Genomic DNA, 64,722 nt, shown 5'->3' on the forward strand with positions numbered 1-64,722 from the left:
ACGTTGCATTCTCATTAGTTTTTGAGAAAATGAAAATTTCCATGGTCAAATGTCAGCCTACAGCCTGGTATCAGCCTGTAGGTTGTCTCTATCTATGTGCGTATCTTCCTCAGGCGATTATAAAGATTTGGCCTGTTTTTTCTGCTTCCGTGTAAGACATTTGTTTACAAAACATCTAAAAAATTAAATTTTAAACCAGTGATAGCTTTGTATTCAAAACTTTTGCTACCCTCATAAATAAAGGCTTAAAGTGCCCGCGGCTTTTTCTTTTTTTAATATCTTTTTTTGTACTCATTATTAGACCCTGAAATTTTGTGTCTTATCCTAACTTTTATTGAAATTTCTGATTTTAAAAAAAATTTTTTGTTTTTTTATTCATTTCCGGGGTTAAGTCATTTGTAAACAAGGCGTAAAATATTTTAAAGTAAATATTTTTTTATTATCTCCGTCAATGCTAAATCTTTAGTCAAAAATTATTTAGATGATAAACATTTGAAAGTAATCACACATGTAAGATAAAATAAGGACCAGATGTCAGGAGCGGATAGAGGAATTTAAACAAGTTAGTCCATTTTTTACAAAGTCACTAAGAAATGGGCGTTAAAAAAACGCAAAGCGTTTAAGGGCGTGTTTTACTTAGCGCATAAAATCCCATTGTAAAAATACATTAAAGCCAATATGAGGAAAACCAAGCAGGGACAGGTCTATATATTAGTTTTATACTGAGATTTAAGCCAGTTTTTATAAAGTGACCTGTTTGCACACCGTGTTGAGGTCAAAATTTCTGCACGCTTTGAAAAAAATCTTGAGTATTTTAACCATTTACCCAGGAGGCTTTTTTTAAAGAACTACAAATTTTTGTATACCGCATGTTTTACTCTACGCTGGAGAGCATATTTCAATAGATTTTTGGTGTCCAGTCGAATAAGAGTACCGTTTATGAAACCCTGTGTGAGAAAAAAAAGCAGAATAAAATTTAAATATTATATTACATTAAATTACATTTTTTATGTGAATAAGCCATTTTTCGTTTTTTATATAACTAACAAAGATTTTATAGCTTAGTGATTTTTTATCTTACTAGTTCAAAAATAGTACGAAAGTTTTTCTGCGCAATTTATCTGCATTCTAACTAGCAAAAAACACAATAGAAACATTACAAAATCTACTTCTACCTAAACACCATCCATCGATAAACAAAGTTCAACAGAAAATAGTATTTTTCGAGGTCTTTTAAAGTATACCATTCTTTTAAGCTAAAATTGTCGATTTAAAAACAGCAGCTAATTCCACTTCACATCTGCTTTTAATTCGAAAATTCGTAGTGCCAGGCACAACAACTTTCTTTCTTTTTTGTGGTATATGCAGTGAATTGATTAGGGCAAATTCTAACTGTATTTTCTGTGATTTTTGTAAACTTTGGGTTCACCCAAGTTGTAACTTGCTTAATTCTAATGACTTCAAAAAACTCACCAAGGATAACTCAGATGAGGCATGGTCGTGTTTAAAGTGTAATTCTGAAATTTTTCCATTCCAGAGTGACAATACACCTCTGTTTGAGGCACAAAAAAGTCAGATTTTTTCTGACGTTAACTCTCATATTGAAACCTCTTTTTCAAATAATGTTGATGATGAAGATGAACAGTTTACTAATTGTAAATATTATGAATATAACAGCTTTAACTCTACTCTTGAACAACTTTCTTCTTCGGACCTTACACCTAATTTTTCTTATTTTCATCTTAATACTTGTTCTCTTCCCAAGAATATTGATCATATCAACATTCTTCTGAACTGTCTCAATATTGACTTTGATGTGTTAGGCTTCAGTGAAACTAGACTTAGTAAGTACTCAATAACACCAATTTTAAAAGGTTATAGAGGATTTCATAACCTTTCAAGCAGCAATGCAGGAGGTACTTCCTTGTATATTTCTAATTCGCTAACAGTAGTGGTACGCTCAGACCTTTCAAATTTGCTCTTTCTTGAAAGTAAATTAGAATCAACTTTTGTAGAAATCTTAGATAACAATCGTAAAAATACCATTGTTGGGTGCATTTATAAACACCCTAATATGCCAATTCCTGAATTTATTAATTTGTATCTTAAACCCTTCTTTGAAGTAGCTATTAAGCAAAAACAAAAACTTATTTTAATGGGAGATTTTAATATTGATCTTCTAAAATGTGAAAGTAACCATCTAGTTGATGATTTCCTGGATGAACTTTATTCTAATTTTTTACAACCATCTATAACAATCCCAACCAGAATATCTAATACATCTAAAACTTTAATTGATAATATATTTACATCTAATCCATTTACAAAATATTTCTCAGGTAACATCATCACCTCAATTTCAGACCACCTTCCTCAATTTTTAATTTATTTTGACAATAGACTTAAAGTCAAGGATAATTTAGACACCTATTACAAGGATTGGAAAAATTTAAACATTAATGCCGTAATAAATGACATAGAATCTATAGATTGGGATTCTACTTTGCTTTTAAATGAAAATAATGTAAATAACTCTTTTAACCTTTTTTTTAATCAATTAGACCAAATTGTAAGTAGACATACCCCTAATAAAAAACTATCAAAAAAACAATTAAGTAATAGAAATAAACCTTGGGTCACTAGAGCTATTCTAAAATCCATTAACATCCGCAATAATTACTATAAAAAGTTAATCAAAGCTAAAAACCAAGAAAAAAAATTATATTATCAAAACCAATATAAATTTTATAGAAATCGTATAGTTAATCTTATCAGGAACTCAAAATCAAACTATTATAAAGAATTTTTCTTAATCAACAAAAATAACAGTAGAAAAATTTGGAAAGGTATAAAGGATATTTTAAATAATAAAGATAACAACAGTAGATCTAGCACTTCTTCCTTAAAAATAAATGATAAAATAATCTCTGAAAAATTAACTGTAGCTAATGCTTTTAATGAACATTTTACTTCTGTTGCAGATAAAATTAGAAACCAAATTCCACATAACAATACACACTTTTCATCTTACCTAAAAAATAATAATAGTAACTCATTATTCTTTAACCCTGTAACAATAGAAGAAGTTTTAAAGATCATAAATAACCTTGATTTAACCAAAGCATCGGGCCCAAACAGTGTCCCTAATCTTATCTTAAAACAAGCCAACATAGCAATTTCTGCAATATTAACCAAACTTTTTAATCTTTCCCTACAACAAGGTGTATTCCCAAACATATTAAAGATGGTTAGTGTCATACCAATCTACAAGAATAAAGGGTCTCCTCTTGATCCAAATAACTATAGACCCATATCATTATTAAGCAATTTGGATAAGATCTTTGAAAAAATAATTAAAAACCGATTAATTTCTTTCCTAGATTCTAATAAAATTATAACCAATAAACAATTCGGATTTAGGACCAAACATTCAACCACCCATGCACTAATTAGTCTCACTGAAACTATTCGACAAAATTTAGATAATTGTAAGTTTGCATGTGGAATCTTCATAGACCTTCAAAAGGCCTTTGATACTGTATCACACGAAATTCTCCTTTCAAAGCTTGAACATTATGGAATTAGAGGTGTAACAAACTCCTGGTTTCGCTCCTATCTCAGCGATAGGGTACAATATGTCTCCCTAACTAACACCAAATCTAAAAAACTTTTTATTAAACATGGAGTTCCCCAAGGTTCCGTTCTTGGTCCTATTTTATTTTTACTTTATATTAATGATTTAATTAACTCAATAATTTTTTCAGAAATTTTTCATTTTGCAGATGACACTTGCATGTTATATGCTAACCATAATCTGAAAAAAATGCAGAAGCATTTAAATATAGATTTAAAATGTATATATAAATGGCTAACTGCAAATAAAATAGCATTAAATGTAGCAAAGACTGAAGTCATCCTATTTAGGCAAAGAAATAAAGCAGTCAACTATGATATAAGGCTGAAATTAAATGGAAAAAAACTTGAATTCTCATCTCATGTAAGATATCTAGGTATATTAATAGATGAATTTCTAGATTGGGATTTCCACATATCTTATATTGGCAATAAATTAAGAAAAACAAATGGAGCTCTTTGCAAACTAAGATATTATGTGCCTAAGGATATCCTACTTTCAATTTACCATGCATTATTTTCTTCTCATATTTCTTATAGTCCGCAAGTGTGGGGTCTCACTTCAAAGTCGTGTAGAATTTTTCGCTTACAAAAAGCTGCTCTCCGAATCATTACTTTTTCTAAATTTAACTCACCATCAAATCCTATTTTTCTTAATCTTAATATTCTTACTCTTTCAGATCTTATAAAATTTCTCAACATTATTTTAACTTTTAATATTATAAATCTGCATTCTCCAGGTAATATTTGTGATATTTTTAAATTGGTCTGCCATTCATCTAATCATTCAACAAGAAGTAAATCCATTAAACTTCTAGCTAGACCTTCTGTTAGGACTACCTCATTTGGTCTCAAATCTATACGTTACCAATCTATTATTAATTGGAACAATATCCAACAACACTTTCACCAATACGACCTAGCCTCTCTCACTCTAAAACAATTAAAAAAAATCTGCAAAACTTATCTTCTGGATTGCTATAACACTAATCTCTCCACTGCATAAAAAAGATTTTACTAAAAAATTTTTTTTTTGTAGTGTCATACTGCTTATTGCAATCGTTTGATCTTATATAGGTGGCCATCACCTACATTAGTATTTATACTATCTGATGGTCTCCCCGTAGGTATTTATTTAATGTAAAATATAAAGTTATCTCACACGAAATAAATACTACTACTACTACTCTTTATCCAACTTAACTAAGAGTAAAGCTTTAATAAAAAAACGTCATGCGTTTTCTTTCTCCAGCTGACAAAAAAATTTTGTACGAACACCACACATGCTAGCTACGGCTTCAAAGTTTCATATTCAATTCAGTATGGAAATCTCTTCACAAGTCAGTCGCAATAAATTTATCAGGGGGTAGTTGTACAATTTTTGTCAAGCTCTTAATTCTTTGCTGTTTTATGACCTTGATAACAAATCTTCAAAAGTAAATATATTGTTTACTATTTCATTTTTGTCGCGAAAAACTATTGTGCGACGAAGTATAGCATCATTTGTTTTTGTTTTTACCGGTTTTTAACGGTATTTTACAAGTCACTACCCCTTAATGAATATTCTCGCCTCATTTGACTTACTTGTGTTAAAATTACAGGGGTTGGTTTATGCTTTTTACGGTCACATGTTACCATTATTTATATTTTTCACCCCCTAATACAACAAGTAAGTCGAAGTATAGTGAGATTAAATTAGGGGGTATACGCTACAATTTTTACAGTAAATTAAAGCAAATAACTGACTTTTGTGCCCCGTAATAAAACAACATGCGAAGTAAGTCGCAGGATAATTAGGCAGTTTCTTACGTATTACGCCATACCATTGACGAATATGCGCTCAACTATATAATACATGCATGTGTGTATTATGTGTAGAAATTCTATAGAAATTCAACCCAGAGCATATTACGAAAGCCACCCTGGAAAATTTTTGTGCTTAAGCGAAATACTTTTTTGCAAATACCACAACAAGACATTTGACGAAAATTAAGTACGTCCACCCGACTAGCTTGACATACCCTAAATCCGCCACTGGATGTGTAGTTTATAGACCAGAATACATAATTTACGGACTAAAATTGATATTTTACGGAAATGACCCTTTGTTTTTGATGACGTCACTACAGGTGGTAATGACGTCATAACACTCAAATTAAAAGTCAATCTTATTCCCATTGTGATTAATTCTTCATTTTGGGAAATATACCTACTTTTGATAAAAAAGAAGAAATTGATGTTTTGAATTGGAAAAAAAAAAATTTTTATTGTGATCAAATTTCATTTTCTCCTAACATATATCTAACAATTAGACTTTTTTCATAATTATAATATTTTTGTATATATTTTTTACATTTTGTCATTAATGACATCACTACAGGTGGCAATGAAGTCGTTACACCCAAATTAAAAGTCAATCGTATTCCTATTGTGTTGAATTATAAGTGTGCCACGTTTTATAGCAAAATGATTTGTAGTTCATGAGTTCATTTGTAGCCCCCCCCCCCCCCCCCCCCACCGGTGCTATAGCAGACCTAAGAAGCCCGGGTTTAATAGGGTTAAGCTGTTATTCATTCTGTGTTTGTGTTACAACGTGTAGCCATAAATTCCTGATATTATTTCTATTATAGTACTATAGACGATTTGGTTTGATTTTTTGGCAACCAATTTGTACATAAAGATGATACCGACTTACTCTTTGAATGTATTTAGCAAAGTATTTAAAATAACGACAATGTTGCTGATTGGATACTGCTGTTTATTATTGTTGGTAACATTTGGAATGTCTTGATGTTTCGCGTGACGAAGTAGTGGCTGGCGACGGTACTGCTGACTGTTAAAATCGAACCAGCTGAAGCAAAAAGTAGTTAAAGATGTCTTTTTGTACATAATAGTTATCATTTTTTATTTATGTTTCTGCTGATGTATGTAAGTATTCATCCATATAAGTTATCCCACGATCACCTATAGGTCCAGTGTTTTCTCAGTTCGTGAGTAATAACTTTTTAATCTAACAACCCATCCACCCATCAAAATCATGTTTAAAAGTCCAGATTTTTGTATTCATATTTTATTGTTTCTAACGATGTAGTGTATAACACATACCATAAATCATTAAATACACAATACATATCAATGAATTTATTATGTATCGTATTTTGATGAACCACTTTCAGATAGTGAAAAATATTTTCGTCACTCTCGTCCAAAAATTTTTTTTTGCCAGCAGGAATAATTAAGTTTTAGTAAATCAGGCACATACAATGGTGCTGATTTTGATAGTTTACATAACTGTGTATAGGCGTTACATATTCACTAAAAAAGCACCTTTTAAAGTAAAATCAACCTGTGATATTCTAAAACTCCAACTTCATCCCCAGGGTCTCACAATGACTCCGGGACATACTAGTCACGTGATACAAATATGCCTCGACATACTGAGTATTTTTAAAAAAAACAAAAGCCTTATGGCGCGAACACGGATGCAATTTCACAAACAAAAATGGCGGATCGAGTGTCCTCGAATTCTCTGTAGTGTAATGAGTTATCACACGTCAAAAAAAAAGAGAAAAAAAAAGTTAGAAAAAATATTTTATTTAGGGGCTGATTACATGGAGAATTTCAGCCGGGTCAAAATTTTAACTCGGGGCAAGGCTGAAAAATGTTTTGCTATTACATGGAGATCGAGCACATGCGCATGGTTGTTTTCAACCCCGGTTAAAAATGATTTTGCGATTATATGACATTTCCGCCCTGGGGCGAAAAACCTAGCCCGGTTAGTTAGCTCTACCCAAGTTGAAATTTCAGCCCGGGCTTAAATTCTCCATGTAATCAGCCCCTTAGTTAGGAATTTGACTTCAGGCAGACTTACTCCCGCTCAAGCAACTTTGTCTCGTAAAAGTTGTCTTACAGAACGTTTTAATATATGCTTACAGGAGACAAAATGGAATTTTTGCAAGCCACGCCCACAAAGAAATCTGTTCGGTTTGGTGCTTACAAGTAATTAATTTGGTTCATTTTCTAACGACTTGGAAAAGGCAATCGCCGAGGAATACCGTCGTGTGGAAAATAAAATTTTCCCTGAAGAGGATGTCCCTTACTCGGACGAATAAACAAAAATTTATAATAAATAATATATAATATGTGATTATAATTATAAAAAATGAAATAAAAAATATTTCCAATTATGAAATTGCGATCTTGGATTCTCTGGAGTATCTTAACATACAAAAAAATCCATTCGCCAACTATGACGTCACGGCTATTAAAACAGGATTGTAAAAAGGGCATAATAGGAGAAAAGAAGAACTTTTTTTTTAAAAAAAAAAGTTTTTTACATTAAAAAATAAAACATTTTCGATAAAATAAGATGAAATTAATTTTCTTGATTTTTCGTGGGACCACTCCTATAAAAGGAACAGATATTGTACTTCCTAAGTGCTCGTAGTGTGAATGTGAAACGAATACATCAGGTATTCACAGCTCAAATAATGAAATAACACATCACTAGTCGATAAAGCCCGTGAAAAAATCTACTGAGGCAGAATAAACATGAAAAAGAAGTGTCATTTCAATTTTAAAGACGTCAGCAATCGATCCACAAAAAATATTTTAGAGCTTAAACTGCTGATCAAAAAAATGTTTATGATCAGAGGTGCTTTTGATGAGCGATTAATGAGATGTAAGGGTTTAAATATTTTGCTGACGTCAGCAATGGCACGTCCAAAACCCAAGAATTTTTATTTATAGAAATTTGTATACCTGTTGCCTTCATTATATAGATCTTGAAGCACTGATCAAGAATGTGTATAGGATTGTGGATCTTTGACAAATGGTTGCAGAGATATTCGGAATTAAATTTCTTTCGATGACGTCATCTGCCCGTCCATTTTGAAACGGATTCTGGGAGCCAGGTTTGGGAAACTTACCCAAATTGGTCCCAGGTGGTCCCTAGTTACCCACGCGGTGAATAATGACTGACGTCACTACCGTGTTTCCAAGTTATTTGGCCTGAAATTTTTAAGAGCACCGAAATCATCATCATCATCATCATTCTCGGCTTCATTAATTTAAAATAGGACATTGACGTTGAAGTAGTGTTATCGACGTCGCGCCGTTACGTCATAAAATTTAGCATTTCAGACATACTCTTTTTCGGCGACTTCATAGAAAATTTCGGTAACATCAAAGAAAAATGAACACATCCACTATGACCGTCACAAACACTCCGTAATACTATATACTAGTCGATATGGCCCGTGGAAAAATACATAGGCAGTAAACCAATGGAAAAGAGAACCATCACTTGAATTTCAATGATGTCAGCTAAATCTCACAAATGGCCAAAGTACAAAATTTTCTTTTTAGAATAGAATGTATACCTGTTGCCATTATCGTATAGATCCTGAAACGCTGATCAAGAAAATGTCTAGGATCTTGTACTTTTGACAAACGGTTGCAGAGATATTAGGGTTTAAAAGTTTTTTATGACGTCATCAACCCGTCCATTCCGATACAAATTTGGGAACCCAGGTTTAGTAAAATTTCTCAAATTGGTCCTAGGTGGTCCCGTGTTACCCACGTGGTGAAAAATCATTGACGTCATCACCTCGTTTCCAAGTTATTTAGCCTCAAAATTTTAGGTGCACTGTAATGGCTTTATTAATTTAATATACTTTCCTTTAACATTAATATTATTTTACCGTTAAATTTTGGTAAATTACAGAACAATTTTATGGGCGACGTTTTCAGGACTTTATCGAAGAAAATAGTGAAAAATATAATCCACTTTGCAAAATTCACAGACAGACAGAACTGGCGTATTATTATATACTAGTCGATAAGGCCCGTGGAATAATCCACTTAGGCAGAATAACGGGGAAAAACAACCGTCATTTAAGTTTAGCTGACGTCAGCAAAGACCTGTCAGAGCGCAAAAAAAATTTTTCAAACATTTGTATGCCTGTTGCATTCATCGTATAGATCTTGAAACGCTGATCAAGAAAATGTATAGGATCGTGTACTTTTGACAAACGGATGCAGAGATATTAGGGTTTACAGGTTTTTTGATGACGTCATTAACCCGTCTATTCCGAAACGGATTCGGTGAACCAGGTTTGAAAAACTTACCTAAATTGGTCCCAGGTAGTCCCTAGTTACCCACGCGGAAGATGACGTCAATTTTTTCCACCCGTTTTCAAGTTATTTAGCCTTAAAATTAAAAGTGCAATGCAAAGGCTTCACTAATCTTAATATACTTACCTTTGACGTCAATATTGCTTTAACGTCAAAGTTTGGTTATTTACAAAAAGAATTTTTTGGCGATGTTTTACAGACTCTATCAAAGAAAATAGTAAAGAAATTTTATCCACTTTGCAAAAGTCACAGACAGACAGAACTGGCGCATTATTATAGAGAAGGAGATGCGCATTATTGTTAGCTCATTGTTAGCCCATAATGAGAAGCAAGCTTAAGAATTATGTTTTTTTTCTGGCGATCAGTACAATGGCCCTGAAAGGTCACACTTCCGTACAAAAAAATTGAGACTTCTATTCAAAAATTTAGAATACCGTTTAATAAAACTAAAACTTCTATACAAATAATCGAAATAACTACCATTGAAAAAAATGCAAATTGCTTTTTATAATAATAAAAACTTCTATTGAAAAATTCAAAAAATTTCTGTAAAAAGAATTGCAAACTTTTATTAAGTGCTTTGGAACTTCTATAACTTTATTGAAAGCTTCTATCGACTACCGTAAAATGATACCAAATTATATACAAACATGAACGCCGTGCTGGAGCAAATTGTACGCAATCGTACATAATGAATACTTCAAAGTCAACAGCAAATAGTTACTGTAATGATCCCCGATGACGGTTCTTCAAGCTCTTCGAGCAATAGTAGTGCTAACAAAAAACGGAAAAGGGAAACTCGTCTTGGCAATCTATTGTCAAGAGTTCGTCAAAAGGCCTCATCATCCTATTCGAAAAGTTACACACCTTAAAAGATCAAAAAAGTACAAGTGAAATGGGAGCGACATAATCCATCAAAAGAAGGATAAGAAATAGTAAAACAGAAAGATTGGGTGGATATCGAATTATCAAGGTGGAAGTTGAAACACCATTTAATTTCGAAGAGCGTAAAATGGGAAAACATTAGATGAAGATGAAGACCTTTGGGCATACATCGAAAGGAAAGGTCTATTTTTTATCGAAATGTTGGTTTGTTTCAGCAAAATCTGTAGCATATGACCATGATAACGAGTATGAAGAAGATTACGTTTGGACTTTCACTGAGAACTTTTGCCATGCAATAACAGAACCAAAGGAAATTAGCAGGCGACGTATATGTTCTGTTTGTCATTGCAGCAATATCCAAAACTAATGTATTATTTGCATTCAATATTAAGGAGTATAGTGCTTCTTGTATTGCAGATAGCAACTTGAACTTGTGTTGATGATTACTCTCAACTGTCAAAGGAAAACGATGAAGAAAGGCCATCTTTAAATGGATTAAGAGAAAGGAGGATTCAAACTTTAGCTGGAGCCTTAATAGCTATAGCAGCCGGTGGCAACGAGCCTTTACATTTGGATAATGCAAGCGCAAGTTCTGATGTTAAGGAGATAGTACAACACATTGCCAAAATACACCGATGGCAATAAAGAAAGATTTGATGGATTTATTTATTACCAAGCAGGTGAGACCATTTTGTATTTTACAAAATTAAGACTCTCTCTCAATACAATAAAACAATAATAAAAGCACATGTCTTATTGAATCAGTTATCTTCTTTAAAGCCCAGGTAGCCTAAGTCATAAAGTCCAAAGTTTCCAGTTTATCATTTTATGTTGCTCTTCTATAATAACAGTTATCTTGTTGCATATATAGAATATAACACAATACCACAATGTATTTTGGTTTTCATCTTAGATCAATGTGATAAGAAAATCGTGCAGGTTCAGATGTTTCTCGGGATATTTATTCTTCATTCTGGAATGAAGTATACAATGCATACTTGCATGGCGAGCAAAAAAGACTGCCACAAGTTCGGCATGATTTGTACAAACAAGAGTGGCGTGCAATTATCATGATTATTTTAAAGGAATATGTTGACACTGGTTACTTACCAATCAGTTTGAGTCGAGCATTTTTATGTTCTTGTTTGTTTGGAGAAGTTCCAGAAGAGCTGCTGATATCTTCATTCCTGAAATACTTGTCATCATAGGAAAGTCAGTTGTTGATAAAACTTATTGATAAAAACGAAGGTGAGAATGTTATTCATAGCGATGAATTTGTTGAAATTTTGGAACAATTCAAATGTAAAACTGTAGTAAGAGAATCAAAAGTGAAATCAGTTATCATTGAAATAGATCGCCAGGAACTTGTACAGAAAAGTCAAGTTATAGCCTCATGTTGGGAAGTTGCCTTTTCAGAGCTTAAAAAGAAGCCCGAGTTTTCATCCATGGAGAATATTATGTGAAGTTTGCCCAGGTTAAAACACATGTGGAAAATCCAGCATTACCCCAAAGTGGCTTTACAATTAGTCCAATACTATACCTTGACGTAGACTTCCACAAATTGAGACTAACAAGAGGCTCATCGTACATCAAACTACCTAAATGAGTAGCCTCTAAAAAGGCCGTCATTAACCCAGTGAATGAAGACGAGGAGTGTTTCAAGGGGAGTATAATAGCATCCTTACATCATGAGGAGATAGGGAGGAACCCAAATTGAATATCTCAGTTGAAATCCTACGTAGACCTTCATAACTTGGAGGGTATAGAGTTATCAACAAGTATCAACAGCATATACAAATTTGAGGCGAATAACCCTGAGATTGCGATAAACGTCTTGTATATAACGGGAAAGAGGTTCAACATCCAACGTCGATCGGTGCACAACGGACGCAAAAAGGTGGTGACCTTGCTGTACATCACCGATGATAAAAAGATCAACTATACAGCTGTCAAAAGTCTATCGAGGCTCCTGGGCAATGAGACCTCGAAGAATAGGAATGCAATGCATTTCTGCCTGAACTGCCTGCAGGGCTTTCCCAGAATTGAATAGAGGGACAAGCATTGTAGGTACTGCATGGATCACGAGGCAGTTAAAATTACGATGGCAACAGAGGCTGAAAAATGGCTATATTATAGGGATGGCCAACAACAATTCAAAGTACCCTTTGCTATCTATGCAGACTTCGAGAGCCTGCTAGTCCCGGTGGAAGATGCCAGGGATACCAAGACGAAAAGGCTTAGCAAGCACGTACCATCTGGATGGTGCACGTATAGCACCTTTGCCTATGGGGATGTACCAGATCTCCTAACAGTATACAGGGGTGGGGACTGTGTGACGAAGTTCGTGAACCACCTAGAGGATGAGGTCAAACCATATATTACCATATATACCATATATACCCGCAGCAGGACATGTTGCCTCTAACAGAGGTCCTGGAAAGGGAGCACAACGAGGCCACAGAATGCCATATCTGCCTAAAGTCCTTCGATGACTATAAGAATAACCTCAAAGTTCGGGATCATTGTCACTATACTGGGCTACATAGGGGTGCGGCCCATAACAGCTGCAATATCAAATACAAGATACCTAGCCATATACCCGTGATATTCCACAACTTGTCGGAGTATGATGCCCATCTCTTCATACGGGAATTAGGGGAGAAGTACGACACTCAGGACATTGGTTGCATCGCTGAAAATGTAGAAAAATATATCAGTTTCAACGTGAAAGTCAAGGTACCCCTTGGAGGAATGCGATACGGTGATGGTGTACAAGGCAATAGAGATTAGGTTCATATATTCCTGTTGATTTATGGCATCATCGTTAGACAAGTTGGCAAGCAACATCAGCGATAAACAGTGTAAAAAACTCCGTTGGTTTTTCAAAGAGGATGACATACTTAAGCTCATGCGCAGAAAGGGTGTCTATCCACATGAGTACATGGAGCTGTGGTGCATGCAGCAATGTATGAAGCAGACCCTGCAGCTGTGGAAAATCGACAGCCATGTATCAAAAAGCAAAAGCAAAAGGGAAAATTCATATCAGAAGGGCTTAATTTGGATCATTCTTTGGACGGCCACGACAAACTCATGGGCTATCATAACAGTACGTATCCAATAGCAGTATATGGGAGTGATGGACACATGCAGCCGTAAAATCATGTGGCTCAAAGTGTGGAGCAGTAACAGTAACCCTAAGCTGGTGGGCAGATTTTATCTAGAACACTTGTTCGAAACAAATGTAATTGCAAAGTTTATCAGAGTAGATAAAGGTTCTGAAACTGGACATATGGCTGCAATACATGCATTCCTAAATCAAAACGATATGGAAAATCTGTCATGTATGGTCCATCGACATCAAATCAAGTATAATTTTTATGTATATATCAATTTTTTTCTTTGGGCACGATTTTCATGAGAAAATTTTTAGACTAATATGTGCAATGATCTGTTTTGTAACAAGTATATATATACATTTGATTCATTTCAGTGTAATTACTTTCAGATTGAGAACTACACGAGCGCTTAGAAAAACACTTAGTTGGTTGAAAGATCACGGTTACTACGATTCCATGAACCAATTGCATAGGTATATAAAAGAATTTTACTATTCCAGGGAAGCTGTCAATATTTCATGCATTTTTTTTAAAGGAAATGAGCTTTGTTCAGGGATATTCTTGCATATGTTATGATTTTCCTATTTCAAAAGGAAGCAGACATTCCATGGGGATTTGGAATAACCATAGGATCCGTGCGCAAAAGAATACCTTATTGCCGGATGGTATACCAAATCATATTCATGCTTTTCCTGGAGAATACGGCGTAAATGAGTGTGGTATGCAGTATACTAACATCAATAAGCTAGCTTATTGGAACATTTTATTCCATACACAGTAACAAAACATGAACTTATATACTTATATAACTTAACTTGTAAAAAGATATCCCACAGTCATATATATATAAATCAACATCGATTTTGCAAAGGGACAAATATACATACAAACAGAACATGAGGGGGATTTTCAATATGTTTTTTTTTCATTATCTGAGGCAGCCGAAGCATCAGATATCTTTACAGAAGATTTTAACTTCGTTTTCCTAAGAGTAAAAGAGAAATGTGATAAACTGATGTTGCAATACACTGGGGAAGCGTCTGATTTCACTGAAATATTCCCTTTTTTGCAAAACAAATATAATAATTAAAGTTTATATGTTAGTGAACAGAAAATAAATGGAACTTATAATAACTGTTCTAAACAATAAATTTGAACAAATGTAACAAACAGTGGAAATGTTTCTTGAACTACTGAGGATCACTGAGTTCTTTCAGATTCATCATCTTGCACCACTTATTGCATTTATGTTGATCAACAAAGGTGCTTATAGCAGATATTGAGTCTGGATCAAATAAAGAGTATTCACATCCATGTAAATCAAGAACCATCAACTTCTTATTTGAACGGTCATAAGTGTAATGAGTTAATGTTTCATCTTTGGCTAACACCTCATCAGTCCGATTAGGCGCAATATTTCCATCATTGTTTACATATTTAGAGAAATCACCATGTATGAACTTCTCAATAGTAACACATTCACTAGTCTGAATAGTCTGTCCAAAATATAACTTCATGAATGAGAACGTTTTCCCATATTCCTTTGGGCATTCCTGTTTATACTTAAGCGTAAAATTTCGGGTTAATGAATGCATTTGTACCACTTTTCGAGAGTGCTCTTTAACTGAATTAAAAGCTTCATTTAATGATTGGACTATTTCACCCTGTTTGTCCTTTTTTTAACAAATTTTCCATACATATTGTGTATACCAGTGGCATGGAAAACATTTCGAAAAGTTCCTTCTGCAAAAGGATCTTTATCAATGGAAAATATGGCCTCAAAAGGATCTAACCAGCCACGTGTTTGAATCGAAAACTGCGCAACTTTAATGTTGATCATATCCTTTTTTGGTATTATTAATTTCCCAAAGCCAAGTAGACTGTTGACAGGCACAGATGCTGCAAATTTATTATTTGGCCTCAAACCAGTTGATGGTGGTAAGGCACTAGTGGCAGACGACGGTCGGGTTGAGTTAAAAAAAGAGGGACGTGTTGACATCATGTTCCCACATGTTCGTTTCCGTGGTGGGGTAGGTGCATGACTATCACCTTCATTAATCTTTTTCAATGATGCTTGTCCTGAAGATTCAACAAATCTTACATGTAACAGAGTGAAGTTCTTGATTTGCAATAACTCTGTGTAGGAAGGCCCCCGTTCACCAGCGAAAATATCACATTCCATGCCTGCAACATCAAAGTTTTCTACACATGCGCTCTTAATATTAGCTAAGCTCAACTTATCATCATTAAGTTTAAACATAATCAGTGGTCCTATTCGGCTATATTTTTGGTATTTACCTTTCACATTCGGTGACAAGCGTTCAACTGTCAGATATTCCAAGCTTTCCCCAGTCTTTTTCCTTAATTTGTCCCAAAAACTTTTGGAAATTGTGTTGGTTGGCTTGTTTCTTGCTGTTGTGCGCCATTTCTGTTTTTTTTTGTTATTGCAATAAATATACGGTAACCGAATGGCAATGGCAACAGTGGGCCATGGCGATTCGTTTCAGTTTTGTTTTTAATCACATCAATATTATTCTGGGTTCCATATTGCATCTTATTTCAGTTCTATTTTCAAATAAAACTGATATTAAACATTAAAAAATAAAATAGAATAAATAACAAAAAACAAAAATAAAAATTCCTTATGGCAACGATGGGCCACCATATATATATATCTCATGTTTTAAGCCAGTTTTTGCAACACATCTTATAATGTTTTTCCATTTCCTTTCGAGAATTCAGAAGTTTCTTCGTGTTATTAACGTTTACATATCCTTTAAAGATGATTGGCTAATAGAATTCAGAAACCACTTAGACCTCTGCCTTTAGGCAATTTGTACTTTAATGACTTTTAAAAACGTAAACAAAAGCAAGTATGCCACAAATCTGTGTAAATCCATTGAACTTCGCATCTCGCATAACTTTAAAGGTGAGTTGGATCTCACGTTGTTTTATTTAAATTTAAGAATCGTAAAATATGTATACAAGTATGACTAAAGATATTAGTAGAAAGAGAAGAAGTCGTGGTGCGTATGTTGGTGTTTTTAAAAAGATTAATAACGAAGCTGTGAAACCAAATTATGAAGGGTTTGTTTAGAAAGAACATGGTGCGATACTAATATCAAATTATGATCTATTGAAAGCAAAATTATTAACTATTACAACCATTCAAAATGAAAAAAATCATTCAATAGAACCCGAAGCTGATGAAATGATGTCACACTTGGAATTTGAACAATTTGCTGGGTTAGAATTAACAATTTTAAAAAAAGATTTATTGACGAGCATGTACACGATATTGAAGGTAAAATTTCTGTCTCTTCCTCTGTTGTTTCTGGCAGCTCCAGCGCGAAGGATCGAATTAGGCTACCGAAACTTGAGCTGAAAAAATTTAACAGTGATCCCTTGCAATGGAAGTCCTTTTTCGATTCTTTTGATTGTGCGAAAATAATGAATCTCTTTCTTCCTTCGAAAAAATGACGTATTTGACAAATCTTTTGTCCGGCTCGGCAGAGCAAACAATCAGCGGGTTATCGTTGTGTAACGAGAACTACGAAATAGCGCTTTTGCATAAACGATATGGCGATCCACAAGTTATCGTCTCAGCGCATATGAATAAGCTTTTGACTCTTGAAAATGTAAAAGGTTCGAGAGATATAAAATCTATGCGAAAACTTTATGATCAAATCGAATCACAAGTAGGAAGTTTGAATCCCCTGGGTTTCAAAGCAGAAAATTACAGACCTATGTATGCTTATTCCTGTCCTTTTACCCAAACTACCAAATTATTCTGTGTGTTTTGTTCTGGTGAGCATAAATCACATGACTGCAAAACTGTCACGAAATTAGAAACAAGAGAAACGATTATTTTAAAAAATAGCGTTGTTTTTTATTTTTGCGCAAAGGACATGAATCGAGAATGCAAAGCAAGCTTTCGTTGTTTTCACTGCAAAGGAAAACATCATGCTGCGCTGTGGGAGAAAAAACATTATTTTAAGAAAAACGATGCAAATGATAGCAGAAATTCTGAGCATAAAAAATGAAAATTCATCTACAAACGTTTCAGCTGCAAATGTAAACATACCTTATTACACGAAATTAACGCTGTGTGGTTATTAACGCGGTTGACTTCCAACCGCGTTAATAAAAACCGCCCTTAACTTCTGGTCCGTGTTAATTAAACCACCCTTAATTTCTGGTCCGTGTTAATTAAACCACCATAAATGTTTTCTTTTTATCGTGGAAAACCACAAACTGAACCAGACGAAGCAAAATTCAACTTTTGAGAAAAATGTCGCTTTTTAATTATTTTAAACGGACAAAGGCAACGGATGCTACTGAAGCATGCAAGTCTGTAAAAGAAAATCTACCTGAAAACATAAGTATACTGGAAACCAACTCTGTTCAAGAAAGGCTAAACGCACAATCAAGTATAAAACGATTTACGTACAAAGAAGGGGAAAAACAGGAAATAGGGAAGTACTCACATACACATGGTACTGCAGCCGCAGTTACAAAATTTAAAAAACTTTACACAAGCTTGAGCGAAAGCACTATTCGCCCGTGGCTTAAGAGATACAGAAAAGGTTTGAAAGAAAAACGACATTAGATGTACCAGTTTTAATCGGAAAAAAGTGTGGAAGGCCACTTATTTTAGATGAAAAACTAGACACAGACCTGCGATCGATGTTAACGTCCTTAGAGACTGCCGGTGCTGGTATAAATATACATGTTATTAGAGGTATTTTAATGGGATTAATTGAGTCAAACCCTGATAAATTTGAAAAATTCATTAACATTGAAGTAACTAGACCTTGGGTTAGATCATTGTATCAACGCATGAATATTTCACGGCGAGTTGCAACCACGTCCGGACCCGTGATTACACGCTCTTTATGGAACGAGTTCAGGTCATTTTTTCTTTACGGAATTTCAGAAAAAGTGTTACGTTACAAAAATCCTGACGAATTGATTATCAATGCCGATCAAACACCATCTAAGTTTGTTGCGATAATGTAACAATGGCAAAGAAAGGTGAAAAACATATTTCCAGGGCGGGTTCTAATGACAACATATGTATAACATTAACTGTTTGTGAATCTCTCGATTGATTTTTCAATCGAGAGATTCACAAACCCATTCCAGCTTATCTACCAAGGGAAAACGCAGAGATCACTCCCAAACTTCGATTTTTCTGACGGCTTTTGCTTATCTTACAATGAAAAGCAAAGGGGTAACGAAAAAGGAAGTATTCGCCTCAATGAGGAAGTCTTAGTGCCCTATATAGAAAAAGTGAAAGACACGAAATTTTTGCCAGAAAATCAGAAAATCCTTTCGATATGGGATGCGTTCAAAGCCCTATCTACTGAGAAAGTAAAAGATGTACTCTCTCAACACAGCATCGAGTGCGTTATGGTCCCTAAAAACATGACGCATCTGTTACAACCTCTAGATTTAAAGAGCAATGGTAGTTAGAAGAAGTTAGAGAAGAGATCCTTCAACAAGTACTTTACGTTTTCGATAATGTCAGCCCTTTGCAAAGAACCGAACCGCGATGTTACTTTAATCAAAGTAGATTTGAAGCTGTCTACGTTGAAACCGCATCATGCCAAAGTGATGGTCGAGGCGTACGAGTTCCTCCAATCAAAGTTAGTATTAGTATTATAAAAAATGGTTGGCAAAGTGCTGGTACTACCGCCACCGTTGAAAATACTCGGGAAATGGTTACAAATTATATTCATTTGAACCAATTCGATGCTATGGAGTAGACATTTCTACTAAGTTTTACATTGAATTGTTGTTGAATAAAAAATGTTTAGTCACATGAAAATTGTCAAAACTTGTCTCTAACCGCGTTAATTTCCACACACTTAAACTAGGTCTTCTCAAGCAACCGCGTTAATTAATGACCTGTTATTTTTAACCGCGTTAATAACCACACAGCGTTAATTTCGTGTAATAAGGTAGCTTCTGATCGAAACAACGTGTTATTACAAACAGCTACGACTACAGTTACATCATGCGATTAAAAATCTTCCGCAAAACTGCGTATTTTATTTGACAGCGGTTCGCAATTGTCATACGTCACACCTCAAACAAGAAATTAAACTTAAAAACCGTCTCGAAAAAAGAATTAAGTATTAAATGATATTTTTCTACTTAATGTACTTTCTACTGATTCAAAGAGACTTTTTGGATATTATATGCTGTCAAATTGTATATTTATAGACTAATAATTAATATAATAATGAAGCGACAAAGGATATTGGCTGATGCAGCTATTCAAAACATTTTGCAGTTTGTTTACGCGGATTTCCAAGATGAAGATGATGGTGAAAATGATAATGACTTAGATGATCTAAATTGGAATATAGGTAACATCTTACAATAAATCAAAAGATGTGCATTCTCAAACGAAACGTGAAGAAGGATGACGCAGAAAGTGACGACAACACAGAAATTGTGAGTCGCAACTGTTATCAAAAAAGAGTTTTGAGGCATCAACGAAACGTTCACTCTACTGATTCTGCCCTTGATGCAGCTAATTATGCTCCAATTGAGATTCAAGAAACATTAAAAGCTATGGTGTCAATCGTAAAAAGTGTTGATAAGAACGTTCCTGATATGAGATATGAATTTTGTAATCGTCCGCAAAAAGCTTTACCAGGACGTCAAAGAAGAGCTGACATTTTGATCGGGAAACCTGGACCAACAACAAAAGCTAAAAACACAGATAAACCTATTGATGCTTTTGCCATGTATTTCACAAATGAGATGACAGAGCTTATAGTAAAGCACACAAATGAAAAAGTAGATAATCTTACTTCAAATATGTCAGAAGAATCACTGCGCAAATATACTTTTATAAAAATACCTCGTCATTTGAATTCCGCGCATTTATTGGCTCTGTATCGTGGAATTTACCAACTGAATGCATTTTCAGCTATGAGATTATTTAAATATGGGCCTCCAATATGGAGTGCCACAATGTCACGGAACAGATATTATTTTTTACTTGCTACTGTGACGTTTGATGACGAACAAAGTCGCGCCAACCGATGGAAGCAAGATCGCTTTGCGGCTGTTTGTGAGTTGCTTGAAATGTTCAATGAACAGTGTATGACTTGTCTGAGGTCATGTGATTACCTGTCTCTTGATGAAACCTTGTACCCCATGCGGACACAAGTTGCATTTAAACAATTTAATCCAAATAAACCCGCAAAGTATGGTCTATTATTGAAATCTATAAACGCTGCTTGGTATCCGTATACATATGTCACTGCACCATATGCTGGAAAACCTCAGGATTGCAAATTATTCCATTGAAACAAGATGCTTTTGAATATGGCATGGATGTTGTATTTATTATTTTAAAGCATTTTATCCAAGAAAGGAATTAATCGAGGTTATCTTCCATCATAAAAAAAAATTACATTAGTGTGCAGTATAATGAATGGCGGAAAGGGTGGAGAAGACGAGCGAAACGCCAACCGAGAAAGTCAAGCTGGCCCGGCAAAAAGCGAAAGGCGAAAGAGAAGCAAAATGTGCATTGATGCATTGAAAACTGAGGAAAATCAAAATCAAATAACGTGTGGAAAATCTCTTTGTCAGCAGTGTGGAAATCATGTGTGCCCGAAACACACTGTTCAAAACTGTGTAGATTGTGGTGACATTTAGAGCCTACTTTGTATATAGAAAATCATAGATTCTTTACAAACGGTTATGTTTTGGGTTTTTATTAAGTATCAAATACAAATAATTATGTTTTAGTGTATAAATAACACTCTATATGGTAATTTTATTTCTTTTTTTGCATTTTTTTCCTTCGGCGGGCAATTTTCATTCTTTTCGCCTGTTATGAGATTTTGTCAGTCGGTTCAGAAGTGATAAAACCATTAAGTGATTGATTTTTTTGTAGAAGTGTTTCTTTTAGAACAAATTACTTCCATAGAAAATTTCAGACTGAAAGGATTTGTCGTTCAGTTTTTACATGCTTCGTGTTGATGGCGCGCGACCCGGAATATTTTGGCATTTCACGACCCGGTCAGAATAAGGTTAAAGTTTTTGGGCGTGAACATTCTACGAAAATGCTAGAACTTGTAAAATTCGAAGTGAACAGTGCTTTGACAACCGAACGTATTCCCGTATCTTGCTTTGTAAATAATATCCGCAAGCCTGTCTCAGGACAAACGTTTAGTTACGCTGTTGAAAATTATAAACATTTGCAATTAGCTGATAAAAATCTGAGCGACGATTTAAAGCTTATCTCCCACTTCAAAAAAAGTTCATCTTATTCTGTTTATACAATGTTGAGAATTTGTAATTTAACATTAATTAAGTAAAATTCGAAATAATAAAACTAATATAAAGCCACATTTTCTTGTGTTTACAGCATGCTTCCTTCTCCAAAGTCGCCATTTTGTGATAAAAATTTTTTCGGATTAAACCCAGTTTCACATCATCTCCCGGATGGCAAAAAAAGGCCCCTTAAACATTTTGCCGTAAAATGATAACTCGGAGAAAAAGAAGAAAATAAATTATTGCAACTAAGATTAATTTTGTTAATAATTATAAAATGTGTTTTTGTGCTATGCCTTTTTGCAATAAGAATAATAGAAATAGCGCTGGAAAGCATTTCTTTGCTAGTCTTTAAACAGGCAAGAAACAACGAGCTGCGTGTACTCATTAACAGAGTCGATACGCTTTTAAAGTCGAATTTTAATCACTAGAATGTTTTAATCAACGTTGGCAAAAAAAGCATTTGGCATTTCTAAATCTCTGTCTACTTGTCTTTGCATTAGGCCATGTGCAAATTCTGGTATAGGTGATCGCTCATCTTTTACGTTGCGTCTTTTTCTTTTATATTATGGTACACTAGGCAGGGATTTACTGGATTTTAGTTTTTTCTGCGCGCGTTATTGATAGGCTTCGAAAGAGTAACATAAAATGTCGCTTGCTCTGATAGCTCTAAATAGCTTCTTTTTTTACTTTAAAATATACTTCCCGGCATTTCTGTAAGTCTCTACACAAGTCGGAAAGAGCCAATCTCGTTCTCAGGGCATCGGAACAGCTAAAAAGGCCACTACCCGTTAGAAATGTTGAAAAACAAAACAACAACCGCTTTGTTATATATAAAACCGCTTTGTATATGTGAAAACCTGGGCCACAGCTGACTCAGCGAAATTATCATCCGGGAGTTGACGTCACAAGCCCTCCCGCGAAGGCATTTATTTACAATCGGGACACAAGATGGCGACTGGCACGAAGCTTCTTCTCCAGCTAATACTTTACAACTTTAACAACGAATATCTTGCGAACAAATCAAAATAAGTATAAAAGAAATCTTTCTTCGTGATTAGTACTATATTTTGAGTTGATTTTCGATTACTTTTTTTAAAGTGGGAGGTAAGCTTTATATATCGACATCTTGATCGGGGCTTATTTTTGTTGGACCTTTTTTACAAAAACTGTTATACGCCATTGCAGTGGAGGTCCTGTTTCTATTGGATCTAAGCTTGGATTTGTTTTGTTGCTGCTACGAATCTCGCTTGTACACACTCCTTATTAATTGCAGAAGAAAATAAAACTGATTATGAGCTTCAGTAGTAGGAACTGGAGAGTTCCGGCTCACTTTAAGAAAATCTTTTCCAGATGCTCTTCTCCCTAAAATTTCCATCCTGACAAGCGTCCGGCTACCACACAAACACCAGTCAAAATAAAAAATCATCACAAAAAACAATCCATCAACCAAACCCTGCATCTCACATTATCAAAAAACTATTTCAAAAAGCTTCTTAATCTCAACTATGAATCTCTCAAAGCCCCCGCACGAATCGATGGATCAGGAACTTTAATAAAAGAAGTAGATATTTCATCCGGAAGTCATACACGTAAATGCAAAACTCGGCCATTATCCATGAAGAAGTACTTCCAAGATTAAGATTAGCAGATAAAAAAGAATGAAAAGGAGTTTTTTGTGAACTCTATTCATTATATCCATCTTCTCATCAACCAACAGGAGCTCTCGCATTGTCACGAATTCCAGACCTTTCACTTACAGTTGAGATTGATACCCTAGACACAAGAAGGTTTACATCTGATATATTAGGATCAGAACTTGTGATATGGATAGACAGACAATCGGCGGCTTTCTATATGGATAATGAAACCTCCATCCTCTTCTAATTCACATCCAAATCTAAACCTCCACATCAAAATAAACTTACAATAATTTTGCCCTTTAACATTTAATTGAAAAACAAGAAGGATACTCCAACCTTATATATAAATACGAGTGCTTATTTTTATTCAATTTCTTAATAATACTTCCCCAATCTTCAATTACACTTGTCGCTTCATCAATCATTTTAACATCCGAACGTTGATGCGAATTAAAACAAAAAAATCATCTTCTGTTGCCTCCTAATATTCTTTGGTATCGCCGAATAAACTCGAGTCAATAACCACAAATAATGTAACTTATGCCCACCACTAATACTCAAATAAAGCAACGGTCGTCTCCTCTTATCCAATCTTTCATAAGCAATAACATCATCCACAATAAACAGAACCTCACTACCGGTCAATTCCTTACGAAAAAAGTCAATAAACTTAAATAATTTATCACCGGGTTCCACTAAAAATACACAATCATCAGTCCACAACCACTTCCTTTCCAGATAAGTCTTATTCCACCTCAAAGTCAAACACAAAACACCAATATATATTAAAAATGTCCCCCCTAATATTAATTTGTGCATCCATAAACAAAAATATATATGCATTCAGATCACCCTTAGCCTCAACAGTTTTCTCTATCTGCAAAGTAACACCTTCAGAAGCATTTTCCACTCTTCTACTACTTCCATGAAGCTTAACATCTTCAGTAGTTCTCAAATCTATCCACAACCCAAACTCATCCCCAAAATAATCATCCATATCCATTTCTCCCAGCAACATTTCCTTCTGCACATTTTCGTACTCCAACAATCGACCACTAGCAAAATGTTTTATCGCCTCATCCCACAGATCACGACCCTTAAGACCTGAATTAATCAATTGATTCGGTTGATACTCAACAGTCACACTTATCTTATTAACCTTCGGATCGTAAAACTTCTCACTATTTCTCCCATACTCATCTTCATCCTCAAACAACATTAATATACCTTTCAAAGATCAAGCCGGTGTATCAAAACCGAAATTCCAAACACCATCAGCCTTATTAACAATTACCATCCTATGTCTCAATATCCTATCGTACAATATGACAGAATCATTAAACTTCAATTCGTAAGTTAATCTCTCTAATAATCCAGATTGATGAAAGGGCATAGTACTCTAAAGCAACTCAAAATCCAATGGAATAAAGAACGTACCCTCAAGCACCTTGCTAATTCGATTCTCGTTATAATTCGTCTTCACAGCCTCCGTTGCACCCACCCTCAACTTCCGAAGATTTTCACTACAAATACCCTGATGAACTCTATCCTTCCTCTATCCACTTGTCATCCACAAATCCTGCCAACACATCAACATCATAAGACACAACTTCATGTGATTCTATCTTAACGACAACTTTCTTTATAATGACTCTGCCCAAATTATTACCAACGGTTGCATCATTATCCTTGCTCGTAAGTTTAATTTTGAACGATAATTTAGATGTACCTCGAACAACAGCATAGTTATTGGATAGATTTGGAAACCCAACCGTCAACATTTGATTTTGTTTAATCGTGCTCGGATTATTAGTCTTCGATATATGCAGCTTCAAACCTTTAATTCCACGCTGTCTTCTATAACTTCTAGAAGGTAGCAATTTATTCCCAAACATTTTCTATTAACCAAGATTTTTTTTTCTAACATGTAAAACCACTTCAATAGGATAGTACATTCTAATTGTACTTCCATACCCATCCACATTACTAACATCCAGGGAATGAATATTCGCCCATGACAACCTCTTATACAAAATATTCTTAGGTTCTACATTAACAACGTTTCCATATCGAATCTCTTCTCTGCCTGCATGCCATGTATATAAATCCTTACACCTAACTCCATCGACTAAATTATCAGAACTATTCAACTCTTCCAATCTAAATGACAATGACCTAAGACCATCAAAAGTGTCCAACGACTCAACCATTTCCCTCAAATATTTCGGTATAACAATATCATCATCCATACTAACCTTCCCACTTTGCTTATCAAAATTAATACCTCCGACAAATTCTATAAGCTCGCTAAACGTATAAAATCCTGCCTTCAATGTTTTTTCTTTACCACCAGAGGAAACCCTCTCATCCACAAGAACATTATAACATGAAAAAATAAAACTGGCGCTAACCAGACCAAACTCAATAACATTATCATTAACAATATTCTGATTCAACTCACAAACCTTACTAATATCTGTAATCCCCACATACATTTACCTATCCCACAAATAATATCCTAAAAATGCAATCCCACCAACAACAAACACAATCTCTCCAATCTTCTGTTCTTCACTAGGGACATAATAATCACTCAACTTAGGCTCCTTCAATTCCGGTAACTTTGTCTTAGTAAATAAATAATATTCCCTCATAGCAGAATCGTACTCACTAAAATCATTCCTAGCCTCTCTCTCCCCTCTCAAAGTTCTATTAATCACATCAATCTTCTCAGCCCTCTCCTTGTTAAATCTATCTCTTGCCTCTGTAAGTCTGTCCAACGCCTTATCATGTCTAATTCTCTTCTTATCACTACTACCTAACATTAACCACAGCCGAACCAATCATCATAGCTATCGCACTTGCCATTTACGTAGAACGAAAAACAATCCAATTACTCCACCGAAAAATAAAACCAATGCCGTCTTCTCCTCCTCCTGCTCTTCACCAATATTTGATGATATAGTTGCATTGGTAACATGGAGTGGATGGTTGACAGTAACATTCAATCTCGTCCCCAGGGCATCTTGTATCTTTTCTGACCCTGGGACGGCGATACGAACATGGCCCTGGAGGAGGCCTCGTCACGTGACCCTCCAATACACAGTATTTCTGTGTGTAATATTTAATGAGATTTGTCTCAATGTACCAAAGTTTTATATATAACCTTGCAGAGCTAAGCGAGATCATCATTTTACGTCACAGATACGTTATGATAATGCTTAGCCCTGAAAGCTTATTTTGCAGCATGCATCTCTTTTTATCACTCAACTTAGAAATGTTTTTAGTAAAAGTTCTATCAACTGGTATACCTAAGGCTGAATGTATTGTATTTCCCTCTACATTGATAGCAGCAACACCAGTTGGCGCCAGAATAAGAATTTTATCCTTTTCTAAGTTCCCTGTGCGATAAGAAAGTGCTTGATTTAGCATGTCAGAAATTGTTTTAATCAAGTGTGACTTTCTACAGCCTGGACTTCCTGTTAGAAAGATGTGAATTGGCTCAATTTTATGGTGTGTGTTACATGCCAAGCGTTTTGTGTACCTTCTAACTCGATCATTCGCGACTTCAAAAACTTCCCTTTGGGTTTCGTTTAATGCTTGACATTTTTCATGGAGTTCGTCATCAGAAATTCCAGAATTACTAACCGATGAAAAATTGTTCCCACTAACTGTGACGTTTTCGGTTTCATTTGGAACTTTGCCATTGCTATGGTAATTTATATTGCTCATTTCATCATAAATATCGTCATTTTCTTGTTCAGCGAAGTAATCAAGATTATTTACATTCGTGTGAAAATTTATCATTGCTTCTTCAACAAGTTCACCGAATGGTTCGCATATTCTTTTATTTGTATTTATGTTTTCTAATACACCGTTTTCCAATAATTTCGCTGAGTAAGTACACGAGTTTTTGCTTAGCAATTCTGCTTCCTGGCGAAAAGGATAAAACATAAAGAGCGAATGATGTGCAAACCCTTCTGGATTTTTCTCTCGATTAGGCACATGGTACCTTAAAACACACTTTTCTTTTTGTAAAGACAACATTTCTTTTGAGGACATAAGAGGTAGATTTTTCGGATAAGGAGATTCCACGTGAGTATCAGCTATTATTTCTTCAAGTACTTCTGGTTGGCTGTCATTTTCATCTTTTGGTTTCGGTTTTATTTTCATAGAGTAGCTTGACAAGAATTCAGCATAACACATTTGTTCCAACATAGGGTATCTCCTTATTTTAAATTCTGGATTTGGTCTACCCATGTATCTATCCAACATATTTCGTTTAAAAATATCAGTAGTGTCTAATGGCAAACTTAAAATCTCTTCTTCGTTACCCTATATCTCTTCTCAGGAATGTTACTATTTGCAAAAACTACAACAGGGAATGTCTTTCGTAACCATATTTCTGGCATTATAATAGCAACTGCTTCTTGAACTGACATTTCACGATGATTTCGATACGCATTTGCAATGGATTTCATTTGTAGAATCGCCAGTTTCTAGTGCTTGTGATGCGTCTTTCTTCATTGCTTCTGAAGATTCGTCTTCAGCTTTAGATAAATAAGCGCACATGTAAGAAACCGCTTTATAATAATCAAGAATAGGTTGAATGTCTATGTTGGATTCCCATGCCATCAAGCCTTTGGTAAAATAATTATTTATAAAACAAGAATCTGGAAGCCTTTGAAAGTGAATTTGAAATCCACTATCAGGAGATATGCTCAGTGCGTTTTCATACTCCTCTTTTGTAATGGCTAAACTTTGAAAAATTTCTTCAATTGTACCTGGTTGGATATAATTAGGTTCATCTGGATGCAGAATATTGTTTAATCTTGGATTCAAATTTGAATCTATGTAAGTTTTTACTTTTTCTAGTATAGTTTTTCTTTCCTTTAGTTGTGTTTCCCTTTCTTCCTTAGAGATGTTGTCAGGCAAACGCTCAGCGACAATTGTATGGTCTGTAAAAAAATTCCCGAAAGAGTATCGACAATTCTTGTTTTTATACTTACGACAAGATTTGGAATGAGAATGTGTTTGATATGTCGAAACTAGTTTGTGAAGAACTGGGTTGCTTTCCTTATTAGGAAGCTGGCATTTAACTACGTTATCCACAAAGGTAATATATTCTTTCTTTTTATCGCTACGTAAAATCGGTGCATTACCAACCCATAATAAAGAGTCGATGTGTGGGCTACCTCACCTGAAATTCAACTCTAATGACGTAGTAGTTTACTATACCTAACGGTCCGTTGACAACAATGGTTTTAAAAAAGGTCTCAACTCGGTATTGGAAATTTCTTACTAAAAGAACGGGATTACTGTTAGGAATCTCGGTTCGTTGATAGTAATTTAGATTGTCGATTTCTTCTTCGGATATGTCATTTCCTTGTAGTTTAGTGATGATTTTAACCAGTTCATTCCATCTTAAGTCTGCACAGGACAAAGTCATAAAAAATGTTGGAAGTCCTAGCTGTTTTACCATAGCCAAAACTTCAAAAAGAAATCGTTTCCAATATGCAGGAGTTCCTTTCAACGTGTTCATAAACGTGAAAGCGTCGTCACTGGCTATAAACGACTTAACTCTTTAAAATTTAAAGACATCATTCCTGCTGTAAGACCCTCCGCTTTACTGCATGAGCAAAAAATATGTAATCACTATCAGAGGCAAACTTCTGTCTATAATTCAATAATCTTTGGTTGAAATACTTGGTTGGGGAAAGTAGTACTTCTCTTTTTGTGTGATATCCGAATTTACCTGTTGGAAATAGATAAGGGTGGGAAAGTTCTTCACAATGCTCATCAGAAATTATCGGTATTGGAATTTTATTCTCGCCTGGAGCAATAGCAATATTTCCTTCGTCAATTTGTTTATGTGAAATAGTTGGAACAAAACATGTTTCTTGGCAAGGCCAGCAATGTTCGTTTAACGGATTTTCATTCTCTTCTTCGCTATCGTCCGAGTAATCCTCATCCTTGGTTTTTACGTCACTGGTATTATTACTTGGTGTCGATTCTATTGCAAATTCAATGTTCATTTTATTTTTACTTTCTCTAGTTTCATGTTCAGATGTTAAATTAATCTAAGAAAATGGTATGTTTGTGAGATTAATTTCAATGTTTGCATAAAGAATGTTAACTAGTTTTAGATAATAAAGGACTTCTCGAATATCATCTGGCCTTACAGACTCTAAGTAAACGTTAGATTTGAAATTGAGTTTCTTCTTAACCGCAACTTGCACTACACCATTATTATCCATTCCTCTTGGTAAGACATATTTCATCAGCTTTTATTGGAACATTACAGATTGCCCATTTTATTTTGGGACACTGACTCTTAGGCATTATTGCAATTCGTTTAAATAAAATTCTTTTGGATATAACGATTTTTTCCAGTCATCGTAATGTGCTCATTGATTCTGGGAGACCAAATATTTGAAGATTATTAGATACAGCTTGGAAAGGAATTTTTCCTTTCGTAAGTTTTGAATGGCAAGTTGTACATATATATTCTTTGCCATCAAATCCTTGTATTCTGAAACGAAAATGTTTTTCTGAAATGGCAGCATAATCGACATGGCGAAACAATTTTATTGAACGCTTATACAAAGAACGATTACATATGACACAAAAATAAAATGGTCCATTCTCAATGCATTTTTTAAATTGGTTTATTTTTTCATTAGAATCGGGCAAAATGTTAACACGCGTATGTTTAGTTTCTTTACCCTCTTGGGCTGCATATCGTTTCTTTGCAGTTCTTTGCGTTTGTTGGCCCTGCTCAGTTTCACGATATCTAGTTATGGCCTCTCTTTGCCTCGCTTGGCCCTGTTCCGTTTTTTTATATTTGCCTATCCACTCTTTAAGCTTAGCTTGACCATATTCTGTTTTTCTATAAGTGTTTGTTGACTCTTTTAGCTTTACTCAGCCTCTCTCGGATTTAGCTTTGCCCTGTCCTGTTTTCTGATATTTGCCTATTGATTCTTTTACCTTAGCTTGGCCACGTTCTGTTGTTCTATAAATGTTTGTTGACTCTTTTCGCTTTACTCAGCCTCTCTCGGATTTACGGTACTTTTTGTTCTAATCTAGTTTTCTCTGCCCAACATTCCTTGTCCTTTATTGGAATGTGATGAATTATGAAATGTACGTAAGCTTTGTATTTGTACGACCAAACGATCGCAAACAGGGAATTACATATACATTGTGTGCCAATAAAAGTTCCGAGCCTGACATCCCCTTGATGAAAAGATCCTTGTACCCACTTTAAAACAGAGTAAGGCCCAGGATTAGTTTCAACATCACCGAACAGTAAAAGAACCATACCGCGGCAGTTTCTATACGCGGGGTTCACAATAGCAGTGTTGACGTGAGACCAAGAAAAAAAACCTTTAAAAACTAGAGAAACCTCTGTCATATTATTTAAAAAACACATAGTTTTGCGGCGGGCTTAATATATTCAGTAAGTTCACCAATAAGTAGCCAATAGGTTACCAATAAGTAACCAATATGTTTACCAAATAAGCTCAGTTTAATTCAATTTAACTCAGTTTAATTCAATTTAAAGTTCAGTAGTCTGAATATCTGATTGTCTGAATATCTGATTGTCTGAATATATAGCTTTTATACTCTGTCGAGTTTCTTCTTTTTTATACTCTGTCGAGTGATGGTTGTCGAACCTAAAAAATAAGAAAAAGTTATTCATTGCGTGCATAAATTCTTTACGGCTAAATATTTATGCGGCTATTTTATATTCTTAAATCGCTGCACTTGATTAAATAGGATACCAAATCCTCATGGTATTCTATCAAAACTGGCAGACACGAGATGAGTTGTGGGGTGACGTAAATGTTGTGATTTTTAGTATCGCCATCCACACGCATCACATAGCCAAAATAAATAAACATAAAAAAATGAAGTTGAAAAGTGGGAAGGTTGAAAAGAAATTTATTGAAACTTGCACTTAAAGCTTACTTCCCACCCCCAAATAAGTTATACCCTTAAAAACGGTTATAAAATACTACTTAGCCTGTTGAAATCCATGTATTTGCCTGTCCTACATATTCTGATCTTCAGGTTAGCCTGTTGTGTCAGTATATATACGGGTTACCAATAACTCGTCTATATTGAAAAAAATATTTAGAAACTATGATTATGTGCTTCCCGCAAACTCTTTACCCTATTCCGCCCCCCCCCCCCCCCCCCCTGACGGTTTTTTTAATAACTCTTTAATGTTATGTTGCATGGCTAGAAAACTTACTGAGTTTCAATATTTATCTATTAGACACCTGCATGCAAAATTTTTAGGTCCCATATCTTTCAGACTATTGACTATTACTTGAAACTACCCCTAAAAATCTCTATGAAACCCTTATAATGGGGAAAATATAATAACTCTTGTTAGGATTATCTTTAGAACTTGAAACTTACAACACAACTTTGTTTCATCAAGAAGACTCATTTTGCTTGTTTTGAAAAAATCGGGAAATCGGATTAATCACGTGGATTAATCCGATTTCCGGATTTTCACCAATATTTGACAGTTTTTCATGCAATCATTATAAAAATCGGAAAATATGTTAAATAACTTTTATTTAGCTTTGAGAAACTTCAAGCAGAATTTAAAAATTCGATCGCGTACAGAAGTAATTGAATTTTAAGCAAATAGTGGTATTTTGAACAACTTTTAAGTTCTTGATGACATCACAAAAAATGTGCTGACGCAAGCAAAAACTTATTCCTGCCGTTTTATTCCTTTTGTGACGTACTATAAGTGTGCTAAGTTTGATTCAATTTGGACAAGCCTATAAAAGTTATTGAGTGGGGGGGGGGGCAGACTCAGCCCCTGGTCATAGTATGTTCGAATAAACCTGGACCGAATAGGGGTAAGGAGATACAAGGGTTTAAAACTGTTGCTGACATTAGCAAAAACAAGTCAATATACACAAAACTTTAACCAAAAATTTGTTTACCTATTGCATCTGTGTATAGGCTGAAACTTTGATCAAGAAAATATCTTGGATCAAATTTTTGCTTATCAGCAAAGTCCCTCCCCAAAGACCAAAAAAAGTTGTGTACCTGTTTCCCCCATTGTAAAAATCTGAAAACACTGTTCAAGACAATGTATAGCATTTTTGATGACTTTATCAAAGTTTCGATTTTGAACTTACCCAATTTAGTCCCAGGGTGTTCCTAGTTCCTAGTTCATTAGTAAAAAATGACTGACGTCACCACGTCTTTTTTAAGTTATTTGGCTTAATTTAAATTTTAGCTATTTGTGTTAAATGTTTATACAGGTTATTTACGTCATGACATTCAATTTGGCCATTAATATTTGAGATGTTTTTGATGACTTCGCAATAATATTCACTTTGCCAAGCACAGGCAGACAGAACTTTTGTATCATTATAGAGATTTGGTTGTCCTTAAAATCTTACTTGTTTGCTGTTTTCTGAATAACCTACACAATTTCTCTCAGACTACAAAAAGTTCGACGCAATATTTTTTAACATTCCAGTATTTCACTGATTTACGACCCAACGAGTTAAAATGTCCTGACTCAAATTATTTTTCTCTAAAGTAGAAGTATAGCTAAATAAAAAAGTTGTAAACAAATCTTTCAGCAAATGAATAACGAAAACAAACAGAGCACGCCGCAATAACGCAGCCGCCATATTAATTGTTGGCTTGCCGTTTTCCGACTCGTAGTTTTGTTGCAGGGTTGGTCAGTTGGCAGATTATTGTTATTACATTTTCGTCAGACAAAAAAAATATGATTTTACTGTCTACTTTGGTCTTCTCATGAGCCTTGCTTAACTGTATTACGCTGGGCTTATTTTTTGTACCTCTGCGACATGCACATTATAATCGCTCCACTTCAGAAATGCTGTTTGTTGTCGTTCTTAGTCCCGATACATATAAATGAATATGGTAGCCGCTTGAAGTGCGCTATCGGGCTTAATTTGTTGTTTTGATTATTTGTTAGCTATATTTTGATTTTAATTTAACTATACATATGCGTTATGATAATTTGAATCGGTAGTTTAACGTTTGAAAATCGGCGAAATACTGGGAAAATAAAAGAATATTGAAAAATCACGACCCAAACTTTTTGTGGTTGGCGGAAAATTGCGAAGGTCGGTTGGAAAACGACAAAGGAAAAAAAATTTAAGGACGGCCTCGGGTACAAAAATATGTTATAAAATATATTAAGCTCTAGCTTACCCGTCGCCCCAGTTTATTGCTTTCTCGTTGTTCTAGAAATACTTGCCACTAAAGCTTGGTTTTTATCTGGTGCTAATTCGCGATAAGCTGGTGAAATAATTGGAATTAATTTTTTAACACATATCAATATAATTTTGATATTTTAACGCCAGCCGGTGCAACGTTTACATTAAGCATGTCTCAAAGCTGCAATAAAATGGCAAGTTGGAAAATGGCAAACGAACAATTACGGACAGTATTGAACAAACCAAAATTTTGGTAGATATATGTAAATATATATATTGTAAAAAACGTAATGTATATAAACTTAAAGATTGTATTTTCAAATAATACTAACGCGAAAAGAGTGATATTTAGTTGTTTTGAAACGGGAGGTAAGCTTTAAAAAGAGAAGTTAACAGTTAAGGCAAAAAATTCTAGTTGCTTTTCCATCTGAAATCAGTAAAGTTAGAAGCTAATTTGCCTATGTTACTCCCTATGTTACTCCACTTTTGCACCTTAGTATGCACGCACAAATTCCATAGCTAACTTTGTAAACATTGAAAACTAGCCTATAGCTATACTTAAATATTGTGTCCTGTTAAATGGAAAAAATACTGTATATAGCTATAGCTAGCTAGCTACATGGAAACATAAAGTTAAAATATTTATTACCTAAGCAAGTTCAATCACACCCCAATCGAATTTAAACGGATGATGAGATTCCGGAATATAGTATTTTTGAACAACTTGACGAAACGACGAATGACGAAGTACGTGGGAGAGGACATATGGGACGATATAGACTTAGAAGCGACATTGTACCTCCAAACAGACTTAGAAGTCCTTTGTTTTATTTTTTAGAACTACGTATATATTATATGAAACTTATAAAAAAAATGTATTATGTTGTAGTTAACATTTGTTTAGGAAGGGAGGTATGTTGTGTGCTCTCCTTCGTTGTATTTCTTTTTTCCTTTGCTACCTAGCCCTCTTGAGGCACGATATATGGTACGTTGGTTCCTTGAAGTAACGGTCACGTTTTGAAGAAATATTTTTCCGTTTAATCTGACAAAAGTAGAAATATATATGTTGTTTTTAAGAAGAAATATATATCATATTACGCATAGAAGACAGCCGTTATCAAAACAGCAACCATGAGCGCTGCAGGTTTAAATGTTTTTCAACTTAGCGGAAACAACCGGGGAACCACTAAAAATTACCTAAAAACGATAAAAAGCTCCAAGAAGCAACCATAATACACTGGCATAATAATTAATGTTTAAGGCATCTAGAAACTAAGGAACTCAAATGCTAATATATTTTAATTTTCGAACTAATATTGAACTTATTTGTTCATTGAAGTTTTAAGAAGTTGTTATTGATTTCTGTGATGGAATTTTCTAATCAATACAGTTCAAGTGTTTTACTTTATTTAGAATGTTACATGCCTAGTTATTTTTTATTTGATCAGTTTCATTGTATATATTAATTTGAAAATGTTGCTTGGGATATACCATGTTCCTTTAATATTGAAACTAGATGGACATATTTGCGTTAACGAAGCGCTATACTGAAGACTTGATTCCTTGGTTTTCCAAACCTATACTTCAAATTTAAGAAATTTCCCATTTATTTAAAACCCCGGCTTACTAATGTAAGTTGCGAATGGCGTAATTCCTTAAGCCCAAGAGCTTCTTGTTTATGATAATTTATGCTGATGGAGGGGGTAGCTGCGAAGGAGGTCAGTGATCAACGAAAATGTGGCATAATATCATTGCCTTTGTGGCATGATTTTTTCTTCTACCGTGACTTTTTTTCGTGGCGTGCATTTTTTCTCTTAGCGTGATTTATTTTTTTGGCGTTAGTTTGACGTGGCTTTTTCATTTAACGTAGCAGTTATGAGCGACTGTACATTTGCGTTAATTCCTTTCTGTTCATTTAGCTATCGTTGATTTTGTGCTTCGTTAATTACAAGGTAGTCGAAGACAATGTATTCTCGTCCCACAAACTGTTTCAGAATAAAACCCATCTCAAAAAGCTCTGGAGTCGAGAATAAAGACGATGCTTCATAATGCAAAAATACGATGGCCCTGAAGGCTCACATTGTGCGCGGTGTTCTCAGTTATTTACGCCGTGCATTGCTTAGTGCGCGCTCTTCTTTAGTCAGTGTGCGCTCTTCTTTAGTCAGTGCGCCCTCTTATTTAGTTAGTGCGCGCTCTTCCTTTATTTGCAGTACACACTGTTGCTGTTACAGTTTTTGCGCGCTGTGCCAAAAAAGACCGGATCGAGGGACGTCAATCAATTGACCACGTGGGTCTCGTGGTCTGTAGTTTGTACATTTCATGCGCATGTTATAAGGTAAAAAGAAAGTAAAAAATGGAGGGAGTACTGGAAGCACTCATCAAGGAAGAAGTAAAAATCAAATTGGAAAGCTAAAAGATGATAATCAGCCAGCAAGTCACCAATCTGTGGAGTCTTCATCATCATCTGCAAATTCTGCAAGCAAACATCAAGGAAATGTTTATAGAAGGTTGAACAACTTGATAACTCAGTGGCACATACAACGACAGAAAAGGCGGATGTTAAAAATAAAAAGAAAGTTTTGAAAAACCACAGAAGTTAAAGGTTCAAATCAGGTATAGTAGATTTCTTTGTGTTGGTGGGCAGGAGGAGGGTACTTGTGAAGAGGGTGATGGAGGTGGCCATCGTTTTGTATACTTTAAACCAATGAAGATCAAACATTTAATAAGTTGAAAGAGATGGACTTGAAAATATTTTTCAACAGACTTGGACGAAATAGCTACATACAATGAAAAATAATATGATGTAGTAGCTACAATATGTGATAGTTTTGGTGAAAATTTTTTTACCAATGTCTTCGTTCCGTTTTTAGATACGCCAGTGTAAATTTTTTTCCTTCAATCTTCGTGTTGATAAACTTATGTAAATATTGTGTTGAAACCCAAAATTTCAACATTTGTTTATCCATCTGGAAAGTACGACTCGACTAGTTAGTTCCTCCATCATGTCTAAACTAAAAGGAGCGCTAGAAATAAAAGTATTTCTTTATAAGATAAAAAATTACTGACCAGCTGGCTTCATGACTCTGCGCCAGTCTACTTATGAAAAGTCAGGCTCGCATTATATATCGAACATCGCGAGGAGGGCCATCGTACAAAAATGCCCTGGGAACAAGGTTAAATATACTTACACGTTTATTGAAAAAAAAATCAAGTTTGTTATCGTTTTGCAGAATAATCCATAATGGTAGAGCCGAAATCCAGTCTTCCAAGCAGCGCGAACCACTAAGTTTCTTTTTAGACGTAAACAATCTTAGTGAAGCTAGACCAAGGATACAGTAAGTATATCTGAATTAATCGCCGTCATCATTAATTTTATCGCATAATGTACTGTAAAAAATTGTTGCTATATCTTTTCTTGACATCCCAGGCTTCAGGTTTTTGTGATAATTTATGCTAGAGTGACCTTTTTTTAATGGATAACCAGTCCATAAAAGGACCAAAACTATGTTTTTTGTTTAAGCTAGCTAGTTGTTTTATTGTGGAACACAAACTAGCAGGCCAACAATAAAAAAGGTGTTATGCTTTATTAACTTTTTTTGCAAAAGTGTTGGGAGTATCTCAGCAGTTCTGTAAACAATACAGTCAGGGTAAACACTTAATTAGGCGACGGTAGGCTAATTAGGACATACCACATATTTAGGCGACTCATCGTAGCCTAGTTAGGCCATATGTAACTAAGTTAAGACATTACAATATTTAATGGATTTTCACACATTCCTAAGAAAAAATCACAAAAAATGTTTGTTCAGAATGCACAGCTGTTTCGAAGCGGACAAAAATGTTACGAAAAAATAATTCGAATTACCCTCTCAGTTAAAACAGGATATCTCAAGAACGAAATAAAATTTTTATATTCTGTAAAAAAGAATAATCTCAGATAAATTTTCCATTTTATTAAAAGAAAAAAATTTTTGGACACCTGTCCGAAATTTTTATGGTCCACAGGTTAGGTTAAATATCTGGAATAAAAATTAATCAATTTTATTACTGTCCGAAATTGTCCAAAGGGTTATTTTTGGGCCAAATGTGAGAAATTATGTGAAAAACGGCCTTTAGAGCCTGAATGTATGCTTAAAATTCGTTTATTAACTGAATAAAAAACATTACTTTGGATTCTGAGGCCATTAAAGATGATGTAGATGTAATATTTATCTGTCCGAAATTATCCAAAGGGTCACTTTTGGTCCTAAGGGTTTTCGGGCCAAATATGTGACATCATACATTAAATAAAACGTCATTCAGAGTCGACAGTTTCAACATTTTAGTTTATCATGCTAGTAGAAAATATCTCAAGTTGTGCATAAATAGTTTATTTATTATATACATTAAGTATATACAAAGCAATCATTTTGTGTTTCTTTATAATTTGTATAAAATAGTACCCAATCTTGTGATAAGGCCAAGATTAGCTAGCTAACTAGCCATAAACATCTTTGATTTCAACAATTTCATCTTGAAAAAGCCCACCAAAGTCTTAACTAAATATAAAAAAGAAGTATTAAGTGACTTAGCTACAAAACACGATGCAAAATGCAAAACTGTAGGACCAAACAATAGCTACTCTTTACAGAAAAATACAAAACAGAAGAAAAAAGATTAAAAAAGATAACAATTAGCCATGTTTAAAGTTTTACAAGCTATAAAACAATTTCTTAAAACCAAGGGTGATCTTATAGCAAAAAAATAATATTAAAATCCCTGCAAAATAAAGTAGTTTACTGTTTATCCCTTACCTCGTGCTCTGTTAAACTTTAGCTAGCTTCAAAATTGCTAAGACACCGTTGTCTCGCTTATTCCAACATTTTCAAAAAATCCTGGATTAGGATTACGGGTTGCCGTAATTTTGCTGGGAAAAACCATACCTACCAAAACATTAAACGCCATCACTGTGACTTGCTTAGAAGTTTAGATAATTATTTAATTAGACAGAAAAGGGATCACACTACATCAAATCGGCGTGCACCACTTTGGCAACTTTTTCTCCTCTTTTTTAGCGCCTAAAGAAGACTTTAACTTAAAATTTAAGTAGTTTATAGTTTGCGAGACGATTGGTGCACGGTACCGGCCAATAGAACCATGTTTCCAGGCCCCCCACACCAATTTTCAAGTCCGTAGCTAGTTATACTACGCGTAGCCTAATTAAACTACATCACATCGCCTAACTAAACGACTCGCCTAATTAGGTCATGCCGCCTAATTAGGTGTTTACCCTAACTGCAATATTCGGTGATTCGGTTTGATATCATAACAATTGTTTTAGAGGTGAAAAGTTTTGGTATTTTAAGTAAAGAAAGTGCAGAGCTAGACACATTTTAGAGTTTTAAGAGAAATGTAAGGAAGTATGAGTAAAGAAAGCCAAATGTCAATCATTGGGGATTCTTGCGGTCGGAATGTTCTCCTTCGCTGCTCTCCAATGGGGTACACAGTGGACTTTTCACGGTCAAACCTTCACAGTAGCAACCTTAATTAAACAGAATTTACAAGCAAAACGGCGTTAAAATGCCGCAAAATGGCAAAAATTAAGCAGTATCTAAAACATCTTAAAGATTTGACTAAAAAAAAAGAATTCCCTGAAAAATCCAGTATTGTAGTTATGAAGGTTTCACCACAAAAACATGATTACGGCTTTTGTACAGCATTTCATAATGTCTGCTTAACCTGAATACTGGCCCGTGATTGGTTTTTAGCAGTGTTATGATGCGAATCCGACTGCAAGAATAACCGCAAATTAGGCCAAATTAGGATATAGCTTCATGGCTTCAACTCTGCAACATCCAACAGCCCACACAGTGCGCTATCCCCTCAATTTCCCACACACGGCTCGTGGTAACCCGGGGCTATGGTAACATTTACTCGCCCTTGATTCGCTGCCAAGGGAACTCGAACCCCTGGTCTTTCCCACAAAGTGCGAGAGTTATAACCACTAAGTCGCAGTGCTACGTCATTTCTTTTAAGTGTGTGAACTTTGGAATATTTTGCTTTTTGCTAACAATTTAAATAACCGATTTATCTTACTGTGGAAAGTTTATCATTTCTTGAACATGATAGTTTAGTAGGCGACGTTTGGGGATATCCTTCTCCCATCATCGGGCAAAAATGATGTTGAGCATGTATTTATATAATTGCAGAGGATCGAAATTCATAAAAATTAACCAATCAGAAACGAGCTAATAATTACAGTTAATTACGGTAATTAACATTTTCGGACCTAGATGTAGGCAACTACTTCTTCTGTAGGGCTGGTAACCAAATCTCAGGAAGTTGATATGAGATGCTGTTTATGTGTTTGTTACGTGCTACACTGTTGATGGTTTCTTTAATCTTCCTGGCCGTTGTTCTGGATTCTCTGTCAATGATTTTCTTCTCATCCCAATTAAACTGATGACTTCTGCACCAGCTATGGTCCGCAATTTCGTTTTTCTTTACATCTCCGTTTCTCACTGCGCGCATATGTTCTTGTACTCGTTGCTTAAACTTTCTTTTTTTCGCCTATGTACACTGCATCACAATCTTTACACGGGACTTCGTAAACAACATTGCATTGTTCTTCCAGTAACATAACTAACTTTTTATTTTGTGTTCATGGAAGTCTTTAGATGAGATCTTTTGATTATGGCGAATATGTTGTCAACAAATCTTTTCCAAACCTTTGGACGTCTGTCTGATGTGACTAATGCTGTTGTCTCGTGTGCTTGCATGTATATTTCTGCGACTACTGATGATGCAGGGCCTCCCATGGCAACTCCGTCTGCTTGAGTGTAGAAGTTCTTGTTATACAGATACCATGTTTTGGTTAGAATAAGTTCGACCAAACGCAGAAAATCCGGCACTGTAATCTTCGTCTTTTCACCGAATGCAGCATAGTTTTCGATGAGGTCTTTAATGATGTTTAGGGTGTCTTTTATGGGAACATTTGTGTAGAGTGATGTGACATCAAATGATACCATGCATTCGTCGTCTGCTATCTTTGTTCCTCTGATGTATTCCTTGAGTTTTTGCTGTGGTCACTTGCTGTAAATTTGCTTAGGATAGAAGCAACAAATTTTGATAGGTTGTAAAACGGTGTTCCGGTGCAAGAGACTATTGGTCGAATTGGATTTCCCTATTTATGAATTTTCGGTAGTCCCTAAAATCGCGGTGGTGGTCCGTCACAAGGTTTCAGTCGGTAATACTACTTATTGTCGATGTATTCTTTTCTCTTCAACTCCATTAAGATGTTCCTCGCTTCTTGTTTGATGACTTCTGTAGGATCTTTCTTGAGGAGTTTGTAAGGCCCGTTGTTGATGTGTTTGTTGCACTTGTCAATGTAGTCAGGTGTATTCATGATAACCCTTGTTCTCCCCTTGTCTGTCGGTAAGATTATGATATCTTTGTCCTTCTTTAGATTCTTCAATGACAGCCTTTCAGATTTTTGCAAATTGTCCTTTGGTGTTTTGGTTTTCTATAGTGTGAGGCTTACTTTAGCTCTTACTGTGTCTGCCTCTTCTTTTGGTAGATCTTTAATTGCCTCTTCCACTTTTGCAACTATTTCTTTCTTTGGAATTGAAGCTGGTGTCATACAGAAATTCATTCCTTTTGATAGAAGGTTTGTTTCTTCTGTTGTGAGTTGTCTGTTGGAGAGATTGACAATCCATTTGCTCTTGTCTATACCCATTTGTGCATCATCATTGAATCTGTCATTGATTTTGTTGAACTTTTTAAGGTGTCTGTCTTTAACCGATCTCATTTCTTTTTCATACACGCTATCGTGAATATTCTTAACCTGTTTATATTGGTCGATGGAAAGATTGATTTGATGGTTTTGTCAAGATCAAGGATTTGGTGATGTAGGGTGTTACGTGATTTAGGTGGATTCTTTCTTGCAACAACTGGCGGCTTGCGCGCTGTAAGATTTTCTTACTTCTGTCACTCTTTAATCTGCAGGTAAATCGAAACGTCGCCTACTAAACTATCATGTTCAAGAAATGATAAACTTTCCACAGTAGTATGAATACTGAACAGACAAACTGAAATAATATCTTCAATAACCGATTTATCGCTTAAGTAGGGTGTACTAGACACCTAATTAAGAGATGTAGATTATTTCTACTGTAAAAGCATATTTAAAAGTTTTTCCTGACTATACGATTATAAAAAGAAAAAAATATGAAACCATCTTGGAGATGACCCCGTAACAAATGTGTATTTCATATCTGCAAACTTGTGTTGCAGGCTGACAATTTTATTTTGTTTCACAATTGCATGCTCCCATAATACAAAACAACAGTTAAGAGAGAATGAGAGGAAAACTTTTGTAAACTAAAGTTACATATAATTTAAAGAAAAATGTTGAATTGAAATTTATTTACCCGTTGCCTCCATTGTGTAGAGCGTAAAATATATTAAGAAAATGTATTGATGATATGAGAATGGTTAGGTGGATGTGTAACGCCAGTCTGAGAGATAGAAAGAGTTCAGATTAGCTAAAAAGCAGGCTAAGTATCCAAAGACTTAAGGATGTTATCCAGATAAGAACATTGAATTGGCTGGGGCACTTGGAATGAATGGAGAAGGATAATTGTGTAAAAAAGTGTTGAGACTTGATAGTTCCTGGGGCAAAGCACAGAGGCAGACCGAGAAAGACTTGTCAGGAGGTTATAAGGACAGACTTGATACGGCGGAAGTTGAGTTTAGATCTAACAGTCTAGATCAGATTGGAAGAGGGTCATTAATATACCCTGCCCAACCCATGCTAGCATGGAAAACGGACGTTAAGCCGAGAGATGATAATGATATTGTATCGCGTTCTGTAAATTAACTCGCTACCTTAGTTCTAAAGGGGCCTAAGTCCTAAGTGCCTTAATTCTAAAAGGGCCTAAGTCCTGAGAGCCTTAATTCTAAAGGGGCCTAAGTCCATTTTCTTAATTTTGAGAAAACTGCGATTTAATTTTTTACTTGATTCTGAAGTCATTTTTAATATTTAGGTATGGAAGTAAAACTTTTCTGAAAGCCATGATTATGATTTTGTTTCTTGGATCAAAAGCTGTTATTGGCAAAGCAAATAAATCATGTGCCACCAAGTGAAAACAACAAAAAGGACTTAGGCCTCTTTAATGCTTACTAATTTTAAATTATAAGGACTTAGCACCATAATGAATGTTTTCACTAAAGGGGCCTAAGTCCATACCTTCAAAATTCAATTTTGTGAAAAGGCCTAAGTCCGAAACATTTCTAAAAGCAGTCCAAACACGTTCTGAGTAGAAAAAAGGTCGAAAGGTATTAAACATAAAAAAGGCCTAACTCCATGCTTTTCCTAAAGCCCTGAAGAGAACTAGAATAGAGTAACTGAATAGACTGATAAAAGTGCTGGTAGAAGTACATTTTATTTGAAGTATGAGCTAAATATTTTAAATATTCCTTGAATTTTACTATTAATATTTATTATACAGGAATTATTAGACTAGTAAATATTAATCAACAAGAACAATATCAGCTATCAACAAGACTGGAACAGTGTTGAAGAAATATATAATAGAACTTTAATAAATTAGTTGTTATGTGCCTTTATGTCATTAGTCACTTAATCAGGCATGCTTAGAGTTTTATAACATAGCCTTGACAGTGAGTGATATGTAACTAGTGTCACCAGTGTTTTTGAGACTAGATCGTATGACATTTAGCTAGGCAATGCAAGTTACTGCAGCCTAGAGGCTACTCTGAGGCAACTTGAGGCAATATTGTAATGTAATGTAAACCAAAATTGAAAAAAACTAAATGAAAATAAATTATTGAATCTACTGATAAGATACTTTTAGAGCAATCTCTGCAAGTCTTGAGTTATGAGTAGCTAAACTTTTTTGTAAAGTTAAAATTTAAAAATATTTACTTCACAGTAGTAGACTCTACGTTGTGAGTATTAAAAAAAATCATCAGAAATAGAAAATTGAAATCAGAAGGTGCAGCCCAAAAGGAGAGCTGATTATTGTAAATGGTAAAGACCCCTTAAAAACTATTTTGATAAATAATTGTTTCTATGTTGTAAAATATGTGTGTATTCAGAATCAGCTAACAGTGCTCAATATGGTCAGTTGATTTAGTCTAAACTTAACAAAAAGAATAAATCAAACTACTGAAATACTTTAGAACTATTGACAAAACTGAATAATAAAAAGTGACTTGAGCAAAACAGAAAATATAAAGAATAAACAGATCATGAAAATAAAAACTGTTTTAAAAATAAGGAATGAAAAAAAATATGTTAAAATTAATTGCTAACTAATGGAATATAGTGCTTTTGAAGTTGTAGAAGTTGTTTGAATCCATTGAAATTACTTTATATGGATTTTTCCTTGCAGCTTTCTCAATCAGCGTGATCCATTGTGTAGGGTGATGGATGTTAACTCCTTTCTTTGCACGCTCAATAACGGAATGGACCGTATCATTAACATTTTGTTTGTGGCCTTTCTCTAAGTACACAAGGTTGATGACAATACCCTTTTCGTTTGCTAAGATGGATAGCATTTGAACTATAAAACGGTTTTTATTTTGGCCTGCGCAATTGTCAGCAAAAAGATAGAGTGTTTTTACAGTGTCTTGTAATTCTTCAATAAACAATTTCAGGCAACTTGAAATTTCATTAGAGCCACGCTTTGCAATGTTCTGGTTCCACACAAAACAAAAGGTTTTTTGTGTCACCAAGTTTGTAACGGTTAGGTTATAAACGGAAAGTTTACGTTTATAAAAAAAATCGGAATGCTCACCAAATGGCACCTGCAATACCTTTTGAAGATCGAACGCAGCTACGTATATACTTTTATCCTTAGAGGCTTCTTCTTTGATATTGTTTTTAAATTGCCTAGCCTCGTTTTTATTTTTCAGGTGGATATCATACTTCTCTTGCAATAAGGTCTTATCAACAGCATTTCGATATTCCACACAAACACTGCATTGATCCTTCTTGGGTTGATGGAACCCTAGATTAAAATTTTCGTTGAAAATCTTACGATAATAATGTTCTTCCACTTTGCTAGTAGAGTTTTCTAGCTTGAAAAGCTGGTACATTTTAGATATGTTTAGGTTGCTGGCGAGATACTGCCTTTTTGTTCCTTCCCTACAGAAGTGGCTTTCCATAACTAGAAATTTCATGATGTGTCGTTTTACTGCATCAAGGGAATCTTCATTATATTTCACACGAGATTGTCCTTTTCCTCTTCTGTCTTCTGAGACAAGATTACCATCTTTTTTTTTAAAAAATAGCAGTACGTATGGTTTTGCGAGATACACCAAATGTTGACAAAAACATTTGCTGACATACTTGTTGCACGTCTAAAAAGTACTTTATGGAATTGCTTCGATTTTCACCTACTTCTTTCCTTGGTCTGTGTCGAGATGGAGCCTCAATAATAATGGAATTCAAAAGAAATTGCCTCTGTTTATCAAGGTTACCCAGATTCCAATAGGAACGAAAGAAGTTTTCCCTCTGATCCACTGATATTTTGTTACTACAATTCAGCCTACAGTTATGACAGGGCTCACCAATTGACCGTGTTTGTGTATTTGATTTCCTATTCATATAGGATTTGCATGGACTGTAAGATTGGCCAAAGTTTCTCTTCTGCTTTTTCCTGTTTTTCTCCCAGTCTTCCTCATTTCTTTTTCTTTTTCTTATGGGTGTGTGCAAATACCATCAAAATGAATAGTTTGCTACATTCAGTTCTAAACTTCTGACAAGCATTATAAATGTCTTTGCCAAAAGTCTAGAATTTTCTACGAACTTACCTTGATTTACCAATGAGGAGTTTGAAGTGATATTACCTAGAAACACGTCATTAAAAACTGGTGAATCGTCAGCATCTGAAAATCAAGATTTTTTGCATACTATAATTCCAACATAGAAAGCCCACTCCTCTAAGATCTAAACAATACAAACCAGTGTAGGAGGTTGAGTTAAAATAGGGATTATGTTGTCCAATTTAAATGTTTAGGTTTAATCAAAGAGGTTCAATATTATTTATAAAGGTCCAGAATGTAATCTTCTTTTTGCATGAATTTAAAACTAAATTACCAACCTTTCAGACTGACAGCATTGTGATCTTCACTTTGGTTTTAAAGGAAAATAAAATAGCTTCAAATAATATATTCCTCCCGACAATTACTATGAAAACATTACCTTTTTCGTAGAAATTAATTTTGTTGATTCCTTTGGTCACTATTATACACATAATAGAATATTATTGTGACTTACCCCAATGAACTAGATGTCGATTTTGATCTGTTATTGCCAGAATGTGTTCAAACTTAATGGTTGGTACTGATTCATCAATTAGGAATTTCACTCTAACTGACTTTTTGTGGACAGAGAGGATTCTCCCCTCAAGAAGTGACTCTTCTTTGTGAACAAAAAAGCCACTATATTTATCAGCTGCTTCACTCTTGTCAAAATAGCCAGCCCTAACATGACACTTTTCTCCAACTTTATACTTTACTTCAGAATACCAACTTCTGGTGCCCATTTTTACTTTTCTACTAACTAAAACAATATATTGTCTAACATGCTAACCACACTGGCTTGCTTACGAAACTAAAAAAACTTTTAAAGAAAAAAACTACAGAGGCAAAAAAAAAAAGTTCCCCCACATATTCACTCAAGTTTTACCAGTTTTAGCCAAATGCAATCATTTTTAAGCCCTCTAGCGGTTTTTTTAAGTTTTTTTTGGACAGACAGAATCATTCACCATCAATTCACCAGCTTAGAACAAACTTATAATCCTGGGTCTGTCTTGCAATGTAATGTTATGTCTTCTGAGCTTTTATTCTGGAGTCTTTATTTATTTATCCCCAGCTACTGTAATTGAAATATTTAGAAAGGAATAAAGATGCACCCATTTGAATAAAGTAACCAAAAAGTTCTAATACAAACCAAAATATTCTTCTTCTAATAACCACATTTGAAAACACACTATGCAGGTTTTGTTGCTTTTCTTTTTTACCACCATTAAATCATTAATACACTATATTAAATTTTTTCATCTACTTACAACCAACCATAATGCTGGGCTGTTCTAAATGGACTTAGGTCCTTTTTTTATTTAAATTGAATTTAATATGGACTTAGGCCCTTTCCCATGGACTTAGGCCTTTTTAAAACTGAAACATTTCATCCAGATGGACTTAGGCCCATATGCACTAAAATCTTAATGGACTTAGGCCTTTTTAAAATTAAATATGTTATTTATCAAAGGTTTGTGATCAATTTTCAAGACTTTGTAACCTCAAAACCCATACTTCAGACACATCAAAAGAAAGCCAGTGATCCAGAGATTCAGAAAAATCAAAATTCTTAATTTTCATAAAAATGGACTTAGGCCCCTTTAGAATTGTTGGGGACCTGGACTTAGGCCCATTTAGAATTGGGGAGGACCTGGACTTAGGCCCCTTTAGAACTAAGGTAGCGAACTGTCCCTTTGTTTCTTATGAGCTTTAATCAGCATTGGATCATTAGTTTTTTCTGATTTTTTGCACACACATATATAGAAAACAATAGATCTTATTGGCTCTATAATGCCAGATTTGAGTGACAAATAAGGCAAAACTTATGATTGGATCACTGTTTTTTCTGATGTTTTGCCCATAGAACAATAGGCCCTTTAATGTAACAAAGTTTTGTTTTTGACAAAATTTAGCCCTGGCACTATTTATAATTTAAACTGTCCTTTTTAGATAAATTAAATTGTGAAATGAGTTAAATAATAAATCCATAGTTAATAAATAAGTTACAGGGGCCATTTAAAAACAAAAACTTTACATATTATGTAGTTAGTGGTTAAAAGGCTATCCTCTGAAAATATTTGTTTTAAATAAATACGTTTTTTTTATAAGCAACTTGGTTGCTAAGGGCTCAACCCAGAAAATTGCCAAAAAACTCAACTGCTTAGGAACACCCAGCCCTGAACTTAGCCAAGCAACTTTTTTTAAAATCAGCTAGATGCACTGTACTGATCACTTACTTTTATCTCTGGAATAAACCCAGACAATGTGTTCCAGACGGCTAGTCAAAACAAAGAAAAAGAAGAAAAAAGTATGTATTAGAAAAAAAGAAATACAGTCGCCACACAAAATAAGAATACAGATACATGCAACTTTTAAAATGAAAAAGGCGTGACAATTTATAAAAAATTCAGGGAGTGATAGTGTTGCGTGATCGCGTGCTTCCCTTCTTTTTCCAGGCCGATTTTTCCTTGCCAACCTACTAAGTAACTTTAGCCCTGAATTTCTAAAATTCCATAGCAACCCCAGCCCTGAACCAAAAAGTGTGTTTGCTTACAAAAAAAAATGTGTAACTAAATCCAGGTCGTCCATTGAGGTTTTGCTTATTAAAGTCATCATAATCAGCTGTTCAGAAACTGTTGGGTTGACCCAGCTTTAGGAAATGGATACTTTTAGTTTCAGGTTGTCTAGTTGTTCATTGAGGAAAATAATTACCTGCATTTTTCAGTTGCATCACTTGCATTACAAAGTTCAAATGAAATTGGAATACCATGTTCTTATTTGGTTTGAAAAAGGGTGGCAAGAAACTGATCATGAATATAGCCATGCATCCTCTGACATACATTTTGAAGATTTTTTAAAAAGTTGTGTGTATGAGGTCACCAAAATTTCTGCATGCTTTAAAATTTCATCAACCATTCTTATAACTTCAGACAGAATCATCTTTTTAAAAGTATACATGGTTTTTGTATGTAAGCTCCTCTGCGTATGACAGCTTATGCCAAAAGATTATGCAAAGCACATATGAAAAAATGAAATAAGAAGAATGACCTATATTTTTTAAAAAAAATTTAGATAGGAATATATTTCTTTAGAAACATTATTTGAAATTTTTTTTCGTAATTTTTATTTGTGTGTATTAAAAAAAAAAAGAATTTTTGTTGAAGATAAATAAAAATGAAATAGAAGCACCAAGCAGCTGCTTGTATTTAATAGTTGTATTGTCATCATTTGCGATTTCACATTTGCCTGTTTTCTTCTCTATCGTGTCAAATTTTTTACCTTGTCATCGCCGTAAAACATCATAGCCATAAAACAGTGAATTCTTGGATGGATAATTGGTAGGCTAGATAATCGATGCATGCCAGAAGTTATCAATTAAAAAATTAATGTTATCACAATATTTAACCTGAAACTAAAAGTAGCCATTTCCTAAAGCTGGGTCAACCCAACAGTTTCTGAACAGATGATTATGATGACTTTAATAAGCGAAACCTCAATGGACGACCTGGATTTAGTTAATATTAATCCACAAACAAGCCTATTCATAGCCAACCTGACCATCTTAGCTAATTCACCGGCTCCTGACTTAGTTAAAAGAAGTACGTAGGAATGAGTCTCTATTTTACCTGGCCCCTTTGTCGTTGGTAATCAGGTATTACACAAGAAATCCAGCCATGCGGTCCTTAACTAATGCGGAGGTAAATGCTGACAGAGCACGGATAAAGCAAGTCTGCAAAACTGCACTTACAAGCGGAACAGACATTGGGTTTAATTTTAGTTAATTTCTTTGTTTGACAAAATTCGAAACCGTAGCCCGTCTCATTTAATTTATTTTTTTCTTTAAGTCACAAGTGTTATTTTTATTCAAACAATTTTAAAAACAAAACCCACGCGCGGTATAATTTTTTTCTGTATAAATGATGTTAAAATGTATATATAGCTGAACTATCTGAATGGATTTTGAAGTTTTATTTAAGCCACGTGTTTAAAGGTTTTTTTAATGTAAAACCCAAGCATATTTTTTCCTATTCGCTTGTGATGATTTTTTTGTGATTTAATTTTAAAATCTGCAGCCTTACTTTGTTTTTTAACGGCGCCTGACACATTTTTATTTGTGGTATGTGTGATCAAAATTAAGAAACTTCCATGATGGCAGATGAAAACAAAACGGAAGAGATGCTGAACGAAGATTAATTAAAAGATACAAGATTATATTTAAATTATCTCGTTATTTTGGCATGTTTTATTTTTTAATTTTTGGGGTTATAATAGGGAAGATGTAGGTACAGAAACATCATGGCCTTTCTTTCCGAAAAGGATTCCGACAATAGTTGTGTCCTCAAAGCCCTTCTCTTTTATTTTTCCAATTATTGTTCTGCTGTTTTGCACGCCTTAACATAACTTAGGCGTGCGATTATCACCGTGATGTACCATGCATGGGTGATTTTACTCATAACCAGGCCTGCATTAGCTTTGTTTACAATGACTGACATAACTTTAAATTTTTACCAGACATCTGTTTCTATTTATCTTTTCCGTTCAGTTGTTAAAAATCGTGAACTTTTGAAATCTGTTATTGCATTTAATTACTTTCTAAATATAAGGTATGTTACACTGAAAAGTTTGAAAAGAAAAATTTTAAATATTCAGGAAGTGCTTTTTTCTCAAGTCTCCAGATTTTTGGTACCTAGTTTGTAAAACAACCATGGAACATACTAATATAAATTTAAAAATTATCTGTTCTCGTCTAAAAAATTAAAACTGTGACTAAATTTTCTTTTTAACTATTCCAACTATCAAGCTTTTTCCAATTAGAGACAGTTGGGCCTACTTTTAGTCTAGAAATTGGTTTACATTGGTTATTTTAGAAATAATGGCTTAATATATACAAAAATAAATTTCAGGACTTGTGGCTCATTGTGGAGGAATTTAAATCTTGGTTGCACAGAGTTAGAAAGATACATGCTTTTTATAAATTTGTTACAAGCCGTTTAGTATTGCAAACAGTGGAATTAGGAATGTAAGGCAGCATGCTAAAGGAAAGAAACACCCTCAGAAATAAAAAAAAACTGTGCAGTTGATCCTCTAAATTCTCCTCTAAAATCTCCGTTTAAATCCTCTAAAAAAATTTTTACATAAAAGATTTGTGGCTGTACTTTATTAAAATCTATTGTTTGTATTTTTTTTAAAAAACAGTCACGATGGTTGTACCAGCAGTAAAACGAAACATTGTTAAGAAGAGGACAAAAAGATTTATTCGTCACCAATCTGAAAGATATGTTAAAGTTAAGCCCAGCTGGAGGAAACCGAAAGGTATTGACAACAGGGTCCGTCGTCGATTTAAGGGTCAATACTTAATGCCCAGCATTGGTTATGGCAGCAATGCAAAGACAAGACACATGATGCCCGATGGATTCAAGAAGTTTGTTGTGCATAATGTTCAGGTAATGTATGATGTGAATATAATAATCCTGTTTTCCTTCAAACGAATTGCCATAAGCAATCGACTTGGCTAAAGTTTGAAAAGTTTACCTAGTACAGTGGGGTTCATTTAACAAGCAATCTTTGGAACAGTTTTCAGGCCTGACCAGGAATAAAAATGATGCTGTGTCCACAACGGCACAACACGAAACATGACGTGTTGTGGTGTGTATAGGTTGATTTTTTTTGTACTTCTGTGATTATTTTTCCCCTGCTAGAGACGGGTGGGGAGATCGTTCAACTCGAACCCCAAATATGACAACGGAACGTATGACCTAACAACTTTCGGTCTTCACTTTCTTGTCTCCGGTAGCCAAAATATTGTTCAAGTGAAAATAAATTGTATAATGATCTGGTTTTAAATTATTTTTCTAAACACGAGTCAACTGTTCTACGGTTCCAAATACATAAATGAAAAGGCAGTCTTATTCGCTACCTGTCGTTGAGGCTGAAATACACGATCCGTTTAGAGGGAAGGTCAAAACCCGAAAGATAACCTGTAGGGGAAACTTTATGAAAGTTTTTTTCGTCTACACGTAACCCGTACACTTTTCTGTACACTTCTTAAATTTTATTTTACCATCCAAAGAAAACAAGATTTTTATTTTACCATCCAAAGAAAACAAGATTTTTATTAATTCGAAGCATCTTTAACACTAATATCGCTAGTTATGTTTGTAAAGTATCTCATCTTAAAACTGAAGCTAAAAATTATGTATTCTTTATCTTTAAATGGAACCAGAGGTATAAAATGATGTTGGACTTTTATACTATATATATCTATATTATACAGCTTAAAAAGTTAGCTAACAAGTCTTTTTATTTTTTTTAAAAAGCTCTTTTCATTCTCAAGATATTCACATTTGAAGAATTTCAGATTTAATTATGCTGCATGAATTATGATGTCATATTTCAGTAATAGGAAATTTAGACATTTTCTTTCATCAGTAATTTTAGACCTGTTAAGGGGTGTGCATTCAAACTTTATCAATGCAGAGATATTATAAAGGTTAATTGATTAACATAATTTTTTTTTGCCAAAATGACACTTGTTTGCTCGTCCCAGGCCTCTTAATTTTTTGCTGACAAACTCATAACTTGGGATCTGCATGTCGGTTTTCAATCATATTTTGTGAGTAAACAGGTCTATAATATAAGTCCAACATCATTTTATACCTCCAGTTCCCTTTAATGCATTAAAATTGAAGTTTTTTTTTGATGTGACGTAAACAGGAAAGTATGCTCCTGGTGTTCAGTTCTCTCAATAACCAAAATAGTACCCACATGATCAAACCTGTACGTCAAAAATTTACTTACGCGATTTAATTTTTTTCACTTAGTGAAATTCCTTCATATTTTTATTGCTTAGGAGTGCTCTTATTACGATTTCCTTGTTCAGAATTCCAATAAGATGTTTTTATTGTCTGTGTCATCCCAAAAGCTGGTGTTGCTCCTTTTGTTAAAGAAACACTGTTAAACGAATTGTCCCTTATTTCTTAAAAGGTTTAAAAATATGCAGATTTTAACACTTAAGGTGACGGTATACCTTCACTGTATAAAAAAAAATCGATATTTTTATTAGCCGTTAATACTAAAGAAATGACGATCTTTTCAATGGTGAAACTATTTATTTTTCGAAAAGGAATATTTTTTTTTCTGATTGCTCCTTCAAATTGAATAGGAGTTACGAGTGAATGTTTTTAACATTTCTTTTATATTTATTACCTTTCCGAAAAGAAATGAACATCTGAAAAAAAATTCCCTCAAATCTTTCATAAAAATATCCAATTATCGGAAAACGCCGTTCCTGTCTTCAAGAAAACGAAAGAAAAAAAAAATATAAAAAATTTAATGTTGCAGCAAAAAGGAGACTGATTAGACTTTCTTCTATGCCATTCTGTTCTGTTTCAGCAAGTCACAGAAAAAATGTTAAACGAGTGAGAAAGTTCTATTTCGATAGTATACTCAGTCACGTCTTGCGAATAACAAAAATTTAAAAGGACAACCTTCGAATATTAATTGCCTCGGAAGTGTGAAAGTATCACCAATCATCATAGTATGCTTGAAAGGTGTGATATTTTCAAAAATCTTTAAAAAATCTCGTAGTGTTTTTTTTTTCGTTACTCTCTATTACATTTCAAATCTTTTTACAAAACTACAGAGTCTCTGCAAGGGAGAGTGCTACTGTGCTGAAACCAACGTGGTTTAAAAGGGATTTTTTATCTTTAAAAAATCAACGACGATCTAGATATTACATCTTAAAGACAAAAGTTTAAGTTAATTTTTTATATATAAATATATAAATAAATGAAAAACGGAGACTTGTGGAAAATATTTATAAAAATCTTTTTTCATACATCTATCACGATTCTAAAGAACATCGAATGAGAGTTGGAAACAAAGTAGTTTTGTAAATGAAGTCACTTCTTTGAGGGCAGGATGTGTATCAAAAAGTGTCTACTTTTCACAAGCTGAAAAGTTTCAAATTTTTTTTATGCCATTTGATAGGTTTTTAAAAATGCCTTTTGGTGATGTATGAATGAATAAACTTTGATTAACTATCGCTGAAAAAATCACGATTAAAAAAATCATGCTCAAAAGGTAAAGCGCCACCTTAAGATCAAATGATGCCCCCATTCTTTTGACGTTGAAGTGCTTTTTAAGTAAGTTTGTTAAATAAAACATATAAATTAAACATATTAAATAAAACATATTAAATAAAACATATAAATTAATTTGATAATAAAACATATAAATTAAAAAAAATTTACATAAATATGATGTTTTTTTATCTATGCGATTTTTATGTACATGAAAAAATCTACCCGCTTGATAGCGTACAGAAGTACAATTGCTTAAGTCTGAAATTTAAATTGGCAGCATGCTGTAAACAAATACGAGGCCGCATCATAAAATTAATCCTCCCCCTCCCTGTCAGGATAGGACAAATCATAGGATCAGTTTTGATTACTGATTCTCTAGCATACTTTTTATTTTGCCAAAATACAATTTTGCTACACTAGAATTTAATTTCGAGGAGCCATCCACATTCGGGAAAACTGCAAGAACTAATTAAGCAATTTAAATCACCTGCTCTGGTATATATTTTTAGGAATTTCTAGGAAATGTGACAGGACTACCCGCTTTTTTTGTAAGAACAATTCTGGACCCAAATATTTTCTGATAAATAGGAACAAAACTGTTTTTACAACTAACAACCTGAGTCTGAATTTTGTTAGAAAATAAGAAAAAATCAGAATCTGAATTTTTTTGCACTTTTTTTTACACTAGCGTAAAGTTTCATGAGTGAGAACAAAGTAGGACTTAATTCGAAAGTTGTGTAGGCATTAAAACAACGCAAGAACAAATCAGACGAAAACGGGTGCGGAAAATGAAAAACAAAATCTATCTTCTGGAAGTTTTAATAGCGTGGGTTTTAAACATTTCTGAAAGCATTCAAACAATACAAAACATTTGAAACTAACTTCCATTTTTTGTAAATAAAAACGTGATTTTGAATTTAACCTTTTAAATCTAAAAATTTACAAAATAATGACAACAGCATATAGGGTTTAATTTGTTTGTTTAATCAGGTCTTGCACGTAGTTAGATTACATTCTTGTCTATACATTAAACTTCCAGCTTTCCAAGGTATAGCTAGATGACCTAAAAAAAAAAAAAAAAAAACTCATAAGTTACAACAATCATTTTTATACATAGGAGTGCACACACAAGGCCTAGTTTCATTATCATAAGAAACAGCAGGCTGATATTACAAGAATTTTTAACTGTAACTTAATAAAAAACAGATTAATAAATCGACTGGTTTTGGCTGAAAAGTATTTTAAGGTTTACAATCCAATGTTCATCTGACAAAATTTTCTTTCGTTTTCACAATTCCTTTTAGAGGAGGAAATTTTGTTTATTTACTGAGTAGTATGGGAAGTGCCATTCCTCTTATCAATTTATTCATAAGTCTAGTATGTTTATTATTGCAAAAAATAATAAATGAACTCCCCAAGGTTATTTATTTATTATGTTCCAAAAATTCGAAATTTTAAAAATAACCCCTGCCATTAAAAAAACTGATTAAGGTCTTTATGTGGTTTCACATCCTTAAAGGGTCATTCAACAGTAGTTTTTACGTATCATAACTTAGCTATACCACATGATAGTAAGCTCATGAAACACAATGCAAAAACATAGAAAATGATAAAGCCCTATTTTTTTTATTTTTTTATAGCTATATGTCCAAACTTAATCTCCCCAAAACAATAATTACGTTAACGGTTGCCACCATTATCGAACAAAAGTTCACTTGGTCATTCATGACTTTACATGTTGTACATAGCTCACTTCTTGAAAAAATTATTGCGAGGTTCGAGTGTTGAAGAATTTAACAACATGCAAAAGTAGGTGAACAAAGTAAAACTTCCAGATAAAGGCACCGTTTGATAAAATAGTTCAGATTTAGAACATTGACACATGTTCGTTTCCGTGGTGGGGTAGGTGCAAGACTATCACCTTCATTAATCTTTTTCATTGATGCTCGTCCTGAAGATTCAATAAATCTTACATGTAACAGATTGAAGTTCTTGATTTGCGATAACTCTGTGTAGGAAGGCCCCCGTTCACCAGCGAAAATATCACATTCCATGCCTGCAACATCAAAGTGTTCTTTCTACACATGCTCTCTTAATATTAGCTAAGCTCATCTCATCATCATTAAATTTAACCATAGTCAATGGTCCTATGCTGCTATATTTTTGGTATTTTCCTTCCACATTCTGTGACAAGCGTTGATCTGCCAGATATTCCAAGCTTGTTGAGCATTTGTCAAGTTTTTTTCCCAGTCTTTTTTTTCTTATTTGTCCCAAAAACGTTTGGAAATTGTGTTTGTTGGCTTGTTTCTTGCTGTTGCCATTTCTGTTTTTTGTTGTGGCAATAAATATACGGTAACCGAATGGCAATGGCAACAATGAACCACGGCGATTCGTTTCAGTTTTGTTTTTATCACATCAATATTATTTTGGGTTCCATACATATTGCTTCTTATTTCAGTTCTATTTCCAAATAATACTGATATTAAACATTAAAAAATAAAAGTAGAATAAATAACAAAAATATAAATTTCTTATGGCAACTATGGACCACCATAGACATGATAGGCACAATAAAGTCTGAAAAAATTTTTTTAACCAATTTCTATTGATTAAATCTACTTTTTAAATTTCTTAAATGCGTGAAAAAAATTTTACTTTACAAAAACACTTAACAGCTTTCCGATTGTGGAGTATTAACGGTATTAACTATTTCTGGCAACGGTTGTTGTCGATTTTTTGGCCGATTTCTCCTCAAAAAAATACGAGTCTAGGATTTCTTCATCCTTCGACTCTATGGATTTCTAGCTCACCTTGCTCAAGAGGTGAACGTCTAAAAGGCGAAGAAGTCAATTATGTAGTGACAACCAATGAAGTTGATAACAAGGGAACAGACAAATGTTTTTGATTAGAGCATCTCCAAATTATGAAAATTGATTTTTTCAAATTATCCTTTTTTGCTTGTCTACGAAATTAAATCCACTCGAAATCAAAAATTTTGCTTTTCATTTATGTATTTACTTATTTTTTTACACAGGAACTTGAACTTTTAATGATGTTGAAAGGATCACACGCCGCGGAAGTTGCACACAACGTGTCCAGCAGAAAGCGAAAAGACATAGTGGAACGTGCTAACCAGTTGTCCATTAAAGTTACAAACGCTACGGCCAGATTACGAAGCGAGGAAAATGAATAAACGATTCTTTGTGAACTGTGTTTTTTTTTTTTAGTTTTGTTCTCAGATAACCCAGCCCAATGTTGCATGTCGACGCCAATTTTGGCGTAGAACTGATGCGCAAAACTTTAAATTATCGGACAAAAAATGTCGGACGAGTTTTTTGAATTTTGGACAAATTAAAAGGCTACCTTGAATTTCAGACATCTATCTATATTGTCTTTTTTAAAAGCACTGTTGTTAATAAATTTCTTAGTCTAAATTCTTTGGGGTATTGGTATAAAATGTCACGATGCCAAAAGTTTTTTGCATTTCGCATTTAATTTTATGCTTTTTGCTTTTCGAAATTTTTTGCGAGTATTTCATTTCGAGAATTTCGATTTTCCACATCTTTGGGGGTATTTAATTTAAAGTTTGATTCGATAGACCTATTTCCATATCAATTTGGTTCCGCGAAATATGCGTACTCAAAATGCAGAATAACATGAAAACGAGATTAGTTATGAGCAAAATGTTAGTTTGCAGCGAAGTAGGGCAGATATCGTTTGTTTACTTATACTATTTGCAAAATTAATTTGTCATACTGATTGTTATTAACATTTGGTGATAATATGGGATAATAGCATGTATCATTGGGTGGTTCTAATGCATTTGTTTATTATTCTTGGTGGTAAATGAGCTAAGTATTAGCTTAGTTTTGAATATGATATGAGTAGCTAACTATTTGGCTGACTGACTTGTTCCAAACAACCGTGAAATTTTAAGATGTTTACCAAAATTGGTGATGTTGCTGGTATATATTGTGTGTCTCCACTTATTGAGTGTACCTTGTTTTTTAAGCAACATCTGTGTAAATAACATTAGCCAGGCTTACTGGCTGCGGTTTTAAAATAGTAGTTGAGAAGTTGTTTGCCTTAAATTTTTTTTCAAGTGAGGGTAGCATTGGAAGTACTTATAACTCTCATTTTACACATTTGTGATTTCAGAATTAGGATACTAATTTGACTTGGTGGGAAAAGTCGGACTTTAAACCTTTCTTGGAATGTTCTTGCTTAAGCCTCTACCATAGATTAAATTTGGTTAAAAAAATTTCAAAATATAAGGTTGACTAAAAGGATGATATCCTAATTCTTAAATTTTGTATTCAGAGAGTTACTATCTTGGTATTTTTTCAGGCAAATGAAATTGTCCAGTGATCGGTTAGAAACAATTTTTTCCTTGAAAGGATTAGTTCACAAAATGATTAAAAAATTGTTGCTTAATAAAAACAAAAAAAATTTACTGACGTACTGTCTAGAATTAAGAATTTTTTTTAAAATTTTGTTCACAAAATGCTTGTCATGTCGAACTTTAATAAGTGAAAACAAATAAATTTAATAAGTGAAAACAACGTAAAATTTTTTTGTGACGTCAAAAACAAAATTTTTGGTTTTGTATTTTCACAAATCGACACTGGCAATATTAAGTGAAGATGGATAACTTCTGATTGACATATATTGATAGAAAGTCGTATTGGTACTTTTCTGTGAAGAAACAGGCTAAAAAAGGACTTCACTTTACCTAGGAGCTGCATCTTTTTGCCTGCCATAACATTTATAAAGGTCCTAAGGTGGATTGACTCATTTGTGGCTCACAACATGCTCAACGTAATTAAATTAATCAGCTTGCATAATAGTAGACCTCTATTAAAAATTTATTTGATAATATATAAAGCGTGTCACAACTCTCTACTAACTATATACACAATAGACAGAATTGTTAGCCTGGATTTGACATTTTAACACTGTTAATGTTGAAAGTTAGATTCAATAACCGATGTGCAAAATATTTGCAGAACTTATTTCTTGAAATAGGATTAAATAAAAATTTTTGTGAAACGCTTTAGTGATCAGGATGCCATAAAAACTAAAAAAAAAAAATGTTTGCGATCAAAAGTCATTTATATAAAAAATTACAGTTTAAATATTTTTCAAAAGAAAAAAGATGACAGAAAAATGTTTATACCAAACAAATATGCCATATATATGGAAAAATACATTTTCATCTTGTTTTGTAGTATTTATTTCTCCAAATTTTTTGGAGCATAATTATGCAGATATTAAGGGTCAACATCAAAAAAAGTTATCCTAACTTTAGGATTATGCATATTATGTAAGAGCACAAAATTTTGTAAAAGACAAAAGATTTGAAAATTTTCTACTCTTGCGGATCATGAAAAAATTGCAGTATACAGTGCATACACTTTTGAAAAAACGGTATGCTGAGATTCTCTGCTTTCGGCATTTTACATTTTTATTAAAGTTTTATTCTCTTCAATTTTATTTCATAAAAATAATTGTTGTATATACAGTCATTCTAAAAGTGACTTATTAATGTTTTTTAGTTATATTTCGATAAAAAATAATCTCATTTTATAAAATAAATATTTGTGCTTTTTATTTCCTGTTTAAATCGAGCTTTTTAAAAACAATATAATATATACTTCATGTATCGCATATATCGTCATATATATTAAGATATTCTCTTCATTGTGTCTAGTTTTGCTAAGCAGCTTTCCTAAACCCCTTTTTTTGGCAGGGGTCTTCTGAAATTGCGTAGTTTCAGGTGGGGCACAAGGTCTTTTCCTTTTCCTGTCAGTTTGCCCCAAACTGACCAAAGAAAATTACTGAATACTTATTTAGTATGAACACTCCCAAAGCATCTTGCGCAGAGAGTAACCCAGGCGTTGCTTACAGTATTGTCAAGTCTGTTTAAGAAAATTTTCATCAAGGCAGTGAAAATTTTGGTGAAAGTGCTGGTACTCAATGTGTAGCAAATGTCATGCATGTTATCATTTGGTCAACTATTCGGAAACCTATACTCTGGACTGATTGGGATTTACATCATATTTTGGATAATGGTGATTGTTTATATAAGTTACTTCATACAACTGATGCTATTTTTTTTATCAACTCCGAAATTTAATTTCTATAGAGGTACTCAAATATCTTTAACCTTTTTAGACATTTTACATGGTGAGCTAGCTTTGTTGCAAAACAATTTTTGCAACAATATCGCCTTTGTTTTTCATGATGGCAGATGCTTCCACCCCCACATTCCTTACATATTGACCTTCGTCTACCATTTTCGATACATATGCTTCCACCGCCACAGTCTTGGCATGTTGATCTTATCCTACCATGTTCACTGCATCTGCCCCCACCTCCACAGTCTTTGCATGTTGATCTTAATCTTTTTGCAAATCCCAATTCCCTTGCAGTCCCTGCATTGGGATCTTAGCCTTTGATGCGGACACCTATTACGCTCCACCGACGCCCTCTTTTTATCGAGGCATTTTATGCATGTCCCCGTTAGTTGACCGTTTACTTTGATCATAAGGTTGTCCAACTGCGACTCTATCGATATGTACAGATCCTGATGTTCGAGATCCGTGATACCAAGAGCATTCTCCCTTGTTTGATTTATATTTTGCTATGGAGTTGTATGAGTAAATATTAATCTTTCTTATTATAAGAAACATGAAACAACTGTATATCACTGATATTATTGTTAACCCGACTATTTTTGATAAACGCTTGGAAAATGGCACCAGGATTGCCCTCAAGGCAATCGCTATTTGAGCCACATGGTTGAACCTATTTAATAAAAATGAATTTAAAATTCAGAGGACAGGGCCTGATCAGAACGTTACACTGATTGAAATTATAAGAGGTCTCTATAACATAGAGGACCTGGCTGATATTATTAATAAGCAGGCTGAAGGAAAGGCTAGGATTTTTGTGTTGAAAAATGGCGTATTCAGACTCAGTGTTAATGATGGGTATACAGTTAAGATTACCGATAAACTATACTATCTCCCTGATTCAACTATTGGAGAAATTTACACAAAGGGTGACTATGATGGTTACTGATATATATCATAGGTTAGGACTAACCTGCCATCAGATTAAGGAAGATGATTGCTTGTTTAACGGTAAGAAATCCAAAATTCTTGCGATGCTTCCCACCAAAGAATCGAATGCGTGGGGAGATATGCTTACCTGGAACTTTGACACTCCAATCTACATTCCTGTGAAAGGATCGACGGATGAATTGCAGTTCATAAAAAAATTTTTCTACGATCAGAATTCAAAGAGACAACCTTACCAAGCGATGCAAGCGTCGTGCAAATGCAGCTACAATAAGTGATACTTCAGTAGTCACCGCAATCACTGCCCATGAACTTGTTTCAGTCGTAACCCTTACTACAGGAGTTGGAATTCCAGTGAGTATTGCTTTGGCTTCAGCTAGAATCATCCTTGGACTCTCTTCAGCTGTCGTGCATAAAGTGCAAAAAATCTTTGACTCAAAAGACAAGAAACATGACAAGATCAAGACTCTGGCTGGGGCCAAGTCATTTCAAAAGCAGTAAGGGACTCTCGCATCTCGCATGAAGAATATCATTTCGTTCTTAAGGAACTAGAACACTACCGTAATTTGAAAGAACAGATTCGACTAAAATCAAAGCGTGTTGTAGAAATCATCACTGCCGAGCAACGTGAAGCCATTTTAGCTGAACTTAGAAAACAAGGAAAGCATGATTTTTTACAGCAAATCACCCGCACTTCCGATACCCTACCTGTCAAAACCTATGAAGATCCACCAAAGTATTTGTGATGATATAACTATTACAAATCATTATCTGCCATAGTCAACCTGTATCATACCACTTCACCACTATCAACATCGATCAGATCGTTTTATTTTATGATTCAGAAGAACCATAAAATACACTGAAAATACACTGAATTATGAACAGAACTCTCCTGGAATATATCGAATTAGACATGGATCACACATAATGGCTTTATTACACATCTCTTAGGTTTTTACATAATTAGGAATTAGGAACATACTCGCAGCCCGGGCTTTTTCTCGACTGCTTTATTACACATATCCTGCGTTTTGAAACAATTCGGAACATACTCGAGCGCCGGGGGATCTGCATCAACTGCTTTAGCACATATTTCTCGGGTTTTGAATCGAACCGGAACATACTCGAGCATGTATGGTTTTTCCTCAACCGCTTTGACGCACATTTCATACGTCTTGAGATGATCCGGAACATAGCAGAGCAACCAGGGATTATCTTCAACTACTTTTTTACGCATGTCTTTAGTATTGAGATATAAATCTGAGATAGTCATTTATTTTACAAAAATATTTTATCAATACTGAGATAGAGACACCAGCCCTGATAAAAAATACGCCCAATAGATATTTAATTATTTCAAATGGTGATTTGCTACTCATTTATTATATTTTTTTTTACACAATTTTATCAATATTTTTTTTTTCAATACACCATCCACAAATTGAGCTTCTGCAACGGATCTCATTTCTGAAACGGCTCTCGTGGACATGTTCAAAGCCGGGAGATAATCTTGAACATATGCGACCATATAGGGATCCTTGTCAACGGCCCAGATGCACATATCTAGGCTTATAAATCCATCCGGAACATTCAGGAGTATAAGGGGTTTCTTTTCGAATGCTTTTATAAACATTTCCGCCGTCTTGAATCGATCCGAAAAATACTCGAGCACATAGGGCTCCCCTTTAACACATTTTCTGCATCTTAAATCAATCAGATGCACATATCTAGGCTTATAAAACCATCCGGAACATTCAGGAGTATAAGGGGTTTCTTTTCGAATGCTTTTATAAACATTTCCGCCGTCTTGAATCGATCCGAAAAATACTCGAGCACATAGGGCTCCCCTTCAACACATTTTCTGCATCTTAAATCAATCAGGAACATACCTGAGCGCATCGGGATCCTCCTCAACTGCTTTGCTGCACATCTCTTAAGTCTTGAATCGATCCGGAACATACTCGAGCATATAGGAGCCCTGCTCAACCACCCGAGTCTTGAATCGATCTGGTACATGCTCGAGCGCCCCGCCCCCCCAAAAAGGTACTTCGAAACGTGTCCGAGCGTCCCCGGTCCTTACGAACCAATTTGTTGCACATTTCCTGGGTCTTGAATCGTTCTGGTACATTTTTAAACCAACTCATTTATTTATACAAAAATATTTTATCAATACTTTTTTATATTGTTCTCCTTACTCCATTTACGCATGCGCAAATTTTTTTGGATAACGTCCGATGACGTCGTAGGACTAATCGGGTTCAGCCGGAGACCATCAGATTCATCGGATTTTCAGAATTTACTGGCGCATGCACAGAAGGATATCAAAAGCCTATGCTACAGGTGGAGAGTCACCAATACTAACGATTTGAATTTGGGGGTAACACTCGTTCACGCACATGAACATCCGGGGGAGAGTGTCGAAGGAGTACGGGGTACGTAAAAGTTCATCGATATCAACGATTCTCTTTGACGGGTTAACACTTTGTCCCAGAACCTACAAATATATATCTCTGCCTAATAAGAGCATTACACGTTCATCACGTGGTTGCAAGCACTCAGGCGGTTGGGAAATAGTTTTCGCCCCCTTAGGGTGTTTTTTTTAAAAACTCCTTAATGGTATATTGCATGGCAATGATACTTACTGAATTTTAATATTTATCTACAATGCACCAGCATGCCAAAGTTTTAGGTCTCATACCTTTCAGAGGCTTTGATATTGGATATTACATGAAACAGCCCCTAAAACTCTATAAAAAATCCTTATACCCGGGAAAATACAATTACTCTTGTTAAGATTATCCTTTGAAGTTATAACTTACAACATCGCACCAAAGAAAACGACTGGGGACGTCGTAGTACATTGAGACTGGAAGGACTAGACCAATGGTAACCTGCGCAGTGTAAGGCACTTATTAAGTAGAGTCCATCTGCATGTTTTCAATACGTGATTAATCCGTTTTTCCAAATTTTTCGGTTTCTGACCGGAATCCCATCCGCCCATAATATGTTTGAAAAACCCCGGACAGAATAGGGAGGGTGTAATAGACGCCGGGTTCCCTGCTAGTTTTCGCAATATTTTTTAAAATTGACCCAATTCCGTTTAAGTTGATCTGCCGGGATGATTAAAAATTGTTTACTTATTCCTCTTTAGTACCCAAAAACAACTAGTGTCTAAATAGTTTTTCATATCTACGTTAATTGTATTTGTACGTAAAGTGTATTTAAGTGTGTAAGTGTATTCCTGCACTATTTAAATTTATCCATTACTAATTCCTGCAGTACCCAACGTTGCGCGAATTTAAGTATGCGCGAAATATCATCTGTACTAAAAAGACAAACTGATAAATGAAGACCAATATTTGCTTTGTTAAAAGGACATCTAACTTCTTCTCATGTGAGATACTAAGTAGAAATCGCCACTGTCATCGTTCAGGAGTTTTTCTGTGCATATTTTCTAATGTTCCATGTAAACTCGGAATTTCCAAAAAATCCTAGGAAGAGGTTGTCTTATGTACCGTGTATCCCGCTTAACGATTTTAACTTCATTCGAAATCAAGGAACAATTTGCAAAGCCTAGCGATTTAGTTATTAAGGCACACACCCAACCATTACTCTAACGAAGAGATGAACCAACCTTTGGTCTAACGAAGGAAATATTTAATAAAGTCATTACACCTTACTTTGACGAAAGTTAGTGAAGAGAAAGTAAAATGGTTCCAGTAATGTGACCATATTTTCCACCGGTTAGACTTGACGGTTAACAGAATTGGCAAAGTACACTTAGAACGTTAAACGCACTAATAAGTCACAGA

General features: G+C 34.4%; 2 protein-coding genes and 1 pseudogene across 2 annotated transcripts; 2 read left to right on the forward strand and 1 right to left on the reverse strand.

The window, feature by feature from the left end:
- Positions 1–13,465: 13,465 nt before the first annotated feature.
- On the forward strand, positions 13,466–14,859 carry LOC130628673 (uncharacterized; annotated as a pseudogene).
- Positions 14,860–37,108: 22,249 nt separating this feature from the next.
- On the forward strand, positions 37,109–57,033 carry LOC130628932 (60S ribosomal protein L32-like). The gene is made up of 3 exons (XM_057441996.1): positions 37,109–37,268; positions 50,938–51,185; positions 56,860–57,033. The coding sequence occupies exons 2-3, from the start codon at positions 50,943–50,945 to the stop codon at positions 57,016–57,018; spliced, it is 402 nt and encodes a 133-aa protein (XP_057297979.1). The 5' UTR covers positions 37,109–37,268; positions 50,938–50,942; the 3' UTR covers positions 57,019–57,033.
- A 2,924-nt stretch (positions 57,034–59,957) lies between these two features.
- Positions 59,958–60,517, reverse strand: LOC130628674 (uncharacterized). The gene is made up of 2 exons (XM_057441658.1): positions 60,364–60,517; positions 59,958–60,259 (listed from the first exon to the last, which is right to left on the reverse strand). The coding sequence occupies exons 1-2, from the start codon at positions 60,515–60,517 to the stop codon at positions 59,958–59,960; spliced, it is 456 nt and encodes a 151-aa protein (XP_057297641.1).
- Between the last annotated feature and the right edge of the window lie 4,205 nt (positions 60,518–64,722).

This window comes from Hydractinia symbiolongicarpus, chromosome 15 (genome assembly GCF_029227915.1).
Source record: "Hydractinia symbiolongicarpus strain clone_291-10 chromosome 15, HSymV2.1, whole genome shotgun sequence".
Lineage (NCBI taxonomy): Eukaryota > Metazoa > Cnidaria > Hydrozoa > Anthoathecata > Hydractiniidae > Hydractinia > Hydractinia symbiolongicarpus.

Coding starts and splice junctions, on each gene's coding strand:
- LOC130628674 (XM_057441658.1), bottom strand. CDS start 60,517: ATGTTTCTTATAATAAGAAAGATTAATATTTACTCATACAACTCCATA. Junction 60,260..60,363: donor TGGACAACCTTATGATCAAA/GTAAACGGTCAA, acceptor ATCCCAATGCAG/GGACTGCAAGGGAATTGGGA.
- LOC130628932 (XM_057441996.1), top strand. CDS start 50,943: ATGGTTGTACCAGCAGTAAAACGAAACATTGTTAAGAAGAGGACAAAA. Junction 51,186..56,859: donor TTGTTGTGCATAATGTTCAG/GTAATGTATGAT, acceptor TTTTTTACACAG/GAACTTGAACTTTTAATGAT.